Source organism: Trichechus manatus, unplaced genomic scaffold (genome assembly GCF_000243295.1).
Source record: "Trichechus manatus latirostris isolate Lorelei unplaced genomic scaffold, TriManLat1.0 scaffold00002, whole genome shotgun sequence".
Classification (NCBI taxonomy): domain Eukaryota; kingdom Metazoa; phylum Chordata; class Mammalia; order Sirenia; family Trichechidae; genus Trichechus; species Trichechus manatus.
This window is the reverse complement of record NW_004443938.1, coordinates 38,565,669-38,626,999: the sequence shown is the minus strand read 5'-3', so window position 1 is coordinate 38,626,999 and position 61,331 is coordinate 38,565,669. Positions and strand designations below refer to the sequence as shown.

The 61,331-nt window shown below is 40.4% G+C and overlaps 2 protein-coding genes across 4 annotated transcripts in view; both read right to left on the bottom strand.

The window, feature by feature from the left end:
• Positions 1–3,091: 3,091 nt before the first annotated feature.
• Positions 3,092–41,850, bottom strand: ALDH8A1 (aldehyde dehydrogenase 8 family member A1). Its single transcript, XM_004368900.2, has 7 exons — positions 35,931–41,850; positions 31,466–31,613; positions 27,654–27,809; positions 25,459–25,608; positions 19,531–19,787; positions 14,942–15,103; positions 3,092–4,670 (listed from the first exon to the last, which is right to left on the bottom strand). Exons 1-7 carry the CDS (start codon positions 36,066–36,068, stop codon positions 4,218–4,220), a joined length of 1,464 nt encoding a protein of 487 aa, XP_004368957.1. The 5' UTR covers positions 36,069–41,850; the 3' UTR covers positions 3,092–4,217.
• Positions 41,851–44,273: 2,423 nt separating this feature from the next.
• Positions 44,274–61,331, bottom strand: part of HBS1L (HBS1 like translational GTPase) — a 98,995-nt gene continuing 81,937 nt past the window's right edge. For 2 of the 3 annotated variants that reach the window (XM_004368898.3, XM_023729985.1), the window contains 6 exons: positions 60,960–61,064; positions 58,495–58,585; positions 57,935–58,043; positions 49,117–49,217; positions 46,351–46,495; positions 44,274–44,869 (listed from right to left, as the gene is read on the bottom strand). In XM_004368898.3, the coding sequence (XP_004368955.1) occupies positions 44,858–44,869; positions 46,351–46,495; positions 49,117–49,217; positions 57,935–58,043; positions 58,495–58,585; positions 60,960–61,064 (563 nt within the window). In that variant the 3' untranslated portion in view covers positions 44,274–44,857. The remainder of the gene's footprint in view (positions 44,870–46,350; positions 46,496–49,116; positions 49,218–57,934; positions 58,044–58,494; positions 58,586–60,959; positions 61,065–61,331) is intronic. The other variant, XM_023729974.1, reaches the window with a different exon arrangement.

Sequence of the window (61,331 nt, the reverse complement as noted above, 5' to 3'; positions counted from 1 at the left end):
TTGCATTTCTCTAATGGCTGGTGATTCGGAGCATTTCTTCATGTGTCTGTTAGCTGCTTGAATGTCTTCTTTGGTGAAGTGTTTGTTCATTTCCTCTGCCCATTTTTTAATTGGCTTATTTGTGTTTTTATTGTAGAGGTGTTGGATTTTCCTGTAGATTTTAGAGATTAGATCTTTGTCAGATTTGTAACAGCCAAAACTTTTTTCCCAGTCTGTAGGTTCTCTTTTTACTCTTTTGGTGAAGTCTTTTGATGAGCATAAATGTTTAATTTTTAGAAGATCAATGTTTAATTTTTTAAGACGTCTTTCATCTCTCCTTGCTCCTATTTCATAGTAGCCTATTCTTATTTATGAATGCACTATCCTCTCAAATCTCTCTGCAGAGACTAATTCAGTTTTTATTTTTTAGTGTGTGTTTGTTTATGTCTTCTTTCTTTCCTTTATCTATTTCCTCCATGGTCAGTTGCTCTTTCACACATCTTGGTATTTCACTTTTACCAAATACTTGTTGATTCTTGGTTGATTGATAAGATTTTAATAAAAAGAATATTGGTTGATTAGCAGAAGTAGTTGGAAAAATTATTACTTGCAGTTTGGAAGAACAGTTTATTCATGAGACTCACGGCCGAATGGAAGACTAACTCTACCTTCTCTGCGAGAAGATGGGTCTCATCAGAGACAAGCTTCTCTTTAGAGTGTATGGACAATTTAGCTTGTGCCTGAATGACTATCAGAGTGAGGAGGCCTTTACCTTGGGTGGTGAGGTTCTTTAGTGTATTTCACTCCTAGCTGGAGCTGCCTTTTCCTTCCTTCTCCTCTGAGTCTCCTGCAAAGGTACTGAGCTATCTCTGGCTTTGTGGCAACATCCACAGGAGAAGCCTTTCCCAGGAAAATCTTCTACTCTGTTTTTGGGGCACTTCCTTTGTTCTTCCAGTTACCATGGAGTCAGTTCCGACTCATGGCAATCCCATGTGTGTCAGAATAAACCTATGCTCCATAGTGCTTTCAGTGGCTGATTTTTTAGAAGTAGATAAACAGACCTTTCTTCTGGGCACCTTTGAGGGGACTTGAACCTCCAACCTTTCAGTTAGCAGCTGAGTGAATTAACTGGTTGCACCTCACAGGGACTCCCCTTTGTCTCTGGTAGGGAGCAAATGCTGTAGCCAGCTGCTCCCAAGACCTGTGAAGTAGGGGGAAGGTACTTGAGCTGAAGATTTCACAGATACACATTAAGTTCTGAGCATCACTGCTCCTCAACTGTCCTTGTTCTTGCCCTAGTCACTCCTGTTCTCCACACATGATGCCTTCGAGCTTGGAACCTCCCTAGAGTTCTGCCAGGAACTCAGCCTTCTCCTGTGAATGCTCCAGGCTGTCCTTCAATATGATCTACTTTCCTGTTTTTGGTATAGAAATATTTCAGACTTATGAAATAATACATGAAATAACATGGTACACATCCATGTTCCTATCATCTAACTTAGACATAAAATGTATAAATAAACATAATTGAAACCCTTGTGAACACCCTCCCTGATGTCTTTATCCTCAGTTCTGAGCGCAGCCTTGCAGGGGCTATGGCAGCCTGTAGTCATGTTTGCACCATTGGGGTGGGACCCTGTCGGGTGCAGGCATAGCCCATGTCTCAGTTTCCTAGCGTAGCTGTAAGATAAACTATCACAAGTTGATGACTTTAAAGAACAGAAATTTATTTTCTCCCAGTTCTGGAGGTTAAAAAGTTCAAATCAGGGTCTCAATCCTATCAAGCCCTTCTTTGTAGGTAGTCCCAGGTATGCCTTGGTTCCTTTGCTTATAGACAATCCTTACATGGCACTTGTCTTCCCCTATGTATGCCCATCTCTGTGTCTAATCTGCTCTTTTCATAATTCAAAAGTGATTAGGTTTACAACCCACCTTACTCAGGTATGATCTAATTAATGTAAAGAAAACCCTCTTTCCAAACAGGATTACATCCACAGGTATAGAGGTTAGGATTCCAACACATATTTTGGGGGGACACAACTTAATCCACAACAGACTGGAATGTCACCCTTAGGTGCTGTGGGGAACTAAGACAGCATGGGATGCCTGGAAGGAGTAAGGTCTTGGAACTAGGCTCAACTCAATTGCATGGGCTGGAATCCTTTCCAGTGAGAAAAGGGCCAACTAGGAGTGCTAGGACATTACAGCCAATGGTTTTAACGACTGATAACGGGGACAGTGTTCTGGTGGGGAGAATAGCATTTGGTCAAATATGCATTCATGAGACTGCCTTGTGAGCCCAGGGGGGATTTCTAGAGATCCAGAAAGACACAGAGGCAGGCAGGTGGCATCCAGAATGCCTGTCAACAGGAAGCAGACCCTTCCAGAAGGCAGGATGCAGAAGCAGGACAAGAACCGACAAGAGCAGGACTAGCTCCAGGCCTAGACAGAAGAGTCTTGTAGGCAGAAAACAAGTGTGGTAGGAGGTGGGTAAGTAAGGTGTAGGGAGTAAGAAAGTTCGGTTGCCAGAATTTGGAATCAAGATACTGCTTAAGTCTCAGGAATAAAATGAGCTTGGCCAGATCAACAACAAGAGTAAAGATGTAGATTCCTCAAGGCTAGAGCTGCTGAAATTCCTCCTGCTAATACTCAGAACTGGTCCTGGACTAAATTGATCGAGGTCACGTGGTCTCAGCACAGGAAGTGAGGAGGTGAGGAAAGGAGAAGGGAGGGAAAGTAGAAGCTAGGGACCAGGTATGACCTGACACTATCACCTGACCTCAAAGCGGCTTATTCCGTATTTATGAACAAGCCAACATATCAGAAATTAAGCAAAATTATAAAGCTTACTCTGCCCCTCCACATACTCACACATACACAAACACACATACACACACACACCATGCAACAAATTCCCCAGAGCAGCAGGAAAATGTCATTTCATTTTGAGTACCTTCTGTGCGCCAGGCACTGTGCTGTGAGTTAAGACTTCAGTGGGGATTAACATATGGCCCTGACCTTCAACAATTCCTGTCTGGCCGGGGAGTCAGATATGCCATCAGGTGGCTTCAGTTCATGTGAATAGGGCTGTGCTGGAGGAGTTCCTGGGCTGCTGTGGCCACTGTGGAGGGGACCCTCCCCCACACTGAGGAGAGTCGGGAAGGAGGGAGGAGAGGAGACAAAGCATGCTGAAAACGTGAAGTGTTCCAGAAACCACAAGTACTTCAGTACTTCTGGAGCACAATCTAAGACTGGTTAGAGATCATGGAGTCTGAGAGCTGTGGGTTCAAATCCCACCTCTACTACATACCAATGTGAGATCTTGAGCATGTTACTTAATTTCTGTAAACCTCCGTTTTCTCCTCAGATCATCTGAGGGACAAGAAAAAGTGCTGGAGATACCTTTATTGCTTAAAGTCCATACTCCTGAGACCGTGGAGATAAGGAAGAATAAAAGACAATTCAAGAAGAAGGTATATGCCATACTGATTATGAAAACTATTTAACATTTATTACTTTTTTTAGGCTTAGTAAACTCCAGCCTCAAAAGCTACATACGCTAAGAATTGGAATTGATTAGACATGACACTAGAAATAGATCAAACTATTTCATCTTCTCGTTACAAGTTTCCATGAAAATAGTATTAATTTTATTTTTCATTGCTCTCATACAGACAAATGAGGACTACCATATATGCCTTCTCTAAAAAATTAAGTGTTATGTTTATCAAAGACATTTACCACCCTCGTATGTGATAAGATATAGTCAATGATCAATCAGCAATGCTAGTGGCTAATGGATAGGGAGACCATCTGGACAATCTCCCCAAGGTAAGAAATTATAGTGATCTGTTTCCCTTTGGATTTTTTTAACCATATACTTGCAAATGAAAAAATATGAATTCTCAATTTAATCAAAATTATATATATATAAAACTATGAAGACACAACATGTGAGGAGACAAGATTGTTTGGCTTCCTTTCTGTGCCTTCCTATTCAGAAGTCTTCTCTTCACTGACTCTGTGCTGAAAATAGGCAGCACCTCTTAACTGATGGGTAAAAGTACTAACTACTGAGGATAAGCTAGAAATAACATTCTGCTGAGTCAAGACATGGCTGGGATTTATGCCAGTATTCCCGTTCACCACATCTGGACAACTAATTCTCTTCAGCTGGGCATTAAACATGAGTTGGGGTCAACTAGACAGAACTAGAACAGTGTCTCCACCAGCAAGGATCAGTGCTTAACAGTGATAGTTTTGATTTCAGTGAAGAAGTCATAAGAGTCCTTGGCTCCTTCTCTGCCAATCCCAGAACTCTTCATCCCCCCGAAAGGAAGGTTCAGCTCTCTGATGAGCCAGCAGTTGGTCCAGACCAAACCTGACTGCAGCTTCTTCGCCACCCGGTGGACACGTCCCACGTTGCTGGACCACACAGTAGCTGCCAGGCCATATTTAACGCTGTTGGCTCTTTTAATCACTTCCTCTTCACTGTCAAAGGGGACGACACACGTCAGCGGACCAAATATCTCTTCCTTCATGCAACAGGATTCGTCCTTAATGTCTGTTATCACCGTGGGAAGCATAAAGTAGCCGGCTTGATTTCTGGGAGGTAGGCTCAACTTATCCACTCCCTCACCGCACAGAATTTGGGCCCCTTCAGCACGCGCTTTCTCAACATAACTTCTGACCTGGGCAGGTAAAAACTGTAATTAGCAACAATCTTACCATTTGTGCTTCACACACATCAACAAAAAATTCAATATTTTCTGGTCATCTAGGAGAGACGTATACAGTCGTTGCTAAGAAATCCAGGTTAACCAACTTATCACTCAGCGGATGAGCCTGAGGGCCAAGGCACTCTAACCATCCTAATCATCATTTGGGCGTTCAGTCCTCAAACTTATTGGGGGGAGGGCGGAAGGGTGAAAGGGAGCTTATTTCATTTCTAAGGGTCAGGCACTCTGATAAGTGCTTTCATATATTATCTCACTTAGTTCTCTCAAAATGCTATCAGGTGTTCTTATAGATTGAATTGTGTCCCCAAAAAAGATATGTTGAAGTCCTAACCCCTGGTACCTATGAATATGACCTTGTTTGGAAATAAGGTCTTTGAAGATGTTATCAGTTAATGTGAGGCCATAGTAGAGCAGGGTGTGCCCTGATCCCATCTGAGTAATATCTTATAAAAGAGAAAAGATACAGAGAGAGACAGATGAGGAAGAACAGTCATGTGAAGATGCATCTACAAGCTAAGGAATGCCTGGGACTACCAGAATCTGGGAGAAAAAAGAAAGGATTTTCCCCTAGAGCCTTCAGATGGAGCATGGCCCTACGAACATTGCTTTGGACTTCTAGCCTCCAGACCTGAGAGACAATAAATTTCTGTTCTTATAAACCACCCAGTTTGTGGTATTTCATTATGGCAACAAAACTAATATAGGTGTGTATTATTATCCTCTAACTGAGCTTCAATAAGCACTGATGGTGCCATGGTTAAGTGCTCAGCTGCTAACTGAAAGGTCAGTGGTTCAAACCCACCAGCCGCTCCATGGGAGAAAGACCTGGCAATCTGCTCCTGTAAAGATTACAGCCTTGGAAACCCTGTGAGACAGTTCTACTCTGTCCTATAGGGTTGCTGTCAATTGGAATTGACTCAATGGCACATAACAAGAACAACAACAATTGAGCCTCAGGACGGGCTAATGAGTACCCAGGCTCACACAGCTACTAAAGTGTAAAGCTAGGATGCACACTCAGGGATAACCTGGAGATAAAACTCAAGAGGATATTTTCTCACTTTTTGGGGTACATCCATTGCAGAAAATGGGAAGTGAATGATACGTAAGATTTTGTTAAAAGCCAGGATGCCCTTCAATAGCTAAGCCTACAGAACAAATAATTTCTAATCTCATTACTGATTATGCCCACAAAATACATCTAGGTAATATAGTATAGCTAACTATAATGGGAAATAAATTATGTAATAAGTTAGCTCAGTGACTCAGAGATAAAGACAGAAGTTTATTAATAATGGTTGTAGAAATGAATGATTATAATAATGACAAGTTTTAATATGGAAATATTGTTGAAGTCACAATGATATATTATTCTACTTCTGAGGGGTATTATCAGCATAGAACACGTGAAAAATAGCCCTAAAAATTAAAAGTACAGAACAACAGTCAAGTAGTAAATTAAAAGAAGGGTAAATTTTGAGATGATATTTTGGATTCCAGTTTATGATTTATCTATAAGAGCATTCTGCCCCAGTATTGATTAATAAATACTTCATTGTAGAACTACCTTCATTGTAGAGCTATTTGTTTATTGGCCATGTAAAAAAAAGTAATGTTATTCTAGTCTATTATTAACCTTCCTTCAGTTTGTAGAACATTTAATAAGCCATAAAATCAAAGACTTTTTTTAAAATAGAACATTTTGTACAGATTCATATCCTCCTTCTACCATACCAGAAGCCCTGGTGGCACGTGGTTAAAAGCACTCGGCTGCTAACCAAAAGGTCGGCAGTTCGAACCCACCAGCTGCTCCACAGGAGAAAGATGTGACAGCCTGTTTCTGTAAAGATTACAGCCTTGGAAACCCTAGGGGGCAGTTCTGCTCTGTCCTGTAGGGTCCCTATGAGTCAGAATCGACTCGATGGCAATGAGTTTGTTTTTGGGTCTACCATACCTTCTCCCCCAACTTCCAAAATGATCTCAAAGATGTCCCAGAACTTCCCCTATTCTAGTTTGTGGGTAGGGACTGAAGAGAGTTTGTCCCTCTCTTTCCCCATACTCCCATGCTCCTTTTGAAACAGCCTAAGCACATTTAATAAAAGATGGCAAAAGGGCTGCAGTAGCCAGGGCTTTTGTCAGTGATTCAGGACAGTGCAAGGAGTGCTCTGGCTTTAGATGATCATGACTGTGTAAACGAAATTACGTGATTATCTTTTAGAGGCTCCTGGGATAGCAAGAGATGTACAGAAGTGTCAGCCTGCAAATTGCGAACTTTATCAAAATACACAATACATAAGGTGACCCACACTAAACTGAATTCTTGTTCTAGAGACAGTTTCACTGGGTGAGTAGAATATTACCTACAATAGCAGCTTGGGAACTGAGATTTTCAATAGAATCTAGGGGGGAAAAGCAACTTTGTGACTGATAATATGCTATAAAATGGAAAAAATTATTAGTATAATTTTTTTTCTTAATTTTGAGGGGAGATAGTAGCTTTAGGCAAAAAATCAGAGCACAGTGGTTGCAAGGATAGCTCTGGAGCCACACTGTGTTCAAATTCTAGTTCCTCCACTTACTAGCGAAAAGAAGAAAAATTGATTGCCATCGAGTCAATTCTGACTCATAGTGGCCCCATAGGACAGAGCAGAACTGCCCCATATGGTTTCCAAGGAGCAGCTGGTGGATTCCAACTGCTGACCTTTTGGTTAGCAGCTAAGCTGTTAACCACTGCACCACCAGGGCTCCTAAGGGATTTTAAATACTCTAAGCCTCAGTTCCCTCATCTGAAAAACAGGATTAACACTACCACTTACACATACGGTTCTTGGGAATTTTATCTATTAAGTAAAATAATAGATGTAACAGATTTAGCATAATGCCTGTACGTGTAAGTCTCTGTTGAATGTTAGCTGCTGCTGTTGCTGTTAATGATAATGATGATGATAATGATGCATGATTTGGTACATACTAGCTAAGGGACTTTACAGATACCCCTCAGTCTGTATGTCAGTTTCTTTATCTGACAAATGGGGATAGTGGGACCACAAGAGTGGACCATCAGCCTGAAGACTCTATTAGGAGATGTGTCTGTGAAGTTTCTCGGTGCTCCCTCCAGCCCCAGTGTAACACTCAAGAATTCCATTTCTCTTGTTACTTGCATCTTTGGGCAGGCAGGCACATAGCCAGATTCTCCAGACAGTCAAGTGGGGAAGGCTCAGGAGGGTAATAAGGAAAACAAAAACAACCCCAAGAAAAAGGCAAAGGGAGCCTTTTCTTCGTTCCATGAGGACAGAATCACCTGCAATTTATTGTGCATCCCCATGGAGTCACTGGCAGCCTGGGAGTCACACTTCCATTTAGGGATCTGCTGCATCTCTGCAAGTGTCTGAGCCCCTTGCCACTACAAAACCACTTTTACATATTCTAACTGATTCTTCTGTCAATCACACCACCATCTATTATGCTAATCACACAGTATGATGGGCACAAAGACCAGGGCTAATTTGATTTGGAGAAGACACAGAAACACTGCAGGGGAAGAGAATAATTGGAAAGCCAGACCTTCCTTTGCACACAGCCCCCAAGGCTTTGCGGTGAGAGGTGGGGGAGGATGAGCATGACCGGAGTGTGTCCGTTGCCTTCTCCATCCTAGACAGTTGAACGGCTTGAACTAAAAAGGTCATAATCCAAAAAGGCCACACTCACACTCTCCCGGTTGCTTCTATTAGCTCTCTCCAAAAGGGTAGAGACACTTAGGGCTTCCTCACAAGAACTGAACTGAAAGCTCCTTGTCAGGAGTCCCCCTGTAGGAGACTCTGAGAGTCTGCACACACACCCTGGGCGGACCAGTGGGGATGGCAGAGGGCCAGGGACCCGCGGAGCCCAATAGGGCTGAGTCAGCAGACTCTCAGGCAGAAAGTAGATCATTCTGAGGCTTTCAATGTCGGAGAAAATGCGAGCAGAGTTGAAAGGAGCTCTACTCTAGGTAGGAGGGGTCACACAAACAGGATTACAACACAAGACAATTACCAGCCATTTTAGATATGGGGTAATGGAAATCCCATCGCCATCATTCTTCTCTAACAGAGAACGTGGCCGACGATAAAGACTACTTTGAAGTTCTTAACTGTGAATACCTGTTTTTAACTGTTCAAAACCTTTCCCCTTAGAAGCAGGGGAACCTTAGAACTTTCTGAGATGAGTTCAAACTAATTGGCTGTATTTTATTTTCAAGATTTCCAAAGAAAGTGGATAAAAAATTATTTTCTGTAAGGATCAAGTAGAAAATCAAAAGCAAACGATGGAAAAGTCTGGAGTTTAGTTAATAGTAATGTACCAATGTTGGTTTCTTATTGTGGACAAATGTACCCTGGTAACATAAGATGTTAACAATAGGGAAAACTGGGAGAGCAGACACGGAAACTCTCAGCATTCGCTCTAAAACTTTTCTGTAAATCTTAAACTATTCCAAAATACAATGCTTATTTTAAAAAAAGAAGAAGAAGAAGAAGAAGTATTTCAGTGAGATAGAAAACATCCAATGGTAAAAATAAATTTTAAAAAAACCAAACCCATTGCCATCGAGTCAATTCTGACTCCAGACAACCCAGTAGCACAGAGTAGAACTGCCCCATAGGGTTTCCAAGGCTGACAATCTCTACGGAAGCAGACTGACACATCTTTCTCCCTCAGAGCAGCTGGTGAGTTTGAATCGCCAACCTTTTGGTTAGCAGCTGAGCACTTTAACCACTGTGCCACCAGGGCTCCTTAAAACCTGTTACCATCGAGTCAATTCTGATTCGTAGAGATTTTTAAAAGTTTTCTTTGAAAGATAAATATGCGCTTCCGGCCTTATGTTTGAAAATAATGGTAACTGTACATTAGAAAAAATTTTGTCAGGAAAAAATTGATGACTGTAAGTTTTATCATTTCCAGGGTGATCCACAGTGCCTACATACACTTAAATGAAGTAATATTAAGATAATACAACCAGCATATTAAATAGATGTCTCTTGTTTTCAGGCATAATTTGGTTTAGTAGAAGACTATGTTTTTAGATAAGATATGGTGGGGAGAGGACAGCACCATGTCTAGGGCCTTGCCAATGTTTCAAGTATTTAAAAAAGTTAAATATTGTATGTGGTTTAGATTTTTTGGCCACAGCTTCTGTGGTTGCAATGCTAGAAATAATGGGGAATGGATAGCCACCACCTTTTCCCCTTCTTTTAGGAGAAGATAGGGATGGTAAAAATATGATATATAAGATGGGGTGATCTTGGGGGTCAACACTAGGTTGAGGCAAATTTATTACTTTGAGGAGGGGCAAGGGATGAAAATAAGTTGGCGAAATATGAGCTCTGACATGAAAATGTTTTCCCTGGGACTCACTGTGGCCAAGCGCAGCAAAGCACTCTCTGATTCCTGCTTCCTTGTGTGCCAAGCCTGGACCTGACCAAGATAAGGGAAACAGCCAGGCTTGCCCTAAATATCTTAGTCTGAACTCATATGAGAACTTGTTCACTTGCTGAAACCCACATGGGAGCTGAGCTGAGGCAAAAGGAGGCAGGCCTGGAGATGAGAACCTTCTGGTGGCGTGTTCCTCCTGTCTGCATGCAGGTGCTAGTGGCACAGGCAGGTGCTAAATAAACCTGCCCCTTACAAACTCTTAGTCCACAGCAGCTAAGCTCCTAGAAATCACCTGGGCAGGAACCACCTGGAACAAACTCCAAGTAGATAGGAATAAGTACAGATCTCGGCCCCACCCAGATTAACCAGGAAGCCCCACGCCTGCCTGGTGGTCTGTCATGTTGGACTCTAAACACCCACCTGTTGAAAAGAAAGTCATTTTGTCTTTTCTGTGAGGTCACTCAAAGAATGCAAAGTTTAGGGTGCATACTTTACTCCAGACAAAAATTTGGATACTGAAACTTACTAAATTCTCTGTGTTCATTTTATGGGTAATAAAAATTACAAGGGATCAGCAAAAAAAAGTTTGACAATTTGGAGAACATCTAAATGCACTGTGAATATGGGGTTTACAACTAAAATGTGTTATAACTGAAATAATTGAATATTTGTTTTATAAGTCAGTTCCCAAGAAACTCAAGAACATTGAAAAAATATGAACTTTCAGAAATTGTTCCATTTGAACATTTAAAATAATGTTGTAAAAATCTTGAATAAATCTTGATAGTTATTTGGTTGAATTCTTTTGAAATTCATAACTGGTATTTTAAAAAGTTGGATTTGTATAATATTGAGATAATGAACATACATTTTAGCCAAAGGTTTTTAAGGAACTGGAATTCAATACTACAGCTGCCTATGCCATGCTGAAATAACACAAGTACCAATGAAAAGATGAAGAGCTAAAGGGGAGTTTTAAGTAAAACCTTAAAGGCTTGTATTTATCTGTATGGCCCCTTTCTCATTGTTCTGATTTAATGATCAGCAGTACTACATGCTCTGTGTGTGTATTCTCAGTGTTTTCTTGGAGGTAGGTTGGGTTTTAGTTTTTTTTGTTTTTTGTTTATTTTGTTTTTCTTTTCAGAGTCGTGTTGCTGAGTCATGCTAATAAAAGAGATGACCAGGACCTGTGCATTTTGAACCCAATTCCAGGCAGTTTAAATCAAGGGTAATAAGAAGCTGAAGGAAAATGGAGACCTTAAATTGGGGGGCTACACTATAACCGAAATACATACGTGGCATTAATTCAATCATTTACCCAGCAAATACTTACTGAGCACCTACTATGTTCCAGGCACTTTTCTACGGGTCTAAGGATACAACGGAGCCCTGGTGGTGGGGTGGTTGAAAGCACTCGGCCGCTAACCGAGAGGTCGGCGGTTTGAACTCACCAGTCACTCCACGGGAGAAAGATGTGGCAGTCTGCTTCCGTAAAGATTTACAGCCTTGTAAACCCTGTGGAGTAGTTGTACTCTGTCCTATAAGGTCACTATGAGTTGGAATCAACATATGGCAACAGGTTTAAGGATACAACAGAGGCCTTGAGTGGTAGAAATGATTAAGCACTCAGCTACTAATTGAAAGGTTGGCAGCTCAGATCCACCCAGAGGCATCTTGGAAGAAAGACCTGGTGATCTACTTCCAAAAAATCGGCCATCGGAAACCCTATGGAGCACAATTCTACTCTGTTACTTGACAGTAACTGGTTTGGTTTTTTTTTTTTTTTCTTTTTTTGAAGGATACAGCAGTGAATAAAACTGACCATCGACCATGGAGCGTACATTCTAGTCACAAGGAGATAGTCAATAAGCAAAGAAATAAGAAATATATGTTGTATATCAGATAGCATTAAGAACCATAGATAAAAATAAAGCAGTGAAGGAAAGAAGACATCCTGAGAGGTTCAATTTTATGTAGGATAGTCAGGAAAGCCCTCCTTCAGAAGGTGACATGTAATCTAAGGAGGAAAAGGAGAGAGTCAAGCAAAGGATAGAAGGAAGAGGATTCCAGGCGCATGAACAGCAAGAGCAAAGGCCGTGCAGCAGGAACATGCCTGGTGTTTTCAAGGAAGAATCGGGAAGCCAGTGTGCAGGAGGGGAATGAGTAAGGGGAAGGCCAGAGGTAACAGAGGACAGACCACGAACTATCTCCTAGATCATTCTAAACACTTAGGCTTTGACCATGAATAAGGTGGCGTATGACCATACATAAGATGATACATCACAGCCATGGATAAAATAACTATTATATTACAGCAAGGTTTAAAAATAACATTGTCAGGGGATTTTTAGGACAGTGAAACTATTCTGTATGATACTGTAAGGGTGGACACATGACATTATGCACTTGTCAAAACCCAAAAGACTGTACAAAAATAACTAAATGGGAAATAGCAGCAGGACACTTCTTAAAAGAGCAGCATGTGAGTTCAGCCTCTACAAGATTTTAAGTCCCATCTTCTTGGATATCATCGGCCCACCTCTGGTGTTTAGTTTATAGGGGATCATCTAAGGCACCCCTAGAGCCAGGTGCTGGCCTGGATTACTCTTCTCCACTGAAAGGAACCAGGGCTCAGAAAAAAAGAGGTCCCATTGCCCACGTGGGGCAGAGCAACTCAGAGGATTAAATTGTTCCCCCTACCAAAAAAAAAAAAAAAATCTGTTGGAATCTTAACCCCTGTAACTGTAGATGTAATCCTGTTTGGAAAATAGTTTAATTAGGTCATACCCAAGTAGGGTGGGTTCTAAGTCCAATCACTTCTGAGTTATAAACAGAGCAGATTAGACACAGAGGCACACATACACACTGGAGAAGACAGGCAAACACCATGTGAGGACCGTCTACAAGCCAATGAACCAAGGAAGGCCCGGGGCTACCTACAGGGAAGGAACTGATATGGCCCAGGCCCTGATTTAGACTTTTAGCTTCCAGAGCTGTGAGAAAATAAATTTTTGTTCTTTAAAGCCATCCATTTGTGGTATTTCTGTTACACTTGCTCTAGAAAATTAAGACAGAGGGCCTGAGGCCACTGGTTGTAGAGAGCAGGGATGCCCACAGGAGTGCCTGAGGTGGAGCTCAGAAGGACATGGAGAGCATGTTAAAGAGTGGGCTCCTGCAGCCAAGCAGTGACATGCTGAGCATCAAATATATGTACTAAACCCCACAGTAATTATAATACTTTAAACCCTGTTGAGCCTATAAAAAGCTTAAGTTCATTCAGTTGCTCAAAAAGAACAAATATTCAGAATATGGCAGAAAAAAAGCCACAGCTACCAATATGAGTCCATGTGTGGGTAAGTTTCTCCACACACACAAAAAGTATGTACGTATGGGCAGGCTGCAGGGTAAGCGTACAAATTACTCAGTCACTTTAATTTGTTTGATTATTGCAGTGCCTAAAATAGAAGAAGATAGTTTATCTGCTGGTTAACACAGAGAGAACAGGTGAAGGGGTAAACTGCAAAGGGGACCTCAGACCTCACTATCGCCTGAGCTACTAGAAGATGCTCCTGGGAAGTTAATTTTTGCTTCACCCCTTTCTTACAGGAAGCACACAGGAAGGTGTTAAGGTTGTTTTCACCAGTCATTTGCACGTGTGGAAGGCCAGGCATGGAGCCCGAGTCAGCAGAACAGCAGGGCACGGGAAAGGATAAAGAAGTCTCCTACTCCTGGTAAAATCCCTACTCCATGAGCATTAATATGGGGACATCCACAACTGTGGTTCCCTATGGACACTGTGCAAACAACTGCCTATGAGCCTACAATTTTGCAGGTGAATTTGACTGGAGAAAAGCCCACAGCCAGGCTGGCCAGTCTCACAAGCCTCAAGTGAGCCCTTCCAGCTGCCCCACAACACTGTTATTTCTGAGTCCATTCACACTCTGCCCTCCAGGAAGACTATCTCACACCTTCTCCCTTCTCGAACCTTTAACACCTTCTCCCCTCCTCGCTCTCAGAAGGAGACCCTGTGTCCTATTTCACTGGGAAAATAGAAGAAATAAGAAGAGACCATCAAGCTACTACATCTTCCCAACTACAAGCATCTGTGCTTCACAATATAGTGGAGGTCAAAACTAAAAGGTAATACATTAGTCAAAGTACTGTGCAGTGCCAGAAAGTTCTATAAACTTAAGTAAAGACTCTGTCCCTCATTGGCTAATTGATGAGGGGAAAGTCTCCCTTGGTGAGTCTCAGTTATTGCAGTTGTAAAACAAGTTTCTTTTAGCTCCAAAATCCTATGACTTACTATGGTAGTCACATGATGGTAATTAATTAAAACGACCCTAAATATCTTAACTTCATAAATCACTCAGAGGCCATGATGGCTTCTCCCAGGCGGTCACCCGATGGACTAAGAACCATACAGTTTGGATTGTTTGTGTTGAAACTTCCAAATTCCATCTGCTATAAGCCACACCAGGACCTTTTCCATAGAGAACTTTTACCTATGGAATTCCCGGCCACCCTTGGTCCACACCACTGTTATTAGTTGGCCTTTATGTTTTGAAATTTGCCTTCCCTATTCTACTGGTAGTGTCTCCATGCTGACTTCTCAAGTGCTTTCATTTTATGTGGATGCTTCATTAAATCCAAAATACTTAAACTCTGTGCTTAGATATATGCAGGTCATAATTTTTCAAAAATAGGGTAATAATTAGCAATATTTCAAAGCACAGATGTGTGCTATGCCTTGCACCAAGCCTTTGTCCAAATAAGAACTCTTTCTGTAATTTACATTGCAGACATGTACTTACTTTCTCCAAATGAGCTTTACTTATCAGTGCTCCCATGCTGGCTGATGGATCAGAGGGAATGCCAACTTTCCACTTTCTGGTAGCTTCTACAAACCTCTTTAAAAATTCACTGTAGATGCTCTTCTGGACAAAGATCCTACTGGTACAGAGACAGATTTCACCCTGCCAAGAATGACACACGAGGACATTAGCAAGACTTGAAGACAAACTCCTTCATGGGATAAATCGGTCTGCACCTTTGAGCACTTGCTTTGTGTCGGGCACAGTTCTAAGTGATGGGATACTGTGGAAAGCAAGACAGAGTCCTTGACATGTATAACACACAGTCAAGTGGGGAAGACAGACATAAGTAAATGTAAAAAAAAGCTCAATAAATAATATAGCTTCAGGCAGTGATCAAATCAATACAGAAAAAGTAAGCAGAGGATGGGAATAGAAACTGATGTAGGGGCAGCTATTTTACTAAAGCAAGTCATGGAGGCACTTGTGAAGAGGAGATATTTGAATCAACACTTGATTGATGTGAAGGGGCTGGGCAGGCAAAGATCTGGAGGAAGAGAATTCTCAACAGCAAGTGTGGAGTATCAGGCGCAAGAATAAGCTTAGAGTGTGAAGAAGAACAAGAAGGTGGGCGAGGCCGAGGGTGGAAGTGGAGGCAGGTATTGGGACATGTGTGGCAGGAGATGAGGTCAGGAGGTGAGCAAGGCAATCTCATGCAGAATCTCATAGACTCGGTAAGGAGTTTGCATTTTATTCTCAATATCTTAAGAGACAATGGAATGTTTTAAGCAGCAAAGTGACATGATCTGATTTACATTTTCAAGTGATCATTCTGGCAGCTGTGTGAAGAATAGAATGGAAAGGAGCAAGAGTGAGACCAGAGTGACATGTTAAGAGAGTATGTCTTAGTTATCTAGTGCTGTTATAACACAAATACCACAAGCAGATGGTTTTAACAAAGAGAAATTTATTCTCTCACAGTCTAGCAGGCTACAAGTCCAAATTCAGGGCATCAGCTCCAGGGGAAGGCTTTCTCTGGCTGTTGGCTCTGGAGGGAGATCCTTGTCATCAATCTTCCCTGGATCTAGGAGCTTCTCAGGTGCAGGGACCCCGAGTCCAAAGGACACACTCTGCTCTTGGTGCTGCTTTCTTGGTGGTATGTGGTCCCCCTGTCTCTCCACTCACTTATCTCTTTTATATCTCAAAAGATATTGGCTTAAGACATTATCTAATCTTGTAGATCTCATCAATATAACTGTCACTAATCCACCTCATTACATCATAGTGACAGGATTTACAACACATAGGGAAATCACATTAGATGACAAAATGGTAGACAATCATACAGTACTAGGAATCATGACCTAGCCAAGTTGACAGATATTTTGGGGGGACACAATTCAATCCATGACAACATATTACAGGAGTCTCGATAGGTGAAGGTAGCTTGGACCAGGGTGACACCAACAGAGATGAAGAAAAGTGGTAGGGGTTCGCCAATTCCAACCAGTTTTAAAGGAGCATGGGACCCCATGTAAGAAAACTGGCATAGAAGACTGAAGAAGTGATAGGATTTAGGGTATATTTTAAAGGTAGAACCAACAGGATTTGTTAGTAGATTAGACATGGGATGTGAAGAAAAGAGAAAGTGAAAACAAGGACGAGTCCTAGGTTTTGGGCCTGAGTGATGATGTAGGTGTTAGTGCCATTCCCCAGAAAAGGAAGCACAAGGCAAGGAGAGAAGCAATATCGCAGGGCAGGGTGAGGGACAGAAATCAAGAGTTTCATTTTGGACATGTTAAATTTCTTATGCCTAATAGACATCCACGGAGCCCTGGTGGTAAAATGGTTAAGCACTTGTCTGTTCTAATCCACCGATGGCTCTGTGGAAGAAATGACCTGGCAATTTGCTCCCATAAAGATTGCAGCCTAGACAATCCTATAAGGCAGTTCTACTCTGTCCTATAGGGTCACTATGAGTTAGAATCGACTTGATGACACATAGCAACAACAACAGACATCCAAATATAGATGCTAAGAGTTCAGGGTATAGGTTTCTGAATAAAAAACAATCCTATCATTTGAATATAGCATCTAATAGCTTACAAACCATATTCTAGACATTTCAAAGCACTATATATCTTATAAATAAATGCATACATAAATAAATATTTCATCACATTTATATGTGATAGTCACAACAATCCTCAGAAATAGGATGCTTCTAATTATCTTAATATTTGTACAAAGGTGCATTGTCCAAACTAAACAGTGTCTTGAAATATTAAATTCTTTCTGTGACCAGGATTGCTATTTGAACTATCTGCATATCTTGGCTGGGAAATCTCAGAACCCCTGACGTTTTCATCTGCACGATTGCCCTGTGCCACCTGGGGAGGGAGGGTACGATAAAAAGACTTGAGGGCTTTTACCAAGCTTCCTAGAAACCCAGTGCCAGAAAAGTATAGGTAATTCTATGAGCGTTAGGAGGATGACTTTAGAGGAGATAGGAAAAGGAAAATGTACTTATTGAGCAACCAGTATATTCCAGGTACTGTGCAGGATGCTTTCCTCATAATAATCCGGTGATGTATTATCTTCCCCAGAGCCCTGATGGCACAATGGTTAAGCATTCGGCTGCTAACCAAAAGGTCAGCAGTTTGAATCCACCAGCTACTCCTTGGAAACCCTATGGGGCAGTTCTACTCTGTCCTACAGGGTTGCTATGAGTTGGAATCAACTCAGCAGTAATAGGTTTGGGTTACTTTCTTTGTTGGGTTTTTTTTTTTTTTTTTTTTTTTTGGTATTATCTCTCCCAGTTTACAATTAGGAACTGGTGTGTTCAAATATAGTGACACCATTGAGGCCACACAGCACAGGAAGCGATAACCTCCAGCGTGCATGACGCCAAAAGCCACATTCATTTTTGCCGTGTCACATAGTATCTCTAAGCGTCAGTGTGCTCTGAGTCAAAGGAGACCATGCATCACATAGACAGACAAAAAAAAGCCAGTAAGGCAGAGGTATGCACTACATGGAACTCATCACTCAACTAAGCAAAAGAAATTGGTTTGTTTATTTTGCTTAAGATCCATGTGTTACCTTGGGTTGGACAATGAGTCCCCTTTCCTACTGACATGTTAAAATACTCCAAAGAGCAAGGCTCTGTGGCGAACTCAAATCCTAGCCCAATTCTGGTAGCCAAGGAGTCCATCCCCATGCTCAGGACTGGTCTACTTGAATGCATAGAGTTCACCTAACTTCTTCTCCTCGCAATTTCTCAGTATACAAAACGTGCACTTCTCTTATGACTCCAAGATATCAGAACACTTGGTTTAATTGTTCACTTTGATACTTGCTTATTTTTAACCATAAAATTGCCTTATGTCTACTGATCCAGAAACCCTATATATTTCTAACCAATTTCTCTGAGAATTATGGTGAAATAATTACAATTATAATTACCATGAAAAGAATAACTGTAAAGAATAAAAATAATTTTTCATTCTATACTCACAAAAACCCTGTTGGAAAGCATTATTATTACTCCTATGATTTTACTGGTGAAGAAATGAACGCTCAACAAGGCTATCCAATATTACCTCAAGGCTATCCAATATTACCTGAGTTAGGTAAATAAAGATATATCTCATTCCACTCCTCTTTCCTCCCATGGAAGTTCTAACTCTTTGGCTTAAGTCTTTGTTCTCTGTTTAAATAAAAATATCTTGAAATTAAAAAAAAAAAATTCAGTATTTGTGTACACTTGTTATGTCTTAGACATTACTCTAGGCATTGACGATAAAAAAATGCTGAGCAAATACAGGAACAGTTCCCTTCTTCATGAAGCTTACAGTCTAGTAGATTTGATCTAGTGTTCTTAACCCTTGGAATCCCCACGGCCTTGAGGAATCTGATGAAAACTATGGGCCCCCGAAGAACATCTGTTACACAATTCCAAGAGATGTAAAGACGCCCTGAAGTTCATCCATGACTCTAGGGTAAGTAACCTGCTCTAAGCTGTTTCAGGTATTTATATCTCAGAAATAGAAAAAAGGAAGACCCTCAGTGAGATGGATTGACACAGTGGCTGCAACAATGGGCTCAAGCATAACAACAATTGTGAGGATGACACAAGACCAGGCAGTGTCTTGTTTTGTTGTACATAGAGTCACTATGAGTCAAAACAAAACAACAACAACATATCTCAGTGTGTGGATCCATTGGGGATGCTTTGTGGGGAGAATAAGGTTTACATTTGATGGCAATAAAATACTGGGCAACTGTGTGAATAAAAGGCTGGAGAAACTTGGAGCAGCAAAGATCAACCATTTTGCCCACCTCTGGTCACTGATAAGAGTTCCGTAACTCAAGAGAAGGATTTTGCTGAAGAGAAGGTGTGACTCTCCAAAGCCAGCAATGGATGTTGAGATTGAACAAATAGTCAACAGAATAACGCAAACAATGTCATGATTCTCCTTTCACTGAAATGGCACTGGATTGACTTACTCACCACCTGGGGTTTGCACTGTGATGAAACAGATCCAGCCTGACAGGATCACAGAGGGAAAAAAGCCCACAAGACATACCTGGCTGGCAAAGCTGGACCTGACAGTGGCAGGAATACACTCCTCCAGGTTAGCATCCTCAAAGATAATGGCAGGATTCTTTCCACCCAACTCCAGGGAGAGCTTCTTGCAGTAGGGGGCGCTCAGCTGTGTGATCCGCTCGGCTGTAGGCTGGCTCCCCGTGAAGGAGATCAGGGGCACCTCTGGGTGGGACACCAGGGCCTCACCTACTATGGGCCCCATTCCAAACACAATGTTGACCACACCTGGTGGAACCCCTGGATGGAAAACTGTGTCAGTTACAATAGTTCCTGTCTGTATGTTAAGGGCTTCAGGTTACACAGAGATTCTCCTTGAAAGTCCAATAGCTTGAAAGGGGGGAGAAGGGTACTTGGTGGGCTGTGAAACACCTGGAACTTTCACGGCTGCCTGTAGTTTAATAGCAAAGTGAGACTGTACAGTCTCCTCTGTCAAAGTACACACTAGGTGAGATTTCTCCGAGCGCTTTGCCTAGAACATTCTAGCAATTCATTCCTTAATACTGACGAGGCCTGAGGTGCTGAGAATGCAGAGATATGCTCAGGTAGTCAAGTCCAGTCAGGGAAGAGTGCCCTCCTCCAAGTTGGCATTTCACAACTCGGTGTGAAAATGGTACAGTAGAGGATTTCATTGTAAATGCTGAAGAGGTGCAAAGAAGAGAATGACTATCGCGAGCCAGGGGGCAGGGGAAGGCTTCCCAGGAAAGGTGAATTGTGAGTTAGAAGTCCTGAGATCTATGGTTACGGACAGCGCCATCACACTCCACACTGACTTCCAAGTACTGAGAACATCTAAAGTAAGTGCCCTCGTCCTTCCTATCATGTGACCCTATTGTACTATATCTGCATATATTTATTGTGTTTATGGATTTACTTGTTTATAGGTACCTGTCCTCCACTAGAAGGTACACTATCTGAGAGCAGAAATGGTATCTGTTTTTTTGCTCTGTTGTATCCCCTATGCCATGGCTCAGTTTGGCACATAGAATCAATACCAGTAAGTGCTCACATTTTGGAGTTCTTACCGTGGGCCAGCCATTCCTGTAAGTGATATATACCCTAGTGCAATGACAAGCACTTGGCTGCTAACCAAAAGGTTGGCAGTTTGAACCCACTCAGTGGCTCTGTGGGAGAAGGACCTGGGGATCTGCTTCTGTAAAGATTACAACCAAGAAAATCCTATGGGGGAAGTTCTACTCTGTCACATGGTGTCACTATGAGTCAGAGTTGACTCGGTGACACCAAACAATAATAGATCTCCCAACGACTCTATGAGGTAAGTATTAGTATTATCCTTACTTTACCAATGAGAAAATTAAGGCAAAGTGTGTTTAAGTAACAACCAGTAAGTGGCAAAGTTGGTAGTAGCAGGTTAATAAATAATTGTTAAGTGAATGAATGAATGCTTAATGTACACTATACAAATCAGACATGTTTCTTGATTTTAGAAGGCTTTAGGGGTCCAGAAAGAAAATCATGTGGACAACTGTGTTGTGTCCAAGAGCTCGTAGGCTCTGCCTGAATTTATTCCTACTACTTTTCTAGGCTGGTCCTATAGTGGGTGCAGAAATCCTCCAGTGAGTATGGTTTTTGAACTGCTTCCCTGCTCCTGGTATCTTTCCCTTGCTCCAGGTAAAACATTCTCTCATTAGAAACATATTGTCTTGGATTAAAACCTTCTCTTCAAGAATCTACTTTTAAAGTATAAATAAATTATTTCACACAAATGTTCCATTACCATCCTTCCCATAGAGCCCCATACTTAGCAGGAACACCTTGGGGATAACCACGTCCCCACGGAGGTGAGCCCCTATTATGGATTGAACTGTGTTCCCCAAAAAGAGATGTTGAAGCCCTAACCCCTGTATCTGTGAATGTGACCCTGTTTGGAAACTGTGTTTGAAAATGTTACTACTTAGGTTAGCAGAAAATCATATTGGAGTAGGGTGGGTCCTAATCCTATGTGACTGATATCCTTATAAAAGAGGAGAAGATACACAAAGACATGGAGACAGAAGACTCCATGTGACACTTCAGCTGCAAGCCAAGGAACGCCTGGAGATTCCTTAAGGAAAGATACATGGAACTGTTTTTCCTTCAGAGCCCTCAGAAGGAATCAACATGGCCAACACCCTGATCTCAGACTCTCAAGCTCCAGGACTGTGAGAAAATACATTTCTATTGTTTAAAGCCACCCATTTTGTGGTACTTTGTTAGGGCAGTCCTAAGAAGCCTTCAAGGAGACATATGGGAAAAGTCAGCAAGGCTCCCCAGGCTAAATGGTTCACTAACTCATGATGGTGTCTGACAGGACCCCACCCTAATGAGCTCAACTCTATGCCCAACGTGCACAGTTGCTGTAATCTAGTTTAGGTCAGTCCTGGTCACAGGTCACTACCAGAGGAGGGCAGACTTCGGCCAGACATGGTGTGAGAGCACCCTGGGCCCTGGGATGGACACAGAAGGGGCTGAGAGGGCTGGCCTTCCCAGCAGGACAAGTTTCCCACCGTTTCCTGGGTCTGGCTTTGCCTCTCCCTCGAATACCAGGCATGGGGGTGGGGGGGCAGAGTGCTAGGCTTTATAAATCCTGAAGGCAAAAAATGGACTGAATCATTTCTAATATTTACAGCAGTATTTTAACAAGGGAAAAGGGTAAGAGAGAACATATAAAACCACCTATTTATCACCACAGGAAAACGAGCTCATTTCGGGCATGCTGATTGCCTTCTCCTACAGAACAGCATTAACACTGGATTCCATTTCCTTGGGCTCCAATGTTAACACCTCAACAGCTGTCTGCTGGCTATTGTTTCTCAGTACCATTTTGCCATTTAGACCAGACATTAATGAAAATTTTTTTTTAGAAATATATTGCAAACAGTTAATGTGCTTGGCTGCTAACCAAAAGATTGGCAGTTTAAATCCTTCCAGATGCACCTTGGAAGAAAGGCCTGGTGATGTGCTTCTGAAAAATCAACCATCTAAAACCCTATGGAGCACAGTTCTACTCTGACACACATGCGGGCACCATGAGCCAAAGTCTGCTCAACAGCAACTGGTACGTACTGCTAAGAGATTCTGGTTATAAGCGAAGGAAGGCAATTTAACTGGAAATAACAAATCTGCAAAACTTGAGGTAGGTGGCTAAGAGATGATAAAGGGAACACAGCACCTCAAATGCTGGGGCTTGGCAAGAGGGCAACAAGTCAGATTTCAAACTGAAATAGAGCAGAACAAAAACTAATGGGAAGGGCCAGAAAACCACAGTCAGTGGACACTCCAGAAATGAGGGCAAACATTCAGTGCCCCTCAAGGAAAACATGAATATTATAGGACTCCCAAAGAGGTATTCACTGTGTGCTTTTTAAATTGATTTTATTTCAGAGGAAGGCCATCCATCAAGTCTGTTTGAAAGCTCAGGACTAGAGGAGCTAGCTCTTGAAACATCCAAAATGTAGTAAGAGTTTATTTTTATTTGTTTGCTTTTTCTTATAATACTTAGCAGGACTATGTATATGTGATCTATATCTCCTCTCAAGCCCAGGGGAGAAACTGAGTGCTTAAGAGCGGAGCAGTTTGAGCTTGACACTCTGAATGTTCATCAGATGAGGAAAGTTTGGCAGGGATGGAGGTGGAACTAATGCCATCTTGGTATAATAAGTTCATTAAAAACCAGTCACTGTGGAGTGGATTTGGAATCATAGAGACCCCATGTGTGTCAGAGTAGAACTGTGCTCCACAGGGTTTTCGATGGCTGATTCTTTGGAAGCAGGTCACCAGGTCATTCTTCTAAGGCACCTCATGGTGGACTCAAACCTCCAACCTTTCAGTTAGCAGCAGAGTACTTTAACCATTTGCCCACCCAGGGACTTAATACACTTATTAGCTCACAAGAAATAAGATCAATGCTGTGCAAATAGAAAACAAAACTTTCTCACAGACCAGGTTGGGGATATACAAAAAGAGAAGATGGTTATGAAGGATAAACCTCACAGATCAAGACATGTTTGATTTTAGGAAAGTGGCTATGGGACCATGGCTCTGTGGCACTGCCCCTACCTCCATGTGCCTCCTCCCCAATATGGGATCAACGTAGAGCCTAAGACCCACTCCTGTCCCGCTCTGGGGAGCTGCAGTCCCCAGGCAGAGAAGAAACGCCTTTGAACTTTGCAGACATGAGAGACTCAATTCTGCCAAGAATGAGATTGAAATGTGGTCGCTTTTGTAAAGGAGAGATAGCACATTCTGGCACATGGACAAGGTGGACACATTCACAGCACACACCCTCCAGAAGCCTAGCGTATCCACAGAGGTCATCCCAAAGGCCCGGGCTGGAAGGTCTCACTCATGAAACCTAGGCTGGGAGCTCCACTCAATCACTCATGATACAAGGGAGAGGGGCAGCTATACTAGGGTCATAAAGCCCAAGGGGAGCCCTGGTGGCCCAGTGGTTAAGAACTCGGCTGCTAACCAAAAGGTCAGCAGTTCCAATCCACCAGCCGCTCCTTGCAAACTGTATGCAGCAGTTCTGCTCTGTCCTATAGGGTTGCTATGAGTCGTGATTGACACGACGGCCACCACTTTGGTTTGGTTTGGTTCAAGGCCTTCCCTAAACAGGCATGGTTTTAACCTGTCACCTAAGTCCTGGTTTAAAGAATCAGCTAAACATTCCCAGAGGTCAACACATATGTTTAGCTTCAAGGGAAGGCAGATGAAAAGGAATCCGGAAGAGGGCAAGAGATGTAGCTCTTAGCACAACTCATTCTATGGATGTGGATGAGCCCGGCTGTATCTTCTCTGTGGACTTCACTTGGCACAGCAGAGGTTGACACTGCCAGGAAGACAGTAAGTCTGTTCCCCACCACCCACCCCATCATTCCTACCCACAGGTATGTGGAGACTGGAGCTGAGGACCTAACAGCAAGGGGCCTTCTCATTGTTTACACGCTGGTGGGTCCTGTCTGCTATCTTTGACCACTGGTGCCCTGTCAGGCTGTGACTGTCATGAGTTACACCAAGAACTGTACCAGGAACACACCTCCAGTGTGGCCATTAAACTATTAGCAAAAAGAGGACAAGGAGCTAAAGTGTAGTCCTTCATATGCTGGTCAGAGGCCAGATTATATCAGCTTCTGAGTAGTGGTTCCAAATGCAGGGAAAACTGAGTAAGTGTATATTCAAATCTCTTGAAAAATGGGTTATTTCTATTAGATATTTATACAAACCATAGAAGTACCAAGCAATATTCTTATTTTCATCAAAATTAACTTCGCTCAAACATAAGATTTAAATGGACTATTCAAGAAAATATATGTAGCAGGCTGGTGTCTGATTTGATCTGGGCTCTAACCCTATCAATAAAACAAAACAAATTATTTGTCATCTTTGAGTCAGTTCCGACTCCTGGTGACCCCATATGTGTCAGAGTAGAACTGTGCTCTGAAGGGTTTTCAATGGCTGATTTTTTGGAAGTAGATCATCAGACCTTTCTTCGGAAGTGCCTCTGGGTGGACTTGAATTTCCATCCTTTCAGTTAGCAGCCAAGCTTGTTGGCCACTTTCACAACCCAGGGACTCTTAAGCCTATCATTGTACTACTGCCTTTCTAGCCTTGTACTGCCAGCTGACAACCCCGTGGAGTAGAGCACTTCCTGCAGTAGCAGGGTTCTAGAGGTGAACAGAGGAAGCAGTATGGGAGGACTCTGTGGATGAAAGGGATTTCCCAGAAAAAGATCAGAGAGGACAAAATCAAAGATGTCACTGGAATCTATTTTGCTGCTGAGCAGGTTTCTATCCAAAATAACTTAGCTCTGACTTTCCAGAAGTTGGTGACACTAAAGGGGCTGAAGCTTACAAAACTTACAACCCCAAAGCCAATCCCATGCCTCCTCCACCCTTCCACACCTAATTACCTGCTTTATGCAGGAGTTTGCACAACATCCACGCGGTCACTGAAGTCAGCTCACTGGGCTTGGCTATCACAGTGTTCCCAGCAGCAATCGCCGGAGCTATCTTCCAGGTCAGCAAGTAGAGCGGCAAATTCCAAGGACTGATCAGGCCAGCTAAAAACAAGAAGAGAAGCATGGCCAATAATGACAGGCCCCCAGAAGCAGCCTGGCCAGAGGGGATTATTAATGCAGAATTGCCACATGCCACGTGAAATTTATGCTTACTCTTCTAAAAGCCAAAACTTTGCTCGTTTGTGGCTAACTTCAGGGAAATAATTCTAAAATATATTGCAAGCAACTGTGCCTTTTAATATTAAATATGATCAACACAATTTATTCTTTTCCGAATGGCTTCTGAATGTAATTATGAACAACAGCAATACAACTTCTGGGACTGAAAGAACCCAGAATGCAATGCTTTTAGGAATTTACGGACTGATCTTTATAATTCTTTCCTCTTTTTTTTTTTTTAACTTTTCCCTCCTATCACCAAACTGTCCAACTGCTGTTTCTTCTCACAAGTTTCTCCATCTCCGTTCTTAATCTGTTGTATATCAGGGCGGATTACTCAATAGGCAAGGTAAGCACGGACTTACTTGTGCTTACTTCCCAAATCTGTAGTGAACAATTTCACGTTTTTCACCACACAAGTAAGTCTATACTTACTTTGCTCACTGGGTAATCCGTCCCTGTCAGGGACTGTAAATTTGAAAAGAGGCTTTGATTCTGTAGTAAGGTGCTGTGGGGTCGGGAGAGACACAGATTCCAGTCATACCTAGAAGCAGAATTTTTTATGTGGTGAAAAACTGTGCAGTTGTTCACTGCAGATGATCTGGTAAGCAAGGAAAGCACTGTGCTTACCTTGCCTATTGAATAATTTGCCCTGGGGATTGAGGCACAAATCTCAAACTTTTTAGAATTATTTGTAAAATGAATAAGAGCAAATAGGTTTTGAGTGTTCCTTTTGAAAGCCCAATGAAATCCATTTTGGGTAGCCAAAGGTTTTTTGTTTGTTTATTTTTAAACAATTTTCTCTAGATTCTCATCTGTATCCTGACCAGGTAGGTTTGCTGGATAAGCAACAGAGCCAACAACTACAGCGTGTCTCCCTGCAATATTCTGAAACTTCCCAGGCCCCATGGCATAAAACATGCAAAAATAAAATCTACCTTATGAATAAGGAAATGAATTCACCTCATTTTATACTTTTCCCTCAAGCCTGTGCTATGAAAGTAAATATATATTATAGATCATTAAATTTTCCATTGAAAAAAATCTGTACTTTAGGGGATAAGAGAATATGTTTTCAGCATAACCCATTAGAATACTTCTTAGGAGGAGGTTTGACTTTCCATAATGCCTTGCAAATGTGACTTCCAAAGGGTTCAAAGACTGAAAGCAGTAAAATGTCCCATATTCTTTCCTTTTAACTTATATTCTCTTATCCTAGCATAAAATGTAACCAGTGAAATATGGATGGTTGGGGTTTTTTTCTCAGAGGAAACAGTGACATCTACTGGATGGTTTTAGTCATTGCCGATATTTCATGTCCCCAAAAGGACAAAAGGAAAATAAATGCGGTAGATACGTCTTGCTGTTGTTGTGTGCCGGAGTCATTCTGACTCATAGTGACCCTACAGGACAGAGTAGAATTGCCCCCTAAGGTTTCCTAGGCTGTAATCTTTACAGCAGCTGATCATCAGGTCTTTTTTCCTATTGTGCAGCTGGTGGGTTCAAACAGCTAGCAGCTGAGTGCTTAACCACTGCACCACCAAGGCTCCTTAGATAATTAATAGTGAAAGCTTATTTACCACATGCCTGGCACTGTTCTAAGTGCTACACTTACTAATGTATTTAGTTCCCATAAAAATCTAACTTTTAAAATAAGAATACTGAAGCACAGAGTTTGAGTAACGCGCCTCCAAGTATTTCCAGAATCTGTGAGCTTATCCAAGAACAATATTCCAGGAATAAGTAGCGAATTTGATACAAAGAAAATAAACTACAAATAGATTTGGGGGGGCCAATTAATTTTTAGTAAAAGTAGAAAAAGTCTGTTCTTTCCTTTTCCTTAATCTGTTCCTTCAGATCAATTCAACAGGAATTTGCTGAGCCTCTCTGCGTAACTGCGATTCAGGCTTTCCGGGAACAGCACCTACCGATCCCTAGCGGAGTCCGCACAGTGTAGTGCAGACAGCCCGCGTGGTCCATCTGTGTGCACTCTGACGTGTGGTGAAGGATGGACGAAGCGAAGAACCGGAAGTTCTGCACAGAGCGGGGAATGTCCATGGTTCTCGCCAGTGTTACGGTTTTCCCTGGAAGAAGTAAACGGTATAAAGCACAACCAGTATATTCTACCACAGAGTTAGTGAGACACTATATCCAACACCTTTTACCACATGTGTATCCCCACTCACACAGAGATATCCTTGGTTCTTTCCGGCTTGTGGCAGGCATTCCTTGACTACGGAAAGCGTTGGTCATGGTTTGATAAAACTATGAAATAATTAGGTCTGAGGCTATAAAGTAAAATATAAGGTTAAAAGTCAAATAACCTTTGCTTTGTGAACTGAAAAGAACCCTTGGCTACAGTTATGAATTTACCAGATGCTGCCGCTTTACCCACACAAGCTCTTTCAATTCAAAATCACTAGGCTTTGTAAGTGATATAAAGGGAAATAATGGGTCTTAAGACAGTTGTATAAACGTTGTATAAAAGACACGCTTTTATAAATATGTGATGTTTATTAACTGTCCTCCCAACACATTGAGGAGCCATTAAGATGGGCACATGGCAGAGGGATGGGGGCTCCCTGGCATGTGATGCTGTGGGTCTCACCCCCCCGCCCACTGCACACCCCATGCATTCCCTAGCTCATGGATTGAACAGAAAGAGAAACACCAGTTGACCTGGACTATTACCGAGTTATCTTTAGTGATGCAGGTGGACTCTGCAATGTCAGGGGCACCAGTATATGAAACATTTTCTTTGAAAGGGCTTGGAGTCCGACTACTTCCTAACTTTAGGTTGGTTTAAAGCAAGCATGATTTTTTAAAGATTTTGTGTCACTATGAGTCGGGATCAACTCAACAGAGGCAGGTTTGTGGCTTTTTCTAACTAACAGATATATAACAAAGATTTACAGACACTAACTCTATTCCCCTGACATCTGGGAAGGAATTTTAAAAATTGGGAGTGGAATAGTGACTGACATCAAATATTTTTCTAAATAACTTGACTGCATAACAGCTCTTCAAATTATCTTTGCTTTGATATTCTCTACTTAGAATAATAGAACCTGTGGAAGATTGCACTATCAGCTCCAGTTCTTAACCTCTCCCCATATCTATGTCCTTTGTCATATATCTTTTCAGTTCCTCCCACCAAAGGGACAAAATATATTTTCCTGCTGCTTGACTTTGGGTTCAGCCATGTGACTGGCCTTGGCCATTAGAATGAGTCTGGAGTGTGCTGGTTCCGAGTCGAGGCCTTAAAAGACCTTGTGTGGTTTTGCTTTCCACCTCTACAATTGCCATGAGAAGAACATACCCGGGCTAGTCTGAGGGCCCAGGAGGAAGACCAGAGATGCATGGAGCAAAGTCCAGTTAAACTTCCTCACCAAGCCCACCCTCCAGCGACCTCAGATGTATGAGTGATAATCAATGATTTTTGTTCTCAGCCACCGAGTTTGGGGAAGATTTGTTAGAAGGCAGCAGTTAACTCCAACAGAGCCTAATAAAACAAAACTTTTATGAGGCAATGAAGGTACAAAGGGCGTAACTCTAGCTTTTGCTCAGAATCTAAGTATTATGTTGGTGGTGGTGGTAGTGTGTACCATCAAGTCAATTCATAGTGATTCTATAGGACAGAGTAGAACTGCCCCATAGGGTTTCCTAGACTATAATATTTAAGGGAGCAGATCACCAGGCCTTTTCTCCTACAGAGCAGCCAGTGGGTTCGAACCACCAACCATTTAGTTAGCAGCTGAGTGCTTAACCATTGCACCACCAGGGCTCCTTGTATTATAGATCTGGCAAAATCTTACAGATAGTCTTGTTTTGTAGCTAAGGAATCAGAAAGATGAAGTTGTTCGCTTAAGGTCACACAGCTTATTAGTAGAAGAACCAGAACTAGAATCAGATCACATAATTTTTATTCTAGTGCCATTTCCATTTCACAATTTCTCCTATGATTCACATCCATAATTATACTTGGGCCCACACTTTGGAACCTTACAAGATGGCTTCTTAGGAAACTACTGATATCCTTGTAAAAATGTTGCATTTAAATGCAGCAAGTCACTTGGTAAGTTCGCTGGTGTCCACAGGCCTTGGGAGCTTTCCTATCCCAACACCTGGACTCCAGAGCACTTGGAGAGCCTGCATCTGTGATAGGACTCCAAATGGTTGGGCCTGAAGGAGCAGCATGTAGACACAGACATAGCAGTGGGATGATCCCAACTGGCTGTATACACTAGAAGTGCTCTGAGCCTCTGTTTCTTCATCTGGAAATCAAGGGAGGTGGGCTACATGGCCCCTTTTCATCCCTAATGTCTGCAGATCCCATCTTCTCACCACCCTTATTGTAGCAGTAGCCAATCCCTGACATTAAAATGGTGCCCATTAGCATATTTGAGATTGAGATCATCTCCCAACTATCCACCTTGGAATTCTAAAGTATTCTCCTTGTGCCAAAAGCTTGAAATAGCCTGTCCTACGTGTATAACCCAAGTAAATATTGAAGAAAATATTCAAGTTGTCACGGATTTCATTTTACTTGGATCCACAATCAATGCCCATGGAAACAGCAGTCAGGAAAATTGCATTGGGCAAATCTGCAGCAAAGGACCTCTTTAAAGTGTTAAAAAGCAAAGATGTGACCTTGAAGACTAAGGTGCACCTGACCCAGGACATGGTGTTTTCAATCATCTCATATTCATGCAAAAGCTGAACAATGAATAAGGAAGACTGAAGAAGAACTGATGCTTTTGAATTATGGTGTTGGTAAAGAATATTGAATATACCATGGACTGACAGAAGAGCAAACAAGTCTGTCTTGGAAGAAGTACAACCAGAGTGCTCTTTAGAAGCAAGGATGACAAGACTTCATCTCACATACTTTGGACATGTTATTAGGACCAGTCCCTGGAGAAGGACATCATGCTTGGTAAAGTAGAGGGTCAGTTAAAAAGAGGAAGACCTCAATGAGATGGATTGACACAGTGGCTGAAATGATGGGCTCTAGCATAGCAATGATTATGAGGATGGTGCAGGACAGGGCAGAGTTTGGTTCTGTGGTACATAGGGTCGCTATGAACTGACTTGACGGAACCTAACAACAACAATATGTATAACATAGAAGCTGCAGGGAGGGCAATTGGGCTGGGAGGCAGAATCTCTTCCTGCTACATGCTACAGCCGTGGTCTTCTGGTGGCCAGACAGGGAAATCTCCTGATAAACCACGCTCAGTAAGATATACAGGACTCCATGGGCTCCAAGCACAAACCGAAAAGAAAGGCTCTCTGCAGGTAGTGGGCAGCACTTGGGGAGCAGGAAAGGCCTCCTAACCCTCTACAGATCCCACCATGCAGGAGGCCACCTTCTCTATCCGTTTGTGATGTGGGAGGACTTCCCCTCAAGGGCCTGATGGAATACCCTGGGGTAGCAGAAAAGGAGGGCAGGGAAGAAAGGCTTAGTCCCGAGAGGGGCACCAATGAAGGGGCCTCTGGAACAGCCCAGAGGCAGGAAATATGAACCTGAGTTCCATCCATTATGGTTCAGAGGCGAGAGATTGACTCACAAACTAATGGAAGGAGGGCATTAATCACCAATATCTTAGTAATGTATTCTGCTTTTCATAAAATATTTAGTAAGAGACACCTACACTCAAGCCGTCTCTGCTAGGGAGAGAGCATGGAAGACAGAAAAGCCCTGTCCCAGGCACCTTACAGATGGACAAGCGGCGCTCACCTTGGTCTTTGGACTCTGCCTGGGCGAACTCCTCCAGGGACTGCTCCAGCAAATCCGCCAGCCGGGTCAGGACCTGTGAGCGCTCCTGGGGACTCTGTGCTGACCAGCCCGGAAAGGCTTCTCTGGCGGCCTCCACTGCGGCTTCAATCTTTGAGGAACAAATGGGAGAGGAACCAGAATCCATAGGTCCATGCACGTCTGATTTTTTATGCATTATTTCAAATATTTGACACTTCCCAGTGCTGAGTTACCCACAAAGCAGAAGACATAGGTCTTTAAATGAACAGCAAAGCAGTGGCACCACAAAAACAAAGAAAAATGCCTGGTTTCAACCAACATGTCCAGAATGTGGCAAACGGATCATCAGAAAGAAGCGATTTTCATTTTAACAGACATATATTTTCAATCATTTAAAAAATATCATTTTATTCTGAATACTGTATGGGAAAGAAAACTTAGCCTAGGTGTGCAGAATCTCTAAAGCTCTTAACACACCTCTGATATACATGGTAATGTCTAAAATTTTGTGTGAAATCACATCCTCAGACTGTCATTCCCACACGGAATGACTAACTTTATCAGTCATTTAATGACTAATTCATATAAGAAGGGAATATGTTAAACTTCACGTAAATTATTTTCACTTAACCCCTTTTAAAATTCTGTAGCATTAGTATTGATATGCCCATCTTACAGTTGAGAAAATTGAGGCACAGAAAGCTCAAGTAACTTGCCAGAGGTCACATAGCTAGTAACTGGCAGAATCAGGATTTGAACCAGGAGCTCTGTGGCTCCCAAGACCACAAGCTGGCCTGCCATGGCATAACTGGAGTCCCTGCCCCTGCCCCTGCCTGGCGCTGCCCAGTGGGAGCAGTCTCTGTTGGAGAGGAGGGTGCTGTGGTTGGACAGATTGATTGTGGACTTGGTTTTGGGGCTAAATCCAAAAAGCAGACAATATATGGGAAGGTATGGGCAGGGCCAGCTCATGGCAAAAGGTGATCTAGGCAAAATGAATTTTCAGATCCCCTTCTGTCTTTCTTCTCTCTCAGGCAATTTTCTAAGCCATGCCTTTTCTAGAGATAGCAAATGCACAGCCTCCTACATGCATGACAAACATTAATCACTTACAGCTCTCTTCCACCACTGGGCCCAGGCTCAGCCTCAGGGTCTTTTCCACTGCCTTCAGGCAGCCTCAGACATCTTTCTTGAATCCCATGATCTGATAATAATTTGGCCTCCTGGGCCTAGGCTACCCTTCTCACCTAAACCTGATCTATACCCCACCCTTGCTTTCCTCACGTCACAAAGTCACTTTCAGCTGAGCTAAAGCAGGATATGAAATCATGTTCATTGAAGTTAGAAATTTCTGGAAAGATGGTGGCTTCACCTCAGAAATGAATCTCTAATGTGCACTTGCAGACAGGATGAGGAAGGAAATGTGGGCCTCAGTAAGCCCCACCACAAACTGCAGCCGTGGGAAGCCTGCTGCCAGCCAACAAGAAGAAGGCAGCAGTCACTGTGAAAAATCAGATCTTTCGCTCCACAGAAAACACAAGTCAACTCCTATTTTCTAAGCTGTCTTATGTCGCACGTCTTATGTCTATCTACTGTCATACATAATTATGATATAATTTACTATATATAATAATACTGTTGTTGTTAGTTGTCGTCAAGTAGATTTTGACTAGTAGAAGCTAATACTTAGAAAATGTTCACACCTGCCAGGCCATAAGGGCTTTATATACATATTAATCTGTGTTATATAAATGACCCTACAAGGCCTCTGTGTATAGGCCCCAGACTGTTTATTTCAGAAAAAGAAAAGCCTGCCACACCAAACTCAAATTTTTACGCATCCAATTGCTTTAAAAAACAGCCCCACGAAAGCAAAATTTTAGCCACTTACAGTCTTGTCTGCTTTGCATAGCCCATGAAAGTGCACCCAATACCTGCTTGCCATGTTGCTATTGTGTACTGTCAAGTCAATTCTGACTCATAACGACCCAATGTGACAGAGTAGAACTGTCCCATAGGGTTCCCTAGGCTGTAATCTTCACGGGAGCAAATTGCTAGCTCTTTTCTCCCATGGAGCCACTGGGTGGGGTTGAACCGCTGATCTTTCGGTTAGCAGATAACCATTCCACCACGAGCCCTCCCATGCTAGCAAAAGATAAGATAAAACTCTGTCTTTATGAAGACCCCAAGCCGTTGCTGCCCTTTGGAGCTCTCTGACTCAGAGACTTCCCATCTTGCTGCTGAGCAGTATCACCTAGACACGTTAAGCCCCCCTCTCTGATAAACCCTCACTCTGCCACTGGAGTTCCCTTGCCCTCTTCCCCTTCTGGTGACACCCCTGAGCCAATTGCCTTTGGAAGGTCTCCTGCTGTGAAGGACTTCCCCCAAAGCAAAACCTGTCAAAGTGAGGCCCCAATAAATAGCTTGTTTTGCAACACTGCCATCTTGTGGTCATATATTTTTCCTTCCTCAGCCCTGAAATCTCTTTAACTCCCAATCTGTTGGATACTCACAACAATATTATGAAGTGGGTATTAGTGTTATTATTTCCATTTAATAGATGAGAAGATTGAAGCATGAAGAGGTTCAGCTTTAAGCCAAGGCCATAGCCACTAAGTGGTGGCACTGGTCTTTGACGCCGGGCAGTCTGACTCCAATCTGTGCTTTTGACAGCGATGTTCTCATGCCAATGCTACAAAAAATGTCTGTGTGTGTGTGTCTCACCATTGATCTAAGTATCAGAGAGCAGTGTATTTGCACACTCTTCTCTGTAAAATAAGGACAATAATCAGATCTAATTCACAGGTTGTTACGACTCATTACTTGGGAAAATCCATGTTAAAGGGCTTAGCAAAACACATAGCAAAAGCTGAATAAATGTGAGTCACTCCTAACAGCATTGGTAGCATTTCCTGTAAGTGACTTTTTGGTTAATCAGACTTGTAGTTTGTATAGTGGCTGTATTTTTTCAAGCCAGAAAAAAATCTGGGACTTATAGGGATCAGAAAGGATATTTGCAAGCTGGATTGCTGGGAAATCCAGAATATCTATTACTCTCTTAGCAGGTAAATCCATACCTCATTCTGTTTTCTGAAAAGGCAAAGCCATTAGCTGCAGAAAACATTTCAACTGAATTTGGTATATTTGTAATTTTTAACTTCACTTTGGCGAACACTTGGAGAGGAGCAGGATTGGAAAACATGAAGCTGAATTTCCTACATTCATCTCAGGTCACTTGAAGCAAAGCAGAATTTCTGGTTATAGTTCAACCCATGAGTTAGGCAATATTTGCAAAAAAAATTAATCCATAAGTCTAAAGGTTTTCTAAAGCAAGGCAGATTTAAAGTATCATTAACCATACAGAAATAATGGTTTACTTCTTAAAAAAATAAAAACTAAAACTTTGCCTATAATATACATTTATATATGAAGACTACAATTTTATTTTACATAATTTAGTTATTTGCACCTTAAAAAGAATATACTCCATTAGACACGAAATGACTATACATCCATCAGTCACGTTTTATCACACCAGATATATTAACATTCTCAGTGCAATAACTGATAAGTATCCAGCATACCTCAAATATTTTACAAAATTTTCCAAACAAAATTAATTCTAAATCACTATTTTAAAAAATGTGTGCCAGACAGCACCCTGAGTATGGGATGCTGTTAAATCCAACTCCAAAAATATATGAGAATTTAACTGAGTTTCATCATTCAAATGATGAAAATTTACTGTCCCTGCCTGGCTGTACTGGCTACTTTGAGGACACAAGAAATTATTTAGGAGGCAATCTAAAATTAACCCCTGGGGTGTTCTGTTTTGTTTTAGTGAAGGAACATATTTTTTTTAAGACCCATGGATAACATAGTAAATTTAGGCAGCACTTGATAGAGGAAAGCCCCCCCCCGCAAAAAAAAAAAAGAAATTACAGTTGAGTTGATTCTGACTCATAGCGACCCTATAGGACACTGCCTTGTAGGGTTTCCAAGAAGCAGCTGGTGGATTGGAACTGCCAACCTTTTGGTTAGTAGCCGAGCTCTTAAGCACTGTGCCACCAGGGCTCCTGATAGAGAAAAGGGAGCATTTAATAAAACTGGTCACTCTTACAAATAATACTTTTAAATAGATGTCCATTTAGAAATGTTCATTGATTACAAAAAAAAAATGGACCATACATTTGTGTATTAGGTTGGCTAGATAACTGACTTGCTTCTAAATACAGCAACCTAAGATTTGTTCCCGTATCATTGATGTCCAGTAATGAATAAGCCTTCCTAGAATTAGAATTTTCCTTCTGCTAATGTTTAACTGTTCTACACATTTCCCCAACTCCCTTTGCATTTAGAGAATTAAAGTACCCACAACTCACCAACACATTACATAAATTTAATATATTTAATACATTTCTGTTTCCTCAAAGTGAGTGTATATACTCACCTCTGCTTTTCCACTATTTGGCACTCTGCAATAGACTTCCCCTGTAGATGGGTCATAAGAATCTATATATGAGTTACAAGGTAAAAATTTTCCACCTATGAAATTTTCCAGAATCAAAAGTGTCTTTGTTCCAGCCATAGTGAAGAAAAATCCTGCATTTCACCTTTGCAATAGTTCAGTTATGTTGTCCCCAATACTTTTCTTCTAGTCCTGAGTTAGTCTCCTCCTCTCTTCCAACCCCAGTGCTCTCATTTGCAAATCATTGACCAGTGGAAGGTGACCTGAAACTCTCAAGAGAATTCCAGTCTCCAAACTCAGAACTAACAAAGGGCTAACAGACCTCATAGACTTTCAGTGCATTATGTGTTAAACTAACATCAACATATGGGTTCATAGACCTTTTAGATGGTCAAAAGATATCTGTACCTATCATTTTATTGGGCTCAACTGTAAACTTTTTATTGTTTATTAATAATGAAGCAAGTTCTTTACATGAAGATAGTGCAGGACTGGGCAACATTTTGTTCTGTAATGGGTGGACACTGACTCAACAGCAACTAACAATAACAACTCATTTAATCCACACAACAACTCTATATAAAGTAAATGTTATTACTTGCACTCTTGTGTAGAAGAAACTGAGCCTCTGAAAGGTTGAACAACTTCTCCAAAGTCACGTTGTTACTAAGGGGTGAACCATAGCCCCTTGGTTTCCAAAGCATGCTCTTTTTCCTCAATGCATCACTGCCCTCTCACCCCGCAGAAGTAACTGAAGACAGACCCTTTTTTCCATCCTTCATCTCTTCTTCTTTGCCTTGGCTGCCTTCTCTCTGAAGAACTCTTCAGCTCAAAACCAGCCTATGGCATTATCTCACATCTTCCCAGATATGCCATGGAGATGAAGATAAAGCCAAAAATATGTGTAACGTATGTAACAAAAGGGATTCAAATCCATGGATGTAAGAAATTTCTACAAATCAGTAAGAGAAATGAACAAGCCAACATAAAAGTTAAACAAAGGATATAAAAAAGCAATTCACAGAAAAGAGGATACACTTGGCCAATGAATGTATTGAAGGAGGTTCAGCCTCACTGTTAATCAAGGGATGTGAATTACAAAGAGGTGCCGTGTGTTGCCAGTTAGATTGGAAAGCAGTTTTAAAGATTAATACCCAACTGTGAGGACATGGGGAAGCATGTGCTCTCATGGGAAGGTTTACAGGGACATTTTGTTAGAGCAGTTTGTCAGTACATTTAAATGTGCCTACCTTTTGGCCTAATAATCCCCCTTCTAGGAATCTCTCCTACAGAATCACTTGCTCATGTGTAAGAAGATAAATCACAAGGACATAGCTTTTTATAAAAATTTAGAAAATTGAGAACAGTCCAAATATCCATCACTTGGTGAACATTATAATTAATTTTGGTACATCCATAATATGGAATATTACTTAGCCACTAAAAGGATATAGTTAAGTGAAAAAAGAACACTAGTAAATAAGTATGGTATGAACCCTTTGGATGTCTACATGTTTAAGAGGATCAAGGAGGAGGAATGAAGGGTTTCTTTCCTTTTTAACTCTACATACTTTTAAAGTGCTTGAACACATTATGATGAGCATATATTAATATACTACTTTTAAAGTTAATAAAAATTTAATTGAAAGTTAGATATCAGTATTTGAAATTCATTGGTCATTTGAAGTCATTTGTTGGCTGTGCATTTCATTAGACCCTCCCTGCTTCCTTCTTACTTGGTCTTGCTCTAGGTATTCTCCAAAGTTTTTGCTGATCACCTATGCAAGGCAGCAACAGGCTGTCCATTCTCTAAGGAACCAAGTTCCAGGCCTCCATCTCAGTATCTAGAAATTAGATATGATGATCTGCTGAACAAAGGACCAACTTACTTATCTCTTCTCCTTAGCAGCTCAAAGCCTCTGCAGATGCTTTGGAAATATAACTCATTTTACTTAACACAAATTATTGGAAAGGGCTCCCTCTCCTTACCCAGTAAGAGGCAAGAAAGCAGTATAAAGAAGAAAATTTTTTCTCAGCCTAAAATTTTTAACATTTCTTCTTCTAGATTACTTTTTCTTTTATCTTATGTTACTGAATTATGGTCATATTGATATGCTTTTGATGAAAACCTCTTCCAATATTTTTTAGAAATTGATCACATATGAATAAATATATACATACATGAATAAAGTAATACAATAACATATACAGTCAGGGTCTATTTAGGAAAACAAAAATCATGGTAGGTATTTCAAAGAGAGGGAAATGATTTCATAGATGTTGGAAGGTTGCAAGAGCTTACAGGGACTATCACGATAACCCAGATAATAGCAATGCAAAAAGCAGCTACCTTGTAGACTGTGGAACAAAAAGGAAAAGGTGAGCTACAAGAAATTAGAAGCTTGTGAGGTGATCCCCCTTACAACCCCAGCTGGTGCTGCTACTTCTGAGGGCGTGTGGGGTGGCTGAGCCGGGGAGGGCCAAGCAGCCAGAGGCTGTGGGCTGTGGCTAGAGCGACACTGGCAGGGACTGGAGACATAAAGTGTTCTCTTCTCCCCTCTATCCCTCCAGACTTTTCCCACTGGCAGAAAGCCAACTGTCAAGAAGGTGTGGGAAATACAGTTTGCAGATCTCAGCCCCCGCACCACAGTGCAAAGTACCGAGGAGAGAGCTTGGGGCTGAGACGTGCTCAGGCCGTGCATAAACACTTCTGTCACCAGTCTCCCTGGCTTTCTCCCTCCCAGCTCTTGAGTGCCCTTTTTGCCCCTTCAGAACCTCTTGGAAGCCCATCCTTATCCCAAGTGCTTCATGCTCAAAAATAATGTGTCATCCTCTCTGTCCCCAACCCACTTGTTAAGATTTATCTCACCCAAACTATAGAGAAAAAAAAATAATAATCTGATGATATGACTGAAGCAACTGACACTGAGTGTTGATTGACTGAGCTGAATGTTTGGTTCTTTATAGTTCTTAATATCCTAAAGGACTCCAATTAGGGGACTAAGGGAGATTCACTTGAAAGAAGAATTTTCATGTGTATCATGGCAGAGGAGTTTTCTGCAACATAATGGGAGAGAAGGGTCAGAAACTGGGGAAATGCTGGATGCTTATCGGAACTGCAGAGGGATAGGCCCAGCTACTGAGCAGGCTGGGTATTATTTCCAGTGATGTCCTTGTGCTGTCTGCTGGGCAAACTTGACCTTGTACATTTTTTCATAAAGCAGTAGGTCCTTCACCGCCCTTCCTCCCTGTCCTGTCAGGTGACCTGCTTCTGGCATCTCAGACCCTTTCTGTCTATAGTGCAGCTTTTTCCCCACCTGCAGGTCAACCATGGACCTGACTCTGGAGCAAATGCTCAGCTGAGGCAGGACAGAGTTCCAACCCTTAAGGGCACAGCGACAGGCCTCACTGAGAGTCTGGTCATGTCCTCACAGCCCAAGTCCTTCTCTCTAGACTTGGGACCAATCTTTCTCTTGCCTTTTTTCCTTGAAGAGACATAAAATCTTGAATCTGAGCCTAGGCAGTAAGACCCTACTCCCTGCCACCTACCGCTCTGTACCTCTTGGTATCGCCTGCTACTGAATTCTCCTGCTGGCTCTACCTGCTCTCCAGTGCATGCCCTGTTGAACTCTGATCTATTCTCACCGTGCCCCCTGAATATCATTCTTTCCCATGAAGTGTGACTTCCATTAGCAGCAACTACATCTGTCCCCACCACACCCAAGGGGGTGAATTTAGTACCAGATCCTGCAGAGAGGGTAGGGAACTCAAGACCTTGAGATCAAGAGACAAATATTATAAATGTGACATTATTAAGTATACTAATAAGCAAAAGGGAACTAGTAGTTCTAGAATATTCCAGAACGGGACAGGGTGTTTTTACTTAGAGAAAAAAGTTGTTCCCTCTGAAGAGGGTGAGGCAATACCTGATTTAGGGAGCTCTGAAGTGTTCTGGAGTCCCAGGTGGCACAAATGGTTCAGCGCTTGACTAACCGAAAGGTTGGTAGTTCAAACCAACCCAGAGGTGCCTCAGAAGAAAGGACTGGCAATCTGCTTCCAAAGGGTCACAAACTTGAAAACTATATGGAGCAGTTCTACTCTACGCACATGGGGTGGCCATTAGTCAGAGCCAACTCAACAACAATTAAGAACAATAAGTGCTTTGGAGCTCTGAACTACCCAGGTGGGCTACAGTGCCAGGCAGTGGAGCAAGCTGATTAACTGAGCAGCTCCCATATGCCAGGCACCTTACTGAATGATAAGGCAATCGATGCTGGAAGAACTCACATTCTACTAGGGGAGGCAGAGTGGTACACAAAAACCACAATGCAGTGCATGAGGGCATTCCTGGAGGTGTGTGCTGGGCTTGGGAGAAACATAGGGCAGGGAACGAAGAGCTCTGTGCTAGTGGAACAAAGAGATCAGAGGATGAAACTTTTCAGATGGATAAGGAAGGATGGGGAGGAAGTTAAAAGGCAGACAAGAAGGTAATTCTAGGCAGAGAAATGCCTGAGACCCCATCCTCCTTCTGCATCCTCAGGAAGCTTGACCATCAGATTATCTCCTTTTGACCCTTCATCCGCTCCCCTCTCCTGGCTCCTTAGGCCTTTAAATGAGTTCAAGTCTCTCCAATATCCTATCATATAATACCATATCCCATCATATGTTTAAATTAAGTTTACAACATCCTTCCTGTGGTACAATGAATCACGTTTATATGGCTTTTCTAGCCATGGTCTTGTAACTCCCACAAAATGACTGGCTGAGACTATGCAAATTGTGTGACTTACAGTCTACCGAGGGGATTGGTCAGTTCGTGGTCCTGCTGGGAAGACCATGCCTCGAAATTGACAAGGAGTAGGCTTATATAAGGGCCAATCCCACAGAGGTTCGGGGTCCCTGCACTGAGAGCCTCCGGGACCGAGAAGAGAGCTGTAACACTGAAGATGGTGCGAGATGACAAGAGACACCAGTGGTGGGCTTGCCGGACCACGGAGCGAGAGCTGAGCACCTTCGGGCAGGAGACATGCTGGGAGCTAAAAGAGTTGTACCACTTGTCTAGGCAGGGCAGAGGCCTGAGTGTGCCCTGTGCAGGGGCTGCCTTGAAGGATCCTGTGCAGAGGTCTTCCTACAGTAGGATGGAGCCAGATGCCTCTGGGCAGAAGGCTTGCCAGCAGAGGTAGAAGAGCTGTAACGCTTGTGTGGGGCAAAAGAAGCCTGAGTGTCTCCCATGCAGTGGGGACCTTGGTAGCGTGGTGGGAAGAGAGCCCTGCAGGCCTGGGTAGTATGGCAGGAGCCAGCAGCAGAGGCCAGCGAGGACCAGCAGCAGAGCAGAAGCCTCAGGAGCCATGCAGGGCCTCCAAGCAGCATGGTGGTAACAGGAGGCAATGATGACATGAATACAGTATCCAACCTGAACCATGGCGCACCTGCCCAGCAACACAAGAATGGAAGTGGCTAATTTGGGTGAGGATAGGCAGTTCTCTTTTGGGAATCTGTTATTGTTTACTGTTTGCTTTCTATAAATAATAATAACGGCTTCCACTTCGCCAACAGTGTGTGTCTCGTGCATCCAGCTTGATCATAGATGAACACAGCACCCACAGAATGGTTGATGCCAGTGAGTGTATGTGTCTCATTCGTAGCAGTCTAATGGCTACCTGAGAGTTTGAGGCACAGCCTGTTTGCACGTGCAACGTAGATAGACAGACAAGTACTTACACTTCCCATGACTTTATGTCCTCCTCTGTCTTTAATCTTTCTGTCCCACTCAAAATGTTATATACCGGTAGACCCTGACTTACAACGTATTCAAGTTACAACAAACCACACTTATGACCAACAGTGTATCTGGAACATTGCATCCTCCTGGAAAGAAGTTATGGGAAAATGCATGCAGAGGATATGGAAAAAATTGCTGAGTTATATGAACACATTCCAAGCATTTGATCAGGATATGATGGAAGAGATTGGTGGAAAGATTGTCCATATGGCAAGAACGCTGAATTTAGAACTTGGCATTAAGAAGGGGAATTGACAGATCAGGACTTAATGGGCTTTGAAGAGGAAAGACATGCTGAAGAAGAAAGAAAGAATGAGGAAGAGGAAGGAGAGAAGTCAAAAAATCTTACAGTGAAAGGATTAGCTGGAGTTTTTTCTAAACTAAATTAGGAGCTTCAGTTGCTTGAAAACATGGATCCAAACGCTGACTGCTTTGCTAAAGTCAATAGGCAGATTCAGGAAGCAGTGAGATGTTACCTCAAAATATATGAAGAACAAAAAAGAACTATATAGAAAACTCTCACTAATTTTCTGACTAGAAATGCCATCCCCATTCCCAGAACTTTCCACAAGTGGAGTTATTACTGCAACTGACAAAATGCCAATGTTGTCCAACTTTTCTTCATCATCCAAGTAAATTTTTCATTTCTGTGTTATGTATATATGTGTGTTAGGATATATCTGTTTACATGTAATGTTTCCAACCCCCCAAGACAAAGATCGGATTTATAAAGATACTGATAATAAAAGGCAATAATAATGAAAACTAAAAAAAAAATGAGGTACTTGGCTTACGTCGAACCAACTTATGACAGTCGCCAGAATGGAATGTCGTAAGTTGGGGACTACTTGTAGAATAAGCGGGCATCACAGTGCTATCATTATACAAATAACTATCATTACTCATACGTGGCAGGATGTTGTTTCCCCTTTACCCACTCTCTGCCTCCTCATCGTCACTCCTAGAAGAAGTATTGTAACACAAACATACCTCAGTTGTGCTATTAAAAATGGTTGATATGGAGTCTTTCTGGAAGACTTCTGTCTGTGTAATCCCTGAGTCCCACACTTCATAGACACTCTGTCTCTGCTTTGTTCTGAGCACCTCAACAGAGTGTCAGTGTAGACTTTCTGGTAGCTCTTCTGTCTAGAGCTGTCACTGTGTTTAGCCATATACTGGGCAGGTCTCTCTGCATCTGTCCTTTCTTGCTGATCTCAGAATGGTGGTCTGTGAGTGGCCAGGACTCCCAACATGAAGAAATAAGCAATGAAATGTGTGGCTGTATTCCTGGTGAACTGGATGCATGGACCAAGAAGCCCATGTTATTAGGGTCCATGCCTCTTCTATTCCAAATATATCTGGCAAAATTCTGTAAAATATTGTCAATAATAAGGTCTGGTCCCTGGTCAAAAAAAAAAAAACCCTTCCTGTAAAAATCGACTCTCAATAATCTTTCCCTTGGTCAGAATGGATCTTATTAGGGAGTCAAGAAGCTCCCCGGATCTGCTGCCTCCTGGGAGTTAGTAGTGAAGGAGTCTGATACCTTGTTAGATCCTGGAAAGAAAAAAAAAAAAAAGTTCATACTCATTCTGAGATATTATGGGTCAGAATAATTCTAAATAGTTCACTTGGCAGAGCAAGTCTTCTCACTGACTACATCAGGTATAAGGTCTATCTTCACTGGTTATCCTTGGCCATTTGGCCTAGAAAAACTGCTCCTTAATAGATTCTAACGTCCGATCCTCACAAGCATCTAGTCACATGTATTGATCAAGGCACTGTGGAGCTAGGTGGTAGTGGCTGCTTTCATAGCCTGTGGCCCTTGCAATACCAATTCAATACCCATTACTTGGGTTTGATTTTTATGATTCTCAGAACAGTGGTCCTGTGCTGGAGAAGGCGAACACCTTCTCCCTGCCAGGCTCCTACTTTCCTCTACATTGGTCATAGCTTCAAGTCTTCCCTCTGACCCAGCACTGCTCTTCCACCTCCGTAGGGACCTAAGCTTAGAGTTGCATCATCAGCACTTACTGTGTATAGCACTTGTAGTATGGGCCCCAGGCTTTTGGCCATGCTTTTTTGCTTGAGGAAAGGATCCCACCAGTGGGTTTTTTAAGATCGAATGTATAAGGTATAGCTGAATCCTGAGCCAGAAGGGTGGAGGGACCCTGCAACAATCCTCCACTCACTGAGGAACCAGGAGAGTAGGTGGTGGGACTGCCTATGGGATCCACCCAGCCTGACAGCAGTGTTCCAAGCCAGGTCACAGAAGAACACCACCTCTCCACCACCCACTGTGAAGATAAAGTGGGACTAGAGACACAGCTACCTTTTAAAAAATAAATATATACATATTACTTTTAATATTAAAGAAAATCAAATGAGACTACATTTGATCTGTGGTTGTTAGGATAAAAAGCAAGAACTCAGTGAAAGGACCAGGAAACTCTTAGGTGAAGAAGATTCCACACAACCCCCAAGTCATATTTAGTGATCGTGGTAGAAAAATCTCTTAAATGTCTAAGAAACAAAACACATTTTGCTGTTATGCTCAAACTAAGGCATTTATTATGGGCTTTACATCTTAAATTATATCTTGGTTCCCAAAGGAACAGCTTCCACTAATTCCAAATTAAGCTTTCAAAAGTTTGTTACATTCCTTGCTCAACACAAAACAGGTTAAATATTAACTACCTCAACAATCCAATTTAGTTACTTTTCCTTAAAAAGCGTGCAGCAAAGTTGAAAATCAAAAGAGAAAACTGTAAACATTTTATGGTTTGGCTAAAGTAGAGTTCACTTCATGATGATTCAATATCTTCTAATACGTATTTCTGACAGTTTCCATAAATTTCAGAAAGGTAAATCCATTTACTAAAATTTCAAAAGAAATTTTTTTTTTTTAAAAATGGAAGTGCAATAATATTAGCCTTTCTTTGCCAGTTGGCAACTTGAATTTTTGCAGGAGTGATTATTAACACTTCTTTGCAGCTGATTACAGCTTTACTTTTCTCTCATTTAAAAAATATCAATTGCACATTGTTCCTTCAACTGAATAACTGGATTCTTTAAAGACAGAGGTTAGCTGTTTCACTGCATTTGGTAACAGGATAGAAATTCTGATCCATCATTCTTTTATCTGTAAAGAAAACAGACAAACAAAAAAAAAATTTGCTGTAATTAATCATATTACTAAAAACAGTAACAAAAGGAAAATGACAGTGATGTAATTATTACATCAGGAAACTTCTCCCCCCGTAACTTTCTCCCTTCCCTAGTCATGTTATTTCTGAGGTTTAATATAATCGGTTATTTTCCACAAGAAATTCTCTTGCTTTTAGAATGTACTTTTACAAAGAATGCCCTGTCAGATTAAACATGATGCTGATGACAGCAATGATATTAGCTAACATGTACTGAATGCTTTACATGGGCCAATTACTGTGCTAAGTGCTTTGTGTGGATCATTTCATTTCACAGCAACTCTAGGAGGTTGTTATTGTTAGTTGCTGTACAGTCGATACCAACTCATGGCAACGCCATGTAGATTTGATTATCATACTTTTACAGATGAATAAATTTAAGGAGAGATTTTATACCTGTGCTGCTAGCAGTCGGTAGAACAAGATTACAAACTTGGGCAGTTTAACTCCAGAGCCTTTCTCTTCACCTCCACCCTACACTGCCTTCCACATATGTTTTACATAAATGATGTACATAAAGTTTCTTGGTGCTTTAGAAACTTAAGAATAAGATTTTACATGATACATGTGTAACTGAATTTTGATGCAACTTAAGAGTCTGTCCTCAAGTATACATCCAATTAAAGGAATTGAATAAGTTTTATGTAAACAATCATGAAATAATGAAGCCCCTTTAATAATATTCCTATTAATCATGGTAGTGTGGAAAAAAATTTCAGTTACTGATTTTTTCTGGGTTCATTAAGGCTATTTTCTCTAAAAGTCAACTTTACCTTGCATTATATAATAGAAACATTAGGAGTCCTGGTGGCACACTGGTTAAAGTGCTCAGGTGCTAACCAAAAGGTTGGTGGTTCGAACCCAACAGTCGCTCCACGGGAGAAAAATGTGGCAGTCTGCTTCCGTAAAGACTTTTAGCCCTGAAAACCCTATGGGTAGTTCTACTCTGTCCTACAGGGTCACTATGAGTTGGAATCAACTCGACAGCAGTGGGTTTGGGTTTTCTGAAACATTACTAGTATGTTAATTGAATTTTTTAAAAGATCATTTTAAATGAACTAAGAGACAATTATTTAAAGAAAAAAATTTAATAAGGGCTCTTCTATTATTTTAGTATGCGGTTCTAAAGCCATAGCTGTCTCCTTAAATTATAAAACCTCAGTCCACCATCACCACCTGTTGACAAAGTCGACTCTGACAGAACTACGCTCCATAGGGTTTTTAATGGCTGCTTTTTCGGAAGTAGATCACCAGGCCTTTCTTCCAAAGTCTGAGTGGACTTGAACTTCCAACTTTTTGGTTAATAGCCAAGCATGCTAACTGTTTATACCACCCAGTGACCTCAGTAATCATCTTTAAAAGGTAGGAAAAAAAAGACATCATAACCATGGATACGAAATCAATTACTTTAAAATACCTCAGTGACTACACCAGCAGCTATTGTAGAACCACTGTAACGCAGCATGAACCTCCCCAGTTCTTTAAAATCTTTGTATAGCTCAAGAGCGATTGGTCTTTGTGTCTGTAGCTCCACCAATGCATTCTGGCCTTTAGTCAACAACCTACCAAAAAAACAAGAAAAGGATATACAACAGAGGTGAATAAATAAATGTAATAACAACAGCCACCTGAAAAAGAGATATTTCACATTCAATAAACACATCAACAGTCTTTTAAAAACAAAAAAGAAAAAATTTAAATAAAAAGACATGCCTTTGAGTTTCCTGGGTTAGTTGAATGAAATGAGAGGCGTAATCTAGACTGAGGAAACATTAGCTAGTTCACATATGTTTTTTATCAGTCTTCTGAACACAACACTATCCCTTGAAGGACCACTATAACCTAAAATGCTCAAGGCCCCTCCTGACCAATGCCTTCCAGTTCATTTCTTCAGCTATAGATCTTTCCTGGGAAATTGAGAAGTTCTCTCATAAAAAATAGATTTTTTTTAAAAACAGGTTTAATCCTACAAAGGGGTTATATGCATTTTAAAAGACGAATACAATGCCCTATGTCTTCTCAAGTAAAATACTAATTGGTGGACATATGTGTTAGGAAGTTATTTGTAGAATCTCCTGGTACCAAAAGACTAAACTCCTAACTCATTCTCTCTCTCTCTCTCTCACACACACACACACACACACACACACACAGAGCCATAGGAACAGTGGTTCTTTAATGGATTCAGGATGAAAATCATTTAAGGAGCATATTCAAAATATGTCTGTTGAAAACAAAAGGGATGGGGCATGGGCCAGATTATGAAAGGTTTCTTACGTACGAGCAAACAAAAAGACACAAAACCTTGTACATGGGCCCCACCCAGGCTTACTGAAAGGAGTATCTGGGGGTAGAACCCAAAAAGGGACATTTTGAAAATGTTCTCCAGTTTATTTCAATGTGCTCTAGAAGGATAGAGAAAAGCAATTGTAAACTATCCTTTTAGGGACTCATAGATGACGCCAAACAGGTTTCTAAAAAAATATATCAAAGTTTCCAAATACTGGATTAGAAAGAACAGCATCTAATAAACTCAGAACCTACCCTTAATTTAGTTTCTAGAAAGTTCTATTTCATTCTACATAATCGAGTCTACTATATGCCTAAACTGGAATGAAGGGGAGAGGCCAAACCGTGCTGGTGCAAAATAAGAGAAACGAATAAGTTACATACACAGTCACAGGGAAGAGGGACAGGGAAAGCTAACATGACAATATATTAGACCATAATCATTGAGCTAGGAATTCATAACTCAAGCAGGAAGGGGAAAATTCGAGATCAGATATGATGAGCCAACTTCAGATTGAGAATTCTCCAAATCAATTGTCTAGGTAAAACAACCTGGCTTCTGCCAGAAAATAATAATAATAATACAATTAATGTGAATTACTTGACTACGTTAGAATCCTGGTTCTGCTACTTGATAGCTCTGTGACCTTCAGAATGATATGCAATCTCTCTAAGCCTCAATTTCCTCATCTGAAAAATGGGAAAAATAATAGTATCTGCTGCTTATAGCTGCTGAGAATATAAACCATGTGAAAGTATTAATGACAGAGCATAGGAGATAGTGGTCCTTAAGAAATGTTAGTTCTATATCACATTTCTCAGAACATTTATGGCAAAAACTCATCCCAGAAGCTAAAGATTCAGCTTAAAAATAAAGAACCATATTTAAGAAAGAGAGAAAGTAGCTCTTTCTTCCTAATTAAAGGAGAAACAGGTACAGGTTTAGAGCAGTGTGAAAATCGTCTCTTCCACTTGCAGCCAACCCATTAACCCATTAACCACCTTGGGCCTCCTACACAGGTGCAAAGGATGGGGAACAACCAAAGACTGAAAAGGGGGATTTCTGGGTGGGATTCCCCAGAGGGCTGAAGTAAGGAAAACCCCATAGCTGAAGCAGCCAAGTCAAACTGTGGTTAGTCTTTAGTTGAATTAGAGTAAGAAATCTGTATTTTGTAACATTCGTCTCTAGTCTTTTGTATTTTATTTTTATTTAGAGAACTTAGTTTCTCAGAAAGCATTTCCTTTAAAAAACCCTGATCTTGTCTCATCCAAAGGGGAATTGTCCACACCTAGCCCTGGATATTAATGGCAATCAGAGGGGACCAAAATAGTGGAGATGATCAGCTTAGCTTAAGGATCCAAGTGGACTTTGAACACAAAGGAACATGCCTTTCAGGTGGGGGTAAACTAGGGAATACACAGTATTGTAGATCACTTTCTTCCTGGGGTTGTTCTTCGCATAGGGAATGATTCTCATTTAAGGAAGTAATAAGAAAGTTGAGGAAAGCACCCCGCTGAAATTTGGAAGTAGTGGCTAGGCATAATTCAAATTCATCTTTAAAAATGTAGTACTGAGTTTTTAAATTTCTCCTCCCCCTCTTTTTTTTTTTTACATCTTCATGCTTGATATACACATATAAATTTATATTTACATTTTTACTTACAATTCACACCACTACCACCACATATAACCAATTATATTTAGCATTTGTATTTTAACAGAAGATTACATATTTGTGTTTGTTTTAATCCAGTCCTTGAAAAAAAATATGATTTCTGGAACAAGTAAAAATGGATTTACATACCACAAAGAGAAATACTATACAATCAGGTTAATTTGTAAGGAATTTGCTTAAATTGCTTGTGGTTATTATTTCTGCATTAAAACACTCACTTAGGCTTTTTCTTTGTGACTTCACCGGTGCTTTTGCTTAAGACACTGATGAGTCTTTTAATAACGGCAGGCTCACTGACAGTTTGGTAGTGTAACAGCACCTAAAACAAAAAATTGTAACATGAAAAATCTGTTGAGCAAGCACTTCCTGCCCTTTATTTTGGCACTTACACTTAATCAGATTAATTATATACAATTCAGCATACTGCCTGGAGTCTTTCAGGATCTCTAGTTGCTTCCTCTAAATCCCACCACTCTAACATTAGTTAACTTACTAAGGGACAAAGGCCACGGAAGGCAGGACAAATTTTGACACTGCCACTTACTGTATAAACTTTGGGAAATTACATAGCCTTCCCGTCAGTTTTTTTTCTTCTGTAAAAGGTAGAGGATAACAACATCTTAGGGTTTTGTAAAGATTACGAGAAAAAAATCATCAGGACAATTACTGTTATTAATATTATAAGGAGCAGTAAGAAAAGAACCTGAGATTGAACCCCAAATCTTTCACTTTACTCTCTATCTCCAATTTCCTCAGGTGTAAAATAACATAAGTCTTACAAGGTTGTGAGAGGAATTAATAGAATTGGATGCAGTGCCTTACATAGCAGATGTTTCAACAAGTGTGAATCATTTCATCATAAAAATGAAGAAGGGCCATGTCATAGTCAATAGCAATTAATATATTCATTGTTAGAAAATGAGAATAAAGTATTAGAAGTATAAAAGTAAAGAGAAAAGGGAAAAAAGCATTGTGTGATATGATTTACGTGTATTATTTAATTTATACAAGAGGTTAGCCAGGATTTGAGGTCAGACAGCTGGGTTCAAATTCTGACTTACCACCTTCTAACTGTGTGATTCGGGGCAAGTTCTTTGACAACCCACTACTCCCACCATCCCAGCCTCAGGATCCTTATCAGTAAAATAAGGAAAATCAGATAATGCCATTTTTAAAGTGGTATCCAACAAATGATAAATACTCAGTTCACTGATGACCTTATACATTAGCTATTATTGTCCATGTTTTGTTAAGGAAATTTACTATCAGAAAGATTAAAGTACCTTAATGTGGCCATGGCGATATGTGCCAAGGCTGAATTTTATGCTTAGATACATTATAATTACAAACCTCAAGATACTGCCACTACAGCTTACTAAGGAACCTGTAGAAATCACATGGATGGAAACTCTCACCTTATAAAAGAGGAAGCTGAGGTTTGGAGAGAACCTAATCCAAACCAGAATATAGTTGTTATTATTCAAATAATAAGCATTAAGTGTACAATATAAGTCTTTATGTGTAAATGTCTATAGTTTAGATACAGTAGAAAAACCAAATCTCCAGCAAGGACCAAAGCTATTAAAGTTCAGTTGGCTTGTAAATACCATTTTATGCTATGTTTGAAGAAACACTAACACCTCTACTCCGGAATTTTCTGGCTAAAATAGTTGGTACATTCGGAAAACAGAAATGCTAGATCAATGGGGATGCACAACCCTGAACTTTGGAGCTTTCTGAATACTGAGGTAGGAAGTCATTCAAGTAGCATCTTACCAATTCTATTTCTGTCTACTTCTCTCTTTCCCGCTGTGACAACAGTAGTCCATGACACTCTCATCTCTCATCTGAACTAAAAATACAGGCTCCTACCTGGTCTCTCTGTCACTACTCTTATCCCTCTTATAAACTTTTATTCATATAACTTATTCTTCAAACTGATTATCAGCATGATTTTTTCCAAAATACAAATTTAATGACATTTCCTTGCTTTTTAAAACCCTAGAAACTTTAATTCCACCACAGGGCATTAAGATTCACCTCAATGTGACCTTTGCTTACCTCTCCAGCCTCATCTTTCTCCATTCTTCCTTGAAATCTATATTCCAGACATACTGAGCTTTCATTTTCTACATGTACCAACTTTCTAACCTTTAGGCTTTTGTATGGCTATGCCCTCTGGTTAGCACACATTACCCATCCCTGCTGTTTCACTGGCTAACTCCTACACATCCTACTCAACTTCCAGATCCCAATATAGAATCACTTCCTGCAAGAAGCTTATACGATAACTCCTCTACATAACATCTCACTTTACTGTAACTGCTAGTTTAAATGTCCATCATTCTATATAAATATAAATTCTGTAAGAAAAAGAACTATGTATACCAGTGCCAGACATTTATCTGGCACTCAGGAAGTACTTGTGGAGAAACACAGTAAAAACACATGGAGAAAATCAGTCATACAGCGTTTAAAAAAACAAAACATTCACATGAACCTCCATCACTCTACAAAGGCAAAACTGGTTTCCTTTCTCAAAGGCATCTGACTGCTGTGAACTGGAATGCTTCCTAAAGAATTAACAACCAATTCTTATCTTAGGATAAAAATTGTCCCAAAGTGGATTCAGGACTCAAATAACACCAGTGTAACGTAAATATAGGTCTAAATATCTAAGTGTCTGCCAGTTTGTCATACTGTGGTGGCTTGCATGTTGCTGTGATGCTGAAAACTTTGCCACAAGTATTTCAAATACCAGCAGGGTCACCCATGGTGCTATTCATAAGATCTTCACTGGCTAATTCTTTTCGGAAGTAGACCACCAGGCCCTTCTTCCTAGTCTTAGTCTGGAAGCTCAGCTGAAACCTGTCCACCATGGGTGACCTGCTGATATTTGGAATACCAGTGGCATAGTTTCCAGCATCACAGCAACACGCAAGCCCCCACAGTACAAAAAACTGACAAACACGTGTTCTGTTGTACATCGGGTCACTATGAGTCAGAATCGACTTGATGGCACCTAACAACAACAACAACAAACACCCATGGTGGACAGGTTTCAGCAGAGCTTCCAGACTAAGACAGTAGGAAGAAGGACCTGGCAGTCCACTACTGAAAAAATTGGCCAGTGAAAGCCTTACGAATAGCAACAGAATATTGTCTGATATACTGCCGGAAGATGATCAGGTTGGAAGGCACTCAAAATATGACTGTGGAAGAGATGCCTCCTCAAAATAGAGTCAACCTTAATGACCTGGATGAAGCAAAGCTTTTGGGACCTTCATTTGCTGATGTGGCACAACTTAAAATGAGAAGAAACAGTAGTAAACATCCATTAATAATTGGAACATGGAAAGTACAAAGTATGAATGTAGGAATACTGGAAGTCGTCAAAAATGAAATGGAATGCATGAAGATTGACATCCCAGGCATCAGTGACCTGAAACGGACTGGTGCTGGCCATTTTGAATCAGACAATCATACAGTCTACTATGCTGGGAATGACAAATTAAAGAGGAATGCGTTGCACTCATTGTCAAAAAGAACATTTCAAGATCTAGCCTGAAGTACAACACTGTCAGTGATAGGATAATATCCACACACCTACGTGGAAGACCAGTTAATACAACGATTATTCAAATTTACACACCAACCACTAATACTAAAGATGAAGAAATTGAAGATTTTTACCAACTTCTGCAGTCTGAAATTGATCAAACATGCAATCAAGATGCATTAATAATTACTGGCAATTGGAATGTGAGAGTTGGAAACAAACAAGAAGGATTGGTAGTTAGAAAATATAGCCTTGGTGATAGAAACGATGCTGGAGATTGCATGATAGAATTTTGCAAGACCAACAACTTCTTCATTGCAAATACCTTTTTCCAACAACATAAGCAAGGACTATACACATGGGCCTTGCCAGATGGAATACACAGGAATCAAATCGACTACATCTGTGGAAAGATACAATGGAAAATCTCAATATCACCAGTCACAACAAGGCCAGGCACTGACTGTGGAACAGATCATGAATTCCTCATGTACAAGTTCAAACTGAAGCTGAAGAAAATTAGAACAAGTCCACAAAAGCCAGAGTATGACCTTGAGTATATCCCACCTGAATTTAGAGACAATCTCAAGAACAGATTTGACGCACCGAACACTAATGAACAAAGACCAGACGAGTTGCAAAATGACATCAAGGACATCATCCATTAGGAAAGCAAAAGGTCATTAAAAAGACAGGAAAGAAAGAAGAGACCAAAATGGATGTCAGAAGAAACTCTGAAACTTGCTCTTGAATGTACAGCAGCTAAAGCGAAAGGAAGAAATGATGAAGTAAAAGAGCTGAACAGAAGATTTCAAAGGGCAGCTTGAGAAGACAAAGCAAAGTATTATAATGAAATGTGCAAAGACCTGCAGTTAGAAAACCAAAAGGGAAGAACACGCTCAGCATTTCTCAAGCTGAAAAAACTGAAGAAAAACTTCAAGCCTGGAGTTCCAATACTGAAGGATTCTATGGGCAAAATACTGAACGACACAGGAAGCGTCAAAAGATAATGGAAGGAATACACAGAGTCACAGTGCCTAAAAGAATCGGTCAACGTTCAACCATTTCAGGAGGTAGCATATGATCAAGAATTGATGGTACTAAAGGAAGAAGTCCAAGCTACACTGAAGGCACTGGCAAAAAACAAGGCTCCAGGAATTGACGGAATACCAATTGAGATGTTTTAACAAACGGATGGTGCGCTGGAAGTGCTCACTTGCCTATGCCAAGAAATTTGGAAGACAGCTACCTGGCCAACCAACTGGAAGAGATTCATATTTGTGCCCATTCCAAAGAAAGGTGATCTAACAGAATGTGGAAATTATTGAACAATAATATTATTAATATAATAGGAAGTAAAATTTTGCTGAAGATAATTCAAAAATTGTTGCAGTAGTACATCAACGGGGAACTGCCAGAAATTCAAGCCAGATTCAGAAGAGGACTTGCAAAGAGGGATATCATTGCTGATATCAGATGGGTGTTGGCTAAAAGCAAGGAATACCAGAAAGATGTTTACCTGTGTTTTACTGACTATGAAAAGACATTCAAATGTGTAGATCATAACAAATTATGGATAACACTGCAAAGAATGGGAACTCCAGAACACTTAATTGTGCTCATGCAGGACTTGTACATAGACCAAGAGGCAGTGGTTAGAACAGAATAAGGGGATACTGCATGGCTGAAAATCAGAAAAGGTATGCATCAGGGCTATATTCTTTCATCATACTTATTCAATCTGTATGCTGAGCAAATAATCCAAGAAGCTGGACTACATGAAGAACTTGGCATCAGAATTGGTGGAAGACTCATTAACAACCTACGATATGCAAATGATACAACCCTTGCTTGCTGAAAGTAAAAAGGACTTGAAGACACTTACTAATGAAGATCAAAAACTTCATTATGGATTACATGCCTTCAGTATGGATTACACTTCAACTTAAAGAAAACAAAAATTCTCACAACTGGACCAATAAGCAACATCATGATAAATGAAGAAAACACTGAAGTTGTCAAAGATTTCACTTTACTTGGATCCACAATGAACGCCCATGGATGCAGCATTCAAGAAATCAAAGGACATATTGCATTAGGCAAATCTGCTGCAAAAGACCTTTCAAATGTTCAAAAGGCAAAGACGTCACTTTGAGGACTAAGGTGCGCCTGTCTCAAACCACGGTATTTTCAATCACATCATATGCATGCGAAAGCTGAGCTGGGCAATGAAGAAGGAAGACTGAAGAAGAATTGATGCCTCTGAATTTACAGTGATGAAGAATATTGAATATACCACGGACTACCAGAAGAACAAACAAATCTGTCTTGGAAGAAGTACAGCCAGAACACTCCTTAGAAGCAAGGATGGTGAGACTTAGACTTCGGACATGTTATCAGGAGGGACCAGTCCCTGAAGAAAGACATCATGCTTCATAGCGGATCAGTGAAAAAGAGGAAGACCTTCAACGAGATGGACTGACACAGTGGCTGCAACAACGGGCTCAAACGTAGCAATGATTGTGGGGATGGCACAGGACCGGGCAGTGTTTTGTTCTGCAGTACACAGGGTCAATAGTGGGAAGTGACTAGACAGATGGCACCTAACAACAACAACAACAAAATATCTAAGACACATCTCTTTCACAACAGACAACTCAGGTAAGTAGACAGGATTCCCTTCATTTAGCTTAGGCGTGACTAAGAAACTGCTCTCTATGGCTTGCCAAATTCAGAAGAAAGGCGGCATGGGACCCTAACTAAATTCCTTCTAACTTTTGTGAACTCTTTGTGGGTTCTGGGGTAAAATCAGGGAGGGACGAAGATTGAGTTGTGGCAGTATGGGATTGGGTCAGTTTATTTGTAGAGCTGATAAGTAGTGGCTCAAAAAAAAACAAGTAGTTGAATATATGACTGAAAAAAAATCTACATGCAGAAAAATAGGAAGTGATTAGATATATCTTATATTTTAATTCATGTTGTACATAACTCAAAGTCATCTGTAATTCAAAGCAATCTGCAGTATCGTATAGTAGGAAAAAAAATCAATGGTTTTCAGAGCAAAAAGTGCTGAGTATGAGACCTGACTCAACCACTTACTATTCATATAATCATAACCTCTTGAGTCTCCAATTCCTCGTCTGTAAATGGGGACAATAATAATGAAGATCCACAAACCCTTAGCTGGGATTCAAAATCTCTAAAGACTGAAAGCCGGAAGTTTTTTTTTCTAAATCTGTTGCAACCCCTTTGGCAGCAAAACCAGACGGGAATTTAAGTGAGGTAATTTATAGTCCTTATTTATCCCACTTCCTATTGTGCTGCAGAAATATTAACACATCTGATTACAGTGTGCTGCTCCATTCTCTGTTAGGGGTTTTACATGTGTCATATTACATTTCTAAAATCCAGAAATATCTGAATTCTGAAACACACTGGCCTGAAGGGTTTCAGATAATGGTTAGGATTCTGTACTTGATATGAGGTTGTGAGAACTGAATTATCTAGTGTTCTATAAACTATAATGGGCTAAATAATATGTTAGGTGCCCAAATAAGTCAAGTTACTATTTTCCTAAAACCTACAGGTAACCTATTTTTAAAAAATACCAAATAAGATGAATTTAGTTAAAATCAAATCCATTCTTCTATTTTTCCTCTTAAAAACATACAGAGTTTACCATATAAACCAAGGGAAACCTGAATATACTTATGTTGCATTAAAACTCAGTCCCAAAATAGTGAAATTTTCATTGCTTAGGAGCCTTTCCTTGGTTAAAAAAAAAATCAAGTTTTTTCCAATAAGGAGTGGTCACTGAATTGACTGACAAAATTTGATCTTCTTTTCTGAAACAAATTTCATCCGGGTATTTGTGAATCAGTATATTCAGGTGGAATCTCATAAAGCTGCACTGAAAAACTTTCAATTCATGTTTATTTTTAAGAAACAACAGTAGACAGGAAGACAGTATTACTATTCAAAGTAACTACTGACTTCTTGACCTCTCTACCTCTACATTGGCAAATATTATTGTTGCATGAGTAAAAACATACAGTAACCAACCTCTCCGCCTTTTCCCTTGTAGGATACGTTGCTTTCTTGCTTTCTAAGAATGAGTTCCGTTTACCCATACGCAATCAGCTCGTAGTTACTGTAGTTACCGTGCTAACTATACGTGAATTCTGAATATTTAAAAATTAAATATTTTCAACTGTAGCAATTTTTTTGGAAAGGGGCTTTTACTCTTTTTTAGCATGTAGGAGAAATGTAATTACAAAAGTACTTAGATGTATCTTACAAGTGTAATTTTTATATGATCATATTCATATAAAAAATAGCTATGAAGAATTATAAGCAAAGTACACGGTTATTGCTTAATTTCAAATACAGACATATCAACATAAAATTAATTTCAATGACCTAAATAAAAGTATTCCCAAATCTAAAACACTATCACTAACTTGAAAAAGTTTAAAGGTCCAATGTTACTATTACTGTCTTATTTTTATCTCAAAGATGCATCAAATGGTGAAAATGACCCATTTATATTTCCAAGGGCAAAGCATTTAATTCCACTGAGATGAACTGGTTTTATTATCGTGCAGAATCTATACTATATGAGCTGATCAGACTAAAGAAAGTCTAATGGGAAAATGTTCATCTGTTAACTAACAAAAGCAAGGTACCAAACTATGAAGCCTATGGTTCCAAATGTAAGAAAAAAATTACACATAAAACAAGGAATTTCTGCTATTGACAAGCCATATCTTTCCTGGATAAGTAACATTATAGTATCAGATCTCCCTCTCCCTATCAAACGTGCATTTTAAAATGATACTGGTCAATGATGACCTGCAGACCAGCCTCACAGTACGCAGGGTCTTAAAGTGCTGCTTCCGCACAATTAGGGACTCCTCTATGTGGAAAAGCTCCAGGACGCACCCATAAATACCACTGGGTGGATAATACTGTACGTACATATGAAAATACACTGAAATCTAAACAGTAATATGGATTCTGCATCTACAGAGCATTCTTATTTTCTTTTTTCTTTTTGTGTTTTACAAAATTTTCTCTAACAATGTAATACTTTTATAATCAGAAAAATTACTTATAAGCATTATTAAACGAAACAAAAACAAAGACTCAACCTAAGATTAGTTAAGTGGCCTTTAAAACACAGTAAAAAGCATTTATTTACCATTTCCCCTGGGTGAATTTTATTATCATCAGTCTGTAACATATTGATTATAAAGTATCTTCTCAATGCCTCTTTTTAAAAAATCCTCAGGATAAAGGAACAAATAAAAAACAGTAATAATTTCCAAATTCTAATTTTATGTTTTTCTGAGTTAGAGTAATAAGATATTACTTGAAAATAACTATAGCATCAGTGCTTGTAAAGAAATTTACTATTTTTTAAGATAAAGTTATTTTGACTTTATAAAACAGTAACAGTAAAGCATTTTGAAACTTACAGGAAATCCTTTAGTGACAGGAATTTCAATATTAAAGATGAGGATTCGGGCTCTGAAACGAGTGCAAGCTTTAATGGGATCTCTGGGGCCACAAAATATGCAGCCAACACTGTAGCAAAAACAAATAAAATAAATAAAGAGGGAAGGTGGATGGGAGACAAATAAATTTACATCCAGTAGGAAAATCTCTAAAACCGTTTACCAAGAAAGTAAAACAATTAAGTAAATTAAGGACTTTTACTAAATACTCCTTTCTGAGCTTAAAAAAAAAAAAAAAAAAAAGCATGGTTTATACCATTAGCCTTCCATTATTTTTTGACACTGCAGATTTCACTTAAAGAATATGACAAGTATGGGTACTAACTTGTATTAATTCCAATTTTAAGTAGATTCGGTATTCTTTTCATTCCTATACTTCCACTCACTGGTGTCTATGTTTGACCAAATGAGATTCAAAATTAATACTAATTCTTTCATACGAGCTAGTGGACTGCAAAGTCTTTGTGTTTTGAGGTCCTATACCCAAATTGATGGTTGCTTAAACTCATTTTCACACTCACTTGATTTTGATGATATCCATCCCAACCAACGTAAGACTAACGTGATCTCCAGCTGCCGCCCAATCGACAGGTTCATCATGCAGGGTGATTCCTGGAAATGAGTAAGAACCAAAGCATACAGTGAAACACCTCAATGTCAAACCATAACAACCAAGAGAGTCTGGCTGATTTGTGCTTCATCAGACAGTACTCATCATTTTCAATATGAATGGATTGAGAGTGACAAGTGTAACTGTGAGCGTTGCGGAAACACACTTCCTCTAGACTTCACTCTTCTAGAACACCACCCTAAACATAAAGTGACTTCTATTTGCCCATAAAAGGATGATTTCTGCTTATTTAATCAAGATTTTTATACTCATTTACTCAGCTGATAGATTCATTTAAAAAAAAAAAAAACCTCATTGCTGTTGAGTCCATTCCAAGTCATAGTGACCCTACAGGACAGAGCAGAACTGCCCTATGGGGTTTCCAAGGCAGTAAATCTTCATGGAAGCTAACTGCCACATCTTTCTCCTACAATAGCTGCTAGTGGGTTCAAACTGCCAACATTTCAGTTAGCAGCCAAGAACTTAACCACACAGGTTCTATTTAAATACTTCACTTATAATAATGGATGCAGGCTTAATAACGGCACAATTCAAATTATTTTTAATAACATAAAATATAGGACTGGGTAAGACACCTAGTAATATTTTATTCTCTTGACCTTTGCTTTTAATTAGACAACCACTTAAACTATATAGCCTGTCTTCTCCAAGTAATCCATGGGGATTAGTGCTCAGTCAGTATTTCAGAGGGTCCTCATCAGCCCCCTCAACTATCCTTGGCGCAAAAAGAATTCTTCCCAGAAAGAGCTCTGCATACTGATAACTGGTTTATGAAAAGAGATACTTTTAAGAAAACAATGATAATAAAATTTAATTGAAAAATGATTCCAGGTGTTGCAGATACCTATACTACCTAGAGATAGTTCTGGACAGCAATTCCAAAGGGCAATACTCAGTCTATTCAAAAGCTTTTAAAAGAGATCCCGTATTTTCTGAACATAAGGGAAAATTTATAGAGAAAGTTTCTTTCTATTGGAGCTTGGTCCTTTTGATGAAGACAGTGTATAGGCCATCCACTGTGCAGTAGCCCTTGATTAACCTGTTTTTAGTAAATTACCACCTACTCATGTCGTTCTGAAAATACTCATTTTTTCCACGCAGCATACTCTTAACAGACAGTTTATAGACTTTAAGAGTTCAAGGAGAACTATAAGAGCTCTGAGAATTATGATTCTGGAGGTCATGAGAGAGTTAATCTGTAAGGTCTGATAAATTTGGGATCACAGTTTAATTCATGTCTGCTGATTATGAGAAAAGAAAATCTTATTCTCAAAGTAGCATGCTAACAAAGAAATTAGTATTTCAAAGTTTTGTAGCCCTTGATCACCTAAAAATACCAAAAGCAGTGAGCTATACTTACAAACATTCCCTTACTTATCTTTACATTTAGGTTACACTATGTTACCAAAGCAGATATTCATTAATTTCTTATCATCTTCAAGAAATTTGCTTTAAAAGTGAATAGATTCATTCAACCTAAATGTACAATGAAATTTATAAACTAGTCAGGTACAACTCTGAATATAAACTATAAATTAAAAATAAAGGAAAAATACTGAAACTATATATATATATATATATATATTCCCAATAGATCATACTTAAGTTTAAATTTCTTACAAATAATATTACAGTATAAAATAGATCTTCAACAGACTGAAGTCAAAGGCTTAGTTAGAAGCTAGATCAATGTTAAGTATGGAATTATAAACTTTTAATCAGAATTCAGAAAAGAATCAATGTGTAAACGTAAGGACGCATGATTAAAAGGTAGAAATGGTGGTCAGTCATGAAAGGATGCACGTTAGGTCTATATGCAAAAGCAGGGACTGTGGTTCTTTACACTAGTTCAATTTCTCTTTCCGACATTAGGTTTTTCTTTATTTGCATTTTATTTGCATATTTATATCTTCCTGTAAAATATGTTTTTGGTATAAACATGATCAAAGCTGTTAACTTGTAGTAATTCTGAAATACACATTGCAAACAACAGATGGTAGCAGTCTGCTTTGCCAGTGACTACTCCGTGTCAGGTTAGGTTTAGATTTACTTTCTGCTACACATTACGATTTTAAATGTATCTGTCAGGTGTCTATACATTTGATTAAACCCTAACCAGACTTCCTGAATCAGTGTCAAAAAGAAAACGTTGCCACAACTGGAATATTATATGTACATATATACACCCATAGTCACATCAGAAAAAAATCGTTTAATGTTTTCACAGTCTTATCTTCAACAGTTAGTATCATTTTGACAGTTACAATTTCAGTAAGCGTTAATAACTAAACTACTTAAAATAATCTGCTGTCTTAACTTTAAGGTTTGTTAAGCAAGAGTCTCGAGGAGGAATACCTTTTGCAGTACAAGTTTCGTTAGGAGGCATTGCTAGTAGTCGGTCACCAGTCTGGATATAACCAGCTTCAATTTTGCCAGTTACACAAAATCCAGATCCTTGATCTGCAAAGCATATCAAAATCTCATACAGATTCATATAGCAATATTATCTGATGATTAATACTCTACTAGCTATATTTAGTTCACTGGTATTTATAAATTTGTAGTTCAATAGACATTAAGCAATAATCATTTCCTAATTTTTAACATAGCTACTAAATATGACATACCACATTCTATTCTCGTTAAGATAGTCTTAAAAATGAAAATATTCATATTATAAAAAGTAAGGATTCATTCCTTTCCAAATATTTATTGAGTGCCTACTTA

Excerpts from the sequence above, each read along its gene's own strand:
- ALDH8A1 (XM_004368900.2), bottom strand. The coding sequence starts at position 36,068 with ATGGCTGGAACAAAGACACTTTTGATTCTGGAAAATTTCATAGGTGGA. Across the intron at positions 31,614-35,930 it reads CAAATAGTGGAAAAGCAGAG|ATTGAAGCCGCAGTGGAGGC; the intron begins GTGAGTATATAC and ends TGTTCCTCAAAG. Across the intron at positions 4,671-14,941 it reads GTAAAGCTCATTTGGAGAAA|GTCAGAAGTTATGTTGAGAA; the intron begins GTAAGTACATGT and ends TTACCTGCCCAG.